General features: G+C 39.7%; 1 protein-coding gene across 1 annotated transcript; it reads right to left on the bottom strand.

The window, feature by feature from the left end:
- Window positions 1-3,819: 3,819 nt before the first annotated feature.
- wu:fb13g09 (multidrug resistance-associated protein 5) lies at window positions 3,820-50,835 on the bottom strand. The gene is made up of 29 exons (XM_041797422.1): window positions 50,571-50,835; window positions 47,229-47,405; window positions 46,585-46,740; window positions 39,920-40,067; window positions 36,923-37,156; window positions 36,461-36,634; window positions 33,824-33,971; window positions 32,591-32,739; window positions 31,234-31,341; window positions 26,109-26,459; window positions 25,954-26,025; window positions 25,675-25,799; window positions 25,490-25,562; window positions 22,977-23,180; window positions 22,635-22,760; window positions 22,231-22,342; window positions 21,935-22,119; window positions 21,411-21,557; window positions 19,359-19,488; window positions 18,858-19,011; window positions 12,380-12,508; window positions 11,997-12,183; window positions 10,390-10,479; window positions 9,860-10,052; window positions 9,546-9,705; window positions 7,859-7,937; window positions 7,642-7,755; window positions 7,119-7,283; window positions 3,820-5,023 (listed from the first exon to the last, which is right to left on the bottom strand). Coding segments are annotated over exons 1-29 (4,185 nt in total). The 5' UTR covers window positions 50,573-50,835; the 3' UTR covers window positions 3,820-4,930.
- Window positions 50,836-53,596: the final 2,761 nt, after the last annotated feature.

Genomic DNA, 53,596 nt, shown 5'->3' with positions numbered 1-53,596 from the left:
TTTTTTCCAAATTCACTATAAAGTTAAAAAAAAAAAAAAAATTAAATGCCACACTGACATTGTATTCAGACTCTTTGCAACAACATTTGAAATTTCTCTGGATCTTTGTTGAGATGTTTCTACGCCTTGTTTGGAGTCCACCTGTGGTAAATTACTTCCCCCTTTGCCTTCATTTGGAGTTTTTTGCAAACTCTAAGCTGGCTTTCCTGTGTATGCACTGAGGAGAGGGTTCCATCTAGCCATTCTGTCTTAAAGACCAGATCAGAGGCTGCAGTGATGTTTGTCCTCAACACAGGATCTCTGAAGCTATGTCAGAGTGGCCAGAGTGGTCCTCTCAACAAGGACTCCCTCCCCTGATTGCTCAGTTTAGCCAGGGGACAAGACAGGAAGCCATGTTTCCATGCTTAACAAGTGGAAGCATGGTTGTGCCGTACTTCCACTTGAGAATTATGACAACCACTGTACTCTTGAGGACCTTCAGTGCAGCAGATATTATTGTAGCCATCTCCAAAACTGTGCCTGTCAACAATCCTGTCTCTGAGCTCTGCAGCCAGTTCCTTTGACCTCATTGCTTGGTTTTTGCTCTGATATTTATTGTCAGCTGCAGGCCTTCTATAGAGAGGTGTGTGCCTTTCCAATTCATGTCCAATCAATGAGCTAAATTTCAAGAGATTTTGCAAAGGGTCTGAGTTCTTAAATCAATTTGATATTTCAGGGTTTTTTAATCTTTAATTAATGTGTAATAAAATCCCTTTTCACTTTGTCATGATGGGGTGTGGAGTGTAGATTAATGAAAATTAATTATCAAGTTTTTTCAGTAGGGAAATAAATGTTTTTTTTTCCTAGGATTTATGGCAGCCAGGTCAAAAGGTAAGTCTTGTTGTTGCAACCCATCTGATCAAAGAGATAAACTCTGTACAGAAAAACACTGGCTTTAACTGCTTACTATCTTTTGTGTTTTCCTAATCAGTAGTGATATGGAGTCCAGTTGTTTGTAGGCACAGAAGTTTATCTCTCACTCACACGTACGAACATGCATACATTCTCACACAAACTGTTGCAAAGGAGATAAAATGTAACATGTGCATGGTTCACTCCCTAAAGTAAACAAATTAAACACAATCCTCTCTAATTATTGTGCTTACCCAAGAATTCCAGCTATTTTCCTACCTTGTTAAGGTATTTGTGCAGCTTGCCAACAGCTGACCAGTTAGCATGGTGTGCACATGACAGGCCGCTCCCAGCTTATTGGCAGCTGCAGAGCAGGTATGATGCAAATTAAGCTTTTTTAGTCAGATAAACCTCCAAACTTCTTGCCTTCACATTTAAATTTAACACAAAAGTAAGAACATTTGTGTGTGGTTGATTATTTCTTTGCTGTAACAATGCTTCTTTGCAATAAATCTTCTACTGTTAAAAGTCTGTGTATTTCCCTTTTAAAGACCTTTTAAATGATGCCACAGTTGTAAGGAACATGCATTTGTGGGATGAGCTGAGAGCTGAGGATGTGGGTTGCACCCATGAGAAATTTGCCAGATCTTGTCTGCAGCTTATTCTGCAATGACTCTTTTTTTGGTGTTTGGTGGATTGGATGATTGAAATCTGATGAAACAAGACATTCTGGTAATTTAACAAACAGGAGCTTCAATATTTTGTGGAAGAATGTGGAATGTCCAGGGAAGTTTAAGTAATTTGCTGAATTTTAGGACAAATTTATGTGAAAATTTCAAGAATTTTCGTGGAACTTTCAGGGAAATTGCTTCGATGTTTTGGGAATGTGCTTGAAAATTTTCAGTGATTATCATGGAGGCTTTGTGGCAATGTTTGGATCCTAGTTTCACCACAAATTTTGGGGGAATTTGCTTTGAAATCTTTGGGCATTTTTACAGGATTTTTAAAAATGTAATATTAATTTTTGGATTTTAGTTTTAGAAGAAATTTGCTTTGAAATGTTACTTTCACAAATAATAGCAAAAATTGCGGCAATGTCTATGGAAATTTGGTAGGATGTTCGGAGGAATTTTGCACCGTTTTCACAGGATTTTCTGTAATTTATTTGAACCTTTTTATGTGAATTTTCTGAGAAAACTTGGGAGGAATTTGCTTTGAAATTTTAGGGCATTTTATGGGAATTTCTGAAAAAAAAAAAAGATTCGGACATTTTAATGAGAACTTTTGAACTATAAATATTTTTAGAGAATGCATTAGGAAAAATATTCATGAAAGTTTTGGAAATTTCAATGGGAATTTGGTAGGATGTTTTGGGGAATTTAGCACCATTTTCATAGAAATTTATGTAATTTATTTTACATTTTTTGTGAATTTTATGACAGAATTAGAAGGTAATTTGCTTTGAAATTTTGGGTTATTCAATCTCAAGTAAATGTTAAAAATATACATGGATTTTTGGGGGGAATTTCTGTAGTTGGGAAATAAATACAATTTCACAGACACATTCAGAAAATAAACATTTTTGGGCCCTTTTTATGGGATATTTTAAGATGTCTTTAAGCATATTCACAGATTTGTAGATAATTTATTTTAAAATTAAGGGAATTAGTGTGAATTTTGGAAAGGAAAATTTCCAAGAAATTCTGAACTTTGACTTTTGCCAAATAAACTAAAAAATGCATTTCAAACGAATCTCGGAAGGATATTTTTTGCCAAGAAGCATTCTAAAAACAAAGAAACAATCTACCAGACACAAATTTTCTCACTTTTTGAGACCAGTTCAGATAAATAGTTAATAGTAGGGCCATCAAATGATCAGATTTTTTAATCTCAATTAATTTCAGAATATCTGTAGTTTATCACAATGAATCCCTCCTTTTTGTCTCACTTTAAAATGTCTTTATTTTGCGTTTAAAACTGTTGTTTTTATTTTTGTACGGTCTTAATCTAATGGGAAATGAGTTCTTGTCTGGATCCTGATCTGGTTTTATTTTGTTTGCAAACAAGGAACTTTGAGTGGATCAAAGATTGATATGAATTAATCCTAATATAAGTAACTTGTTATGGATTAAAAAGGAAGGAATGGGGGAAAAGTGAGGTGTTTGACATAACGTAACTGGCTGTAGAGGCAATAAAGCATGCATGCAATTAATCGTAAATTTAAAAATCAGTGCACTAAGGTCAGGTCAGGTCAGGTCAGGTATGGGAGCATATGCCGGTTTGGCACTTTGCAGCGGCAACTTCTGTCCTGTACTGCTCTGCCTCTTGATGGCCATCTTCCTGGTCTGCACCACGCCCATGCCCCGTCTCTCTTGGTATCCTCCTCCAGGATGCTCGCCGTCGCCCCCTGCGTCTGGACCAGCCCACTGGATCCTGGGCACCAAATACGCAGTGAGCTAGATCAGGCTCGGGAAAGCGCGTCAGGTGAACGCAAGAGTGCAGCTGCCCTTCCCCGAGGACCAGAAGACTGACTTGTGTCCACGTGCTCAGATACTAGGAATGCCACACTGTCAGCCCCAATCCTAATACTACCAAAGTCCTAAAGAGAGATGTGAAAAATCTTTGGAATTCCCTCTTTAATTGTGAAATATATAAAAAGTAGAAAAAACTCAGAGAGCACAGACCTCCACCATTAGCCCTATCTCCCAACAGTACAGAATCCTTTAAAAAAATTCCTGGATCCAGACGGTGATCCGGATCACTCCCAAAATGTAATCAGTTCTTCCTTATGCCATTTCTGACATTTCCTGAAAATTTCATCAAAATCCATCCATAACTTTTTGAGTTATGTTGCTAACAAACAAACCCTGCCGATCACATAACCTCCTTGGTGGAGGTAAATATAAAGAATCAAGCACTGGACATCAGTATATATAAAACATTTTATTGCAAACAAGTGCCTTAATGACAAAATTAAACATTAAAAAACATTACAACATTAAAATCTCAAGTATACAAAGGCAATCTTTAAAAAAATCAATGCAATAAAGAGATATTGCAAGATTCATGATTGTTCAGCACATACTTGATTATAAGGCAGAAGTTTATAATCCCCAGCTTTGTGGACAAAAAACAGTTTGAAGACACATCCTGATGTTTCTCGTTTTTCACTTTGCTGCACATTAAATATTTTGTACCACCATTTACTGCAACTTCACTTTTTATCGCCTCTGGGATTACATTGCAAGTACAAAATACTTCCATCAGTGTAAAATGTGCAGATTTTAAACTCCAGCATTTGGATTAAGAGGAGACATTAGCTCACTCCAGAACACAGTACCAGCATGCAGTCTAAAAAAGCATGCTTACATGGCTAACTCCATTAAATGACCTGAAAGGTTTACAGCTCTAGGCACATATTGCATCTGCAATAATTTCCTGAAATTACTGCATTATAACATTGAACTAGGTGCATAAAACAAAGAAACAGTTAACATTTTAGCACATTTTTAGACAGTACATCCATTGTAGGAATGGTTAAAGGTTGTCGCTTGTACATAAAATTAATGGAAGAATCAGTACTTTTCATTTGTAAGTTGTCACTAAATTCCTGTAACATGAGGTCCTAGTTATGGAAAATATACATGAACTACTCACTGATAAGCTCACCTCCAGAATGAGAGGAAGTCTAACATGTCTTCCATGTGTCCACATGAATAATAAAGTGCTGTCATTAGAGTCATTGCTCCTTTTCACTTGCAGCTAACTGTATTTCCCTCAGGTAATAATTCTTTTACCAAAGAGCAGGAAGCTGTTTCCTTCTGTTTGCATAGTAAGATTTTATGGGTCGTTCAGGAGCGTGGTCCCTTGTTCTTTGGTTTGAAAATAAACAGATATTATTAAACAGAGCAGCCTCTGTATTTCGCAACACTTGCACGTCATGGCAGGATTGATTTTAATGTTTTTTTGTGCAATTCAGGTGTTTCCCTGAATATTCGTTGTGTCAGCGCTCACGTCCAGAGTTCTGCTCCAGTGTGTTTTATCTGCTTTGGTTTTCTGAGGCTTCGATCATGGCTCTGAATCTTGATTTTTCATCTGCCAGCAAGGCAGCGGGGCTGTCAAACTCCAAAATCTATGAGAAGGAAAAGGACAGAGAAGTGATCAGTTAAAGCATCTCATACCAGAACGTGATCGATTCATGACAAAACAAAAACTGTGGTATATTATTTTCTCTTTAAATATTATAACCTCAGATGTTTCCTGCAGGCAGCTTATGAAAAGGATTTTGATGTCTGGAAAATACTTCCCTCAGACTGTCTTGTTACGCTTTGGCGGATGACACAAGTTTCTGTAACCAATGCTAATTGATCCCTAAGGGTGCTTTACACTCAGCTGTTTGTATTCAAATCATGCCGTGCTTCAAATTGTAAGTCTTGTTTTGTAATTTCTGCTTCACTGGATGTCTGACAGAAAAAGTTTGACCTTTTGGGATTTTCTATCCGAGTGTTTTAAGGCTGAAAATTACCATATTTTGATGAGGCGGTGGTTATGTAATGCTTAAGAACACGATGCTTGTTCTTTTATTTTAACCTTATCAGGATTACAATTTAAGAAGTGCAATAAAAAAGCAGCTTTAAGACCTTATCATTATTTGGAGAAAGTTTACTGAGGAACTATTGGAGAAGTTTGGTCTGCTTATTCATAAAGTTCTCGGTTGCTAATGTATGCGCCCCCAACAGAAATTATGCAGGTTCGAGACTCTTAATTGCAGCCAGGGAAACAGTCCTGATGGCCTTTAACAATTGTTCCATTGAACCTGTCATAACATTCATTATAATAGAGCTCAGTGTAGTTTTATTCGCTACACAGTTATTTGTGTTTCTGCTGTTAAAAGTTGAGAGAAGTACTGAAAAAGTTTTCCTTACTGTCATATTTTTTGGCACCTTTTCTCTTGGGTACCAAGCATACCTATCTGATCTTAAAGACCCTGTAAAGTGAAAATAAAAAAAATAGAAAATAAAAAGGCGTATATGTACAAGAAACCAAACTTAACATTTTAAAAAAGTTTGACATCTTGCTCTAACAAAATGTTCAATTTATTTCCAAGTATGTCCTTATTGATCAGTCCCATTAAGAAGTATCATTTGGTTTGGCTGTCAATTGCAGGACTTGTGAATGAAAAACAGCGTCATTTATTCTGATTTTCTTCCACATAATAGCATATTTTTGGTTCACATAAATTTCCAACTCTTAAAGTTTAAAAAAATCTAGTTTTTTCCTGTGTATTTAAAACGTATTCAGCTGGAAAATATTAAGTATTACCTCCAAAATAAACAGATCCTCTTTTTTTTGAGAGTGTCCCTAATATGCCATTGCAGTAATGGATAGCTGACATAGATCTTAAAGCAAGAACAACTGTGTGTAGTCCTACTGTGGAGGAATTTGTCAGTGAAAACAATCAAATTTGATGTTTATATTTTCTAAGAGTGGGTGTAGCTTTTCTTAGACATGAATAGGGGGGCCTAAAGAAAAAGGCTGGGGACCACTGCCCTACATGGCAGAGCTGCCTCCACAATGGCGTCGACATGTGACCAGCCAGTCACTGTGGCATCTATGTATGCATGGAAAATAACACTTCTTTTTTTTTTGGCAGACACTGCAGTCGCCCCCTACTGGACAGAAGTAAGGATACAAGGAGGATATACTTGGCACTTGCTTCATCTTTTGCAGCACAAGGCAGTATCAGTTTTATAATACAGTCTTTTTTATTTTATTTATTCCAAAGCAAGAAGTCGACAGCTTTGGTGGTCTAACTACAGCTGAAAAGATTTTCTATTAGGACTTCCTTTTGGCTTGCAACCAATTGTGGAGGAGGCAGCATGTTTTAGTAACATGAATCTTGTCCATCCAGATGCATCATTAACACTTCATTGTACACCACGCACACTGATGGATCCTGAGACAGAGGGCTAAACTCAGTGTTATTACAGAGATAAAGGGAGACTCTCAAGCTGGAAATCATTTGTGTGTTTCATGTTCACTGCTTTCATCACATGCCAACTTTAACATGAGAGCACTTAAGTCAAACGTGCACTGCCGTAACCAATCCATCACCTCAAAGGGACCGATCCACATGGCAAATCAAGGTGTTTCAACTTGAGAATGAGGCCCAACTGTCTGTATAAATTGTGCAATCACAAAGTTGGTCGTGCTGCTTTTATACACACCTGGCCGTTGTCTAGCACCATGACCCTGTCGCAGCTCATCACTGTGTTGAGACGATGGGCGATGATGAGGGTGGTGCAGCGGCCGAAGGCAGAGCGAATGGTCTCCTGAATGAGACGGTCTGTCTCTGTGTCGATGGCTGCCGTTGCTTCATCTAATATAAGAATCTAAAAAAACAAATGAAGAGGAATCAAAAAAGGAACCAGGATTATATTATCTACACAAAGAAAGTGTACTGGTGTATGTTCTTGAAGATTAAGAAGAAAATTAAACAATATTACTTCCACATATTAAAAGAAACACAACACTTGTTTTATTATCTTTGAGATGCCATTAATGTGTACTCCACTAGAGGGCAGTGTTACCCCATACAGAGGCACATACACTCTGACAATACTATGATACAGAAAAGTATTTTTTTCCCCTTTAGTAAAACTGAGGAGAATTTCTCGAGTTTCTGTCATCACCCATGTCCCACTATTCTCCACATATAAATGTGAACTAAAGGTATTACACATTCAGCACCTTGCTGTTTCGCAGCAGGGCTCGGGCCACACAGAGAAGCTGCCGTTCTCCCACTGAGAAGTTCTCCCCGTTCTCAGTCACCTCTGATTGGAGTGAATGAGGCAGCTGGCCCACCTGATGGAGGAGTGAGAGCACATATTAGCAGATTTATCCTTTTCTATTCTTGTACAGTCTTCTTTGAGATAATGAGACTGTGTTTAACAATCGTGTCACTCACCATCTCCTTAATATGCGTCTCCTCAAGTGCTTCCCATATCTGAGAGTCTGTGTATTGATCCCAGGGGTCTAGATTGCTCCTGTAGAAAGAGGACAGGTTGTTTACATCCACTAATGTTATGACTGTATTATATTAACACAACAGGCTCAGCAGTTTGCCGATACTGCTCTGCTATATCTGCTGATGAAGGACAATCCTTGCCTGAAGCTATCAGCATCTGTAAAATAACTGACTGCAAGTTTTTGTGAAAGCAGTGCTGATGTTTGACTTTTGAATGAATGTTGCCTGTCAAATGTTATGCATCTGTTCTTTTATTTCCAATGCTTTATTGCTTTACATTCACATAAATGCTGGGCTCGCACACAGTAAATCAGTAGGGGACTGTTAGAGCCCTCCAGGCTCTCTGAGAGGGTATATGCATTTTTTAAAATATTTGAAATGACATTAGTTCAGTTTTTATTTCAGAATTTTATTTCATCTCTTTATGTGTTGGCATTTTAAGTGTTCAGTGACAAAGAACAGTGATCCATCCTATCAGGGTTCTCTGTCTCTGCTGTTGCTAGGCGGAATAATGCTTCACGTCCAGCTCTGTGATTGGTAAGTCCTCTACAAAACTTTATTACATGTACATACAAAGACTGAAACAGTCTATCTAGTGTGTCAGGTTAAATCTATGGGGCTGCTGTGCAAAAGTACTTCATCGTTATGCCATCGCTGTTCTTGAAAAAGGTTTATTTCAGTAAAAAGTCTTCATTTCATGCTCCTGCTCAGTTAGTTATATTACTAAGTTAGTGATGGTATATGCTTTGTTTTTGCATGATGGCTGATAAATATCAACACTTTTTTAAATAACTGTCTCTGCTGTGCCAATCTAAATGTATTACATATAGGTTATATTGCTGGTTTGTGGTGGTGGATTTTATAAACTCATGGTAACTGTTCACTGTTTTGTGTTGAAGCTTGTGTCGCCTTCCTTGCTCTGTGTGCATCATGATGTGCTGCTTTGCATGTTGTTGTTCTTGTGTGGTAGGGAAGTGTTGGGAGCTGTCATTTGCTTGCGTCTCAGGATGTTTTTAGTATGCTCTGATGAAAAGTGCAATGATGTGACTGTGTGAAAAGCAGATTTACATTACTTATGACATCCGCTGTTTCTTGTTTATCTTTATACAGTTTTTATCTTTGCATTAAGTCTGGACTTATGAGAGCAGCAATGTATTCAGAGCTAGAATTGTTGTGCACTTTTGCAGTATTATTAGAGAGCACAGTGCCTTGGACTGCTTTTAGTGGGGGGTAGGGCCTGTGTGTAAGAGCTGCTGCTGCAGCAAATGTTTCAAGCACAGCTCAAAAATTTCTTTTTAGTATCAAAAACTCAAATGCACAACATTTTGTGCTCCATTCTCACGCAAATCAGACACTGTCGCTTTAAACAGGCAAGCTGATTGCAAGCACATGACTGTCTGCAGCAGAAAGCAGCCCGCTATATAGGAAGGAAGTGCAGAAATGTAAAGCTTGTGACAGATGCCACATCGTTGCAGAATTACACACTCAGGGATTTTCCAATAAAGCAGCTGTTTAAGGGCAGTTCAGTAGCTGAGGGGCACTGATTCACATTCATTACCTCTGCCCTGTTTTTTTTATAAGTGCAAATCCACAAAAATGCATGAGTTACAAGGCAGTGTCATATTACCTGACTGTCCCAATGAAGAGCACTGGCTCCTGAGGAATGATGGCTAGCTTGCTCCGCAGGTCATCCAGACCAATCTGTGCAATATCGATTCCGTCAATGACAATAGAGCCTTTGGCCAGCTCTACCAGTCTGAACAGAGCTACACCCAGAGATGACTTTCCTGCAAACAGAGAGGATAATGCATGAGGGATTATGTGTAAAGCACGTGCGGATGCATGCTTAACTAGCAACAAGTCGATATGCATTAATGGTTCAGTTGCAAAGACTTCAGGAAGCTGAATAAACTTGATCAAAAATGATATGTAATTATAAACCTGATCCTGTGCGTCCCACAATGCCGATGGTCTCTTCAGGCAGGACAGTAAAGGACAGGTTCTTTAGCACAAGCGGCAGATCGTGGCGATAACACATGTCCACATCCTTGAAGGTGATCTTTCCTCGCTGAGGCCAGGAGGGTGCGGGAGCATCTTCCTCAGAACTAAGTCGGGGTGCTTCTTTCTCCAGAGTCTGAGATAAGAAAAAAGGTGATGGTATCAGGTATTAATCTCTTAATCTTTGTCGAGGTGAAAGCCCTTGAACTGATTGAAGTGATTTTCTCTCCATGAGTTTTTCTTTGCACTTGAGACGAAATAGAAGTCTATATTCCCATCTATGGAGTTTGATGGCTGTTGTGTGTAACAAGCACTGTCATGCATCCTCTCACTGGGTTTCTATCTGCTCTCTGCTGTCTCTATAAAACGTAAACAATCACATGCAATTTTACCACTCCCCATCCCTGATCATGAACAATACCTCTGCAGGGCACATAATTCACAATCCCCACTGTGCCAATCGATAAGCTTACCTTTATATAATGATTGATCCTCTCCACTGATGTAAACCTAGCTTCAGTCTCTGTGAGGAGCCGCACCGTGAACTGAAACAAGCCGGTCAGCTGGAGGTGAAAGAAAAGCAGAGGGAGTTGAAGGGTCTGTTGTTTATAGATGCACTATGATCATTATGAATCAACTGGTATTTAAATAAGCAGCTCTTTCAATAAATGAGCAGTAAAAGAGAAAGGAAAAGATTAGCTGATATATCTCTTGTATCTGACGGCATTCAGCAGCTAAAAAGTTGAGCTATTAAAGGGGACATATTTTACCCTTTAAGACATGTTTATATTTGTCTCAGAGGTCCCCCGAAACATGCCTGTGAAGTTTGTTGCTGAAAAAACACTCCAGTATTGGATTTTTGCATGTCTAAAAACCCTTCTGTTTCAGCCCTGCTCAGAACGAGCTGTTTATTTGTCTGAGGGGATGGCCAAGCAAATCTGGGGGCAGGGCTAACTCCCCACTTGACATGATGAGGGGAAAATCTGATAACGGCTTGAAAAAGTAAAATGTAGCCTGAAAAAGGGATTTTTGCATAATATGTCCCCTTTAAAACAGTAATTTCCATTTACAGATTCTGCATAAAAAGTCTGCAGGTGCAGGACCAGGTGGAACCCTTTCAAAGTTATCTGGTGATGATTCAGCTCTGAATAATGTCAAAAAATAAGGACATACAGTAAGTAAGCCAAAAGTCTGCTTGTTGGCTCTAAGTCCTTCATTGCTAACCACTGGTTACTGAACACTGGAAGCTCTTTGCTATCACGTCCAATGGCGTAAACATTGTCTGATGATAGCAGGGCTTAAAATAGTTGTAAGAGTTGTAAGATGCTGCATCATCTTCCTATAATCTTCATATAAGCTGTTTTTATTTATGGAACATTTGAAAAAATCCAGACCCTTGTGCCTGAAATATACAGCCACCCGACTGACTTGTGGTAACAAAAGAAGCATTACATTAAGTTAGAGCAACAGTTTTTAAAGTAAACCTCAACCACTTAGAAATCTGGATGAAAAAAGTCAAAAACGCCTAACAAGGCACACCCAAAATAAACTGAACACTGTGTTTGAACCATTTAGAGTACAATCCCATGCAAGGTGTTTTTAGAAAGGCAACACTCTGTAGTTTCTTCACATACCGTCAGACTAACTGTTAGGACAATTGGTATTGAAAAATATAACAAAAAAAACAAATATTTATTTTCCCATCTGAATGTTTATAGTGAAACAAAGGCATGGATTTTCATGTGCAGAGGAGCTTCTAATGGAGAGTTGTTTATAGTCTGACAAATGCATTAATTTTGGCTGGTTTTATCTTGGAATAGCTAACATGGTTAGAATCCTGAGAATTAGAGCTCTCTGCTGGTGTATTGCATGCGGTATTTTTATTTACAGCCATTTTGTAAATAATGGAATAATTTTAATACAAATCTTGTGGACCCACTGGCAGATTTAAACACTAAGGGGAAACTTTTCTAGTAGCTGTTAGTATCCTGTCTGGAGCTTCTAAAGATTGTTATTTTTAAAGCTTTCACAGCTGTCGGCATCTACATTTTCTGTGTAACAGCATGCATAATTTACCAACCTGCACTGCATACGATATGGCCAGGCCTGCGTACGCTGGAGGTATTTGATTGTGCATGAAGACAATAAGAAGTGCTACAGCAGTGATAAGCGAGATGCTGATGAGGTCCAGGCGGACGGCCATCCATCGCATGGCGCAGCTGAAGAGGTAGTTGGAGGCCTGGTTTGTGTCCAGTAATTCCTGATATCTGAAAGCAGCAAGAGAGAGAGAGATGAACCATTTTCAGCTGGAGCAGAAATAAGAAGACCTCCGGAGATAATTTTCTGGTACGAGGCCCAGTTTGTTTACCAACCTCGAAATAAACCGGAAAAACTACAGCATGAGATTGGATGGAATTAAACTTTTATCATCTCCATCCCCCTCGCAGGCACCTCTATGCTCACCTTTGGAGGAAGTCTTGCCCTCTTCCGTAGGCATGGATTGTGGAGAGTCCCTGCAGGCTGCTGGTGATGTGAGAGGTGAATGGTGATTGGCTGATGTTCTCCAAGCGTTTCAGCTCACGTATCAGAACCCTGGATAGAGAGAGATGATGTTTTACATTTAAAGCCCATGTGAGGAGTTTTTCACTGGTTATGAAACAGACCGAACTTAATATTGATGTGTCTATATGGCCTAGGAAAAAAACAAGAATATCAGAGACAATGCAGATTATTTCTAGATTTTTAGTTTTAATGCACCCCGGCTGAATGTTAGACAACATCATCAAAGATACTGTTAACAATCATCTGTTTTCACAAAAGAGAGTCAAAATGAGTGGTCCATATGAATTCTAATAAAACAAGGATGAAGCACTGTGCAGGGAAGACTCTACAAGTAGATAGGATGTGCTTTGTCCACAGGGGGCGCCAAAAGCAACACAAACGGAAAGTTTTTCAATGCTGCTTTAACTTCCTTCTGCATTAGAGTTATATCAATGGTTAGTTTTATGTAGGGATAGAAGCTATTTGTAGTATATTGTTATCATTTGTGAAAAAGGCAGTGTGATGACCCCCATTAATAGGCTAACTAATTTTACACATACAGTGCTTAACAAATTTATTAGACCACCTGTCATATTTTTCTCAATAACCATCCAGCATCATGAAGTGCTTGAATACGGACTCTTTCATTTTCAGTGAGCTCTCCACGTTTTACCATTTTGAACAGGAATGAGGGATTTCAAACTGAATTCACCCAAATTGGAGCTGGCTAACTGGGCTTCTCTGAGAAGTCAGAAATTAATCAAGCATAACATTCAACCACTAAAACTCATTTTTTTTGTTCAGGAATGCGAGTAAATAACTATAATTTGACATATTAATCAAGATATAAAAATATTAATGTGCTTTACTATTGTTCAGTTTTTTTGTAAATCAGTAAATCTGAAAATCCGTGGATAACAATAATAATTCTATTTTAGCATTAAAAATATCATTTGGGTTAAAGAGCTTCTACATATTGGTGTATTAACCATTGCAGAAACATAAAAAAGGATTTTGGTAATTACCAATGCTGTTAATTTAGGGCAGCTGTGACATAAACCTTACTTTGGTTAGGGTTAGGGTGGTCTAATAAATTTGTTAAGCACTGTATATACATACAAAATTGGTAAAATATACAATTTGAAATAATTTTAAAATATTCTTTGCTTTTTTTGAAGGCATCTGGTGGCCCCCTCTCAGTGTCCCCCTAGGGGGGTCCCAACCCCCACTTAGAGAACCATGGACTTAATGTAACATAAACAAAACGTAGCATAGCATAATTAAACAATGAAAACATAACGAAACAACACAATGAAACATAATGTAACAAAACATAACAAAATGTAGCATAGTGTAATTAAAGGTAATGTATTGTAAAAAAAATGTAATACAACAAAACAAAACTTAATGAAATGTAATGTAACGCAAGGAAACACAACGACTCATTTCAAAGGTGAAGTCAGGTAATGAAAAATAACAAAACGGTACAAAATGCGCCGAAACGTGCCGTAAAGTTAATGAAACCTAATGCAACACAACATAACGAAACTGTACAACATGTAACAAATATGATGTAAGGTATCTAAACATAACTAAATGCAGCCTAACGAAACATAACAAAACATAACAAACTGAAACGTGACACTATGCAACAACGAAATGTAGCATAGTGTAACTAAAACGTAATGTCTGTAATGGTACAAAATGTAGCATAGCGTAACGTAGCATAGCGTAATGTAGCATAGCGTAACATAGTACAGTATAGTAATGTATTATATTGCATTGTGATGTACTGTAAAGATCTGCTTTTATTTGGAAAGAAAATAAGGAACCTCAGGTGACATGAACATGGAGGAGGAACTTGTTATGGATTGAAAAGGAAATAAGTGAATAGTAACACTTGTGTTTGATAACAAGCTTCAGATGTCTTTTGCCTGGTGCTCATGGCTGTCTGTAATTGTATTTAAAGTGAAATGAGACATTCAGGAGCAGTGGTGGAGTTATTTTACATCACTGTGGTTGCAGGGAGACTCTGTAGTTGCTTAGCTATCATGAGGGCTGAGGGTGACAATACAGCATGCAATAAGTCACAATTGAAAATACTAATGCTCTTATCACCGCCCTTAATGAACTGCAACTAATGCATTCATGCTGACTATCAGTGAGGCACAAATGAATAGTTGCATATTTGAAATAAACACATACCTACATTAATGAGAGAATTATGCCCCTTAGCTCTAGCAATAAGTTACATTCATAGCTAACCACATGGTCTTAAGTTGCCACAGCAACTCGGCTTTTAACAGACCAAGGCTCTGCACATGCAAGCACCAGGTAATGACAATGCTCAAACTATCTGGCCCTAAAAACAAACAGCTATTCCTGGTGTTGGCATTACACATGATAAATGTCTGCCAAGAGAAAACAGAAAGAGATGTCAGGAAATGTATGCAAACATACTCCAGGGTATGAGAGCTAAACTTCCAAATAAACTGCATTAAACTGGAAACATAAAGACAGTTTTATCCTACAATAAGCCAATTTAAGTACAAAGTTGAGGCTTTAATTTAAAGAGCTCAAGTTTGAATTTAGCATACCAAAATGAGGTAAAAAAGACAAAATCGTTCCCCGACGGAGCATTAGTCCTATCTCTGATTCATGTTGTGTAAAATTATGAGCGTCCAGACGTATGAAACACCGCAGAACTAGCAGCCAGATAGAAACCACACTGGCAATCATGTGGCAGTGCGAGTCAGAAAAGTTTACTGACAAAAGCTGGACTATCTTTCTGCTTTTAGACACTTCCTTGGAATGGATGATGCCTGTGAATTACAAACTTCCCATGAATCACTGCATTTCTCATAATAAAAAAAAACAAAACAGAAGAGTGAGGGATGGAGAGAACATGACACTTTCTCGCTGCAGGGCTGGGATCCAGACAAACATGTTTATGCCCTCGGCATTTCATTTCAGGCTTTAATAAAAGCGGCTAGTGGGTAATTTCAACGGGAGATCCAGTTTAATGAAACATACATATTCTGAGACTTTGAAAGACACAGCTTTTTAATGGTGATCACTACAGATGAGGGCCATCTCTTCTCTTTGGTTTTTCAAAGCTTCATCCTTCAACATCAATTCCCCTTGAACTGCCTGCAAATCAAGAGCCTCTTAAAAGATAAATAAAGATATTTTCTAAGTAAATTGATCCCTCTAGAGACAAACTGGCATCAGTTCTGATTAAAGGCATAAAAAATTGAAGTTAATGTAGGAACAGTAATGAAGTGATTCAGGGAGGAGCGACAGTGAGTGATGTGAGCCGAGAGACTGCTCAGCTGTGAACCCCAATCATTCCTTTATTACCCCCTGAAACCCCAGCTCTGCCAGACAGATATGATGTTAAATCTCAATCTCCATGCATGTCGTATTTTAGATCTGACTCTGATGGAAAGCTTCAAATCTCGTGTTCTGTTTATATGTCTGTGCACTTTGTGCTTTCTTATCAACACTAGTGGAAAAAATAACTCAGAGATCACGCTTGTCTTTCTTGCTCAGATAGAGGAAATAACAAGGCAGCACGCTTATTTCCCACGACACCAGCAAGCTGTTGTTTCCCTCAGCGGATTCCCATTTATTGCACAATTGCTGCAAAACCGTAAATAATGACTAAAGCAGCGTTATCAGATCATGCAGGAAGATGATAAAAAACTGATAAATCTCCTTAGAGATAAAGAAAACGCTGAGCTTTACTGCAGTTATTTACCTGCACTATTCTCCTGTTACATTTCAAATCACAGCCTGAGAAAAGTTTATATTAGAATAAGTTTGTTTCTACTGATTCAACATGATTAAAAGTTGTTTTTCTACCTGTGTAAAAATCTGTTCTTCTAAGTGTAATAAAGTCCATATCTGCTCTCTTAAACAAAGACAATAAAAGTGAAGTCATAAGTAGAGAATTATCTTTATAGCTACTTTAAAGCGACTTCTTTCTTGTCGTTGTTTACTCAGAGTTTCTATATATGCAATCAAAGTAAATCCATTACAACTTATCAAATGCTGGTGTGCATTTGCTGCAAAAAAAACAAAAAAACAAGATTGATTTAAAGAGTTTTTAATATTTTTGCTTTAGCATCTCTGTATGAGCTACGGTCACCTTGTATTCAGTGTTAATTTTAGCAGCTATTTTGAATTTAGTCCTTTAATAAAATATCTCTAAGTTTTGTCACATTTAAGTCATTTTCACTCAAGGTCTTTTTAAGATACATTGTTTGGGCTTTTATGTCCTTTATTCACAGAGGAGTACAGTGGAGAGAGTTGGAAACAGGAATGAGAGAGTGAGGGAGAAACATGCAGGAAAGGAGCCACAGGATGGACTTGAACCCGGGCCTCCTGCATGCATGGGGCGCGCCTTAAACCTCTAGGCCAGGGATGGGCGGCATTAATTTTGTCAGTGCCAAAGGGGCAAAATGTTACAAATTGTTAACCTGACATGCTAGATGGATTTGTTTCTCACATCTATCTGGGAAAGCTTCAATAGGAGATGTTTGGGAAAAGGCAGAGGCTTTGAAAAAACTCTGAGTGTGATTGGATGAACGTTCTGTCTGTCACATCTCTACATAAATAAAAATAAAAATAAAATCAAGTTAAATAAAATTAGAATAGCAGATAAGGTAGTAGCATATAAAAATTAGGAATGAATGCTTTTCAAATATTTTAATGAAACAAAAAAACAAAACAAAAATAAAACAAATTGGGAATTTAATGAATAAACGTCTAATTTTAATGAAATAAAAATGTAAAAAATAAATAATACAGAAAAAATAATTTAAAAAAATAAAATGAATAAAAAAATTGAAAATGAAATAAAAAACAAATAAATGAAATTCAGAAGTTGATAAATAAATTTCAACTGTTTAATGAAATAAAACATAAAATAAAGTTTATTCAAAACAAAGTTTAAAAAAGGAATTCAAAAGTAAAAGAGTATACACAAATATTAGAAAGAATAGAATAAACATATACCTTCGAAAATCAAAAGAAATTGAAAAAAAGTTTCAATTTGTTTTAATCAATTCAAAAATCTCATAATATCAAAGCATATACCAGCTACAAAAGATTAAATTTGTTTTCATGCTTTCATAGCAGATTTTGACTCTTTTCCGAAGGTTTATGATTTAGCGGTATTTGAAATTGAATTCAGGGCCGCATTTAAGAAGGTGGAGGGCTGCATGTGACCCCCGGGCTGCCCGTTGCCCAAACCTGCACCTAGGCCATCTGCACCCCTACTATCATAAGTTTTAGTCCACCTTTAGTCAATAAAATGTCCTTACATTTTAATCTTTACTTTTAGCGACTACATTTATTATTGTCCGAGCACCGACCTCAGAGCAAGGACCATTCTGAAACTTTTATTATTCTTCTGCCAGGTGAATCGCTAATTCAGGGGCCTTAAAATGCTTAAAACTCACCAAAACTGTCCCCCCTGTGGAAATTTTAGTATTTTTGGGGAACTGTACAAGTTCACCTCACAGGGGCCCCACAATGGCCCCAAACGTGAGATAGGTGACTGGGTAAGCGCTACGGGCATGAAAATTGGTACACTTATGTATAATGACAAGACAAAAAATGACTCCCCCTTTGAAAAAGCCTCTTGGACCCATGCCCAAATCCCAACAGGAAGTCCTCCAGCTTCAACTCAATTTCAAAATAAGGCTTTTTCAGTTGATGTTGAATGACTTTAACCTGTCGTAACTTTTCTATACACTGTCCTGGGTTTCTCAAATAATTTTTGCCAACACAACTGTATCACACTTCACATGCAAACATCTCATCAGAGCGCCCCCTACTGGCAACAAGAAGAGACACAACTGGAACAGCCTTTATTGTTGTATAAATCATATCATGGTTGATATATAGCCTTGTTAATATTTGGCTGCATGTAAATGCCAGTCCTTTTTAGACAAAAATCGATCTACTCTGTAGTTATGAGGTTTGTTCTGTTTCAATTAGTGTACAAAAAACAAAGTAATTCAACCTTGAATCTGTTTTGTGTATTGTTTCGTGCTTTGAGTGTTTCCAGGAACGTTCCCACAACGAGACAGATTTTTCTGAGAAAGTTTACAGAAGCGAGCAGAATGTTTACTTGGCTGTTTTCAGATGTCAGGATTCAAGCAACTCCAAATGAATGCAAACATTGCTTCACGTCTGCAGGCAAACAATTTGTAAGTGACAAGCCAGTGTGTAACCATCCGTTTATTTGGATGTTTTTGTATAGCCTCAAAACTTAACAAATGCAGCTATAAGCTCCCGGCTTCCTAAAGTCAGTCGGGCGCTTGTTTTTTTAATTTGTGTAGAGGGAACTTGGAGAATGATTTTGAATCCGTAGGCGTAGAGAAACACTGACCTTGAGACACGGTTGACGACGCAGAGGAAGGCTCCCAGTGGAAATATGGAAAGAAGGAACCAAGGGAAGACGATGCCCACCATCCCCAAGCAAAACAGCACCAGGGTCAGGTTCTGCAGTAGCATTTCAGCTTGCATGGTGAGACGAACGTCAACTTTAGAGAGGAAACATTACATATCAGACACACTGTTGGGTACGTGTGAAGAAAACTTTTTGTTTGTGCCCCTTAAGTGTTGTTTTGCTCCCCCAGAAGAGAAAAAAGTAGTACAAAAATAGTATTCCAAGAAACAAAAAGCAACCATCCAAAGAAAAATAAACAGAAACCCACAAATCAACTTGTCAAGCAACGACACCAGAGAAGTGTATAACACAAAGCCAGTCCCTCAGGCTAAAAAAACTCCATGTGAAAACACTTTTTCGTGACACTACACCTTGTCAAACGCTGTAACTTCACTGAATGAGAGGGGGAAAGATTCCCAGTCAGCACAAATCAAGCCTCACCCTCATCCATGTCTCTGGAGAAGCGGGTCAGGATGCGGCCCAGAGGTGTTGTATCAAAGAAGTGCATGGGGCTGAGCAGGAGCCGGCGGAACAGTTTGTCGTGGAGCACGGAGGCAGCCTTCACCGTGCACTGTCAACACAAACAAAGTCTGTGTTTCAACATGAGACCTGACACATGTAAACAAACAATTTGGAGAGACATACGGAAAAAGTCAAGGCTTATATAAACACTCAGCTGGGAGGAAATTGTCTGTGGTGTGTGCACAGCAGAAAACACACACTGCATAGAAACAGTGATACTGAATTGTTGCCTGCAGAGCTACAAATGCTGCACCCCCATATGCTGAGCATGTGCACACACAGTCGTGGGAAGTTGTTTTTTCACTCATAGAAAGCAAGCTGTCAAAACTTAATCCCATAATGAGTTTCTGGAAGGCTGACATAAAGGTTATGACCTAATGAGCAAGCGTCATTTCTGCAATTGGATGGAAATTACATGTGGCAGCAGAGGACAAATTAATTCTATTAATGGAATATTCAACACTCCCAGAGATCTCCTCACAGCCAGGGGTGAAAAAAAGATTAGCCATCTTTGAAAAATTAGCAATTTCAAGTGGCACACATTAACGTGGGGACCTGACCCCTGCTATACAGTGTCAAGACAGGTTAGCTTTAAAAGGAAGGGCCAAAGGGGCAACCATACGCACTCATCCCATCTTTATGCCATGTCTCTCAGCTTCTTTTGTATTCACATACACACACAGAGGTTGTAAAGCTGTGAGACATGGCCGGGGACAGATAAATGGATTGGGCCCATGGGCATTTTCAATTATAGCACAGGAAGCATGAGAGCATGAAAAATGACAATAAAGACATTTATGCAGGACAATAAAAACATTTATGCAGGGTCACCGCTCAACACTGGCAATGAAACATTTTTTCATACTCCTTTTCCATACCAATATTTCTGTTATGTTATTTTGTGCTATTCTATGTAAAGTTATGTTATGCTTTGCTATTCAGTGCAATGCTGTTATGTTATGCTATGCTATGCTATGTTATGCTATGCTATGCCATGCTTTGCAATGTTATGTTATGTTATGTTATGTTATGTTATGTTATTTATTTTGGGAGGTCAAAAATCTGACATTTTTAATTGCGAACACTACCAAATTTCTGTTCTGAATCCTGATTAATCTCTCATTTTGTTTGCTATTTTGTATTTGAAACGGCTTTTGTTTTGTTTTGGATTAGCATTAACCTAAACTGGGGATAATTCACTTCCTGTTTGGAGATGGACCTGCTTTAATTTCAAATAAAAGCAAGGAACTTATGATAGAAGATTATGACGTTATATTTTGGGGAGAAATTAAGTTCTGTGTATGTATTCGACACAGCGCACAGGCAAGCCAACATATTTTCTTGGCCCATTTTTTTTGTAAAACTCGTTAATTTACGCAGACAAAACGTTCCCATCTACAGCCGATATGCACCAGCTCTCTCCAAGCTCGTAATAACAACAGGATCAAATTACACGGAAATCACTGGAGGCTAATGCTACTACTATAGCCAAGCACCTCATACGACCCAACTTCAAAAATCCTGAAATATTCCTTTAAGGTGGCTCATTTACTGGCTTTTGCAGACAGCTGTATGACGACACTCAAGTTTTTTTTCTCTGTTGCACTGACCTCATTTTTAATACCTGAGTTGCTACTTGGGTTTCAGTCAGGTCTTTTTCTGAGGAGATGTTGTGATACACAGTCACAGATCTCCTGATATGGTCAGAAGTGTCAGATGCTGAACAAGGACACACCTATGTGTCTAACCAGTCAGAGGAAAGCAGGCCGATATAAAAGGGGGCTTTAGAATTGCCTGTCAGACAAGGGCTGAGTTAGGGTCTTCACCAACAGCACGATGAGAGGACTCAGGTTTCTCGTTTTTGATCTACTCCTGGAGCTTCACAAAGAAGAAATAATAAACAGCTGCTTTAAAGTTCATCAGTGATTAAGAGGACAGGGTTATCTTGGGTTAGCAGTAATGAAGGCTTACCTTCACAAACACGAGACCTCTCATTGTCTTCAGCAGTAAAGCCGCTCCCATGGACGAAACATAAACAGCAGAATAATACTGAATGTGTGGGTTGAGTCTCATACTGTTGCCTGAGGTCGTCTCGTTCACCGAGATGAAGGATGTGTTCTGAGGGCAGATGGAGCAAACAAATCACAAAAACTGAAAGGAAAAAATAAATGTTTACTCTGATGCAGAGAAATTGTTGGAAACTGAGGCATTATTGGCATACAAAGAGCACATGAAAACCAGTCTGCTCCATGGTGTTTACTATTCAGAGCACATTTTTCAGCAGCTACCAGCTCCTGCTTTGCTGCACATCTGCTTCTTCACTGCTTGTGCTTGTTTTTAATTAACTTTACCAGGGTGCCGTTACTTTTTTAATCATGCACATTCAAATTAATGCTCATCCGGCTCCAAAAGCTCACTGGAGAATAGCAGATCGACTGAAACATAAACTAAAAAGAGCTGTTTATTAAAGCTAAAGGGATCGTCTTCTAACTCACCCCACTGCCCTGTTTGATCCAGTGGCTCAGCCACCAGTTGCTGAAGGCTATGCTGCCTGTGGTGGACAGGAAGAGGAAGATGTTGATGAGGAAGATGACTGGACCGCCTGCAGCCTTGATGTAGGCAGCATACACGGACCAGGCGACTGCACCAGAGCCCTTCTCTTCAGCTCTCATCAGTTGTTCTGAATAAAAGATGCAAGGAAGAATGCAGAGAATTGTGAAATGCTTGCATGGAAATAAAGTGTTTAGCATTTATTCTGCACAAAAAGTGAAAAGTCAAGAGAGGCCCTCACTTCCTTTGCTGCTTTCCACCTTTGGTCCGACTTTAGCTACATTAACGGTGCTGTCAGCCTTTTCTGCGACCCCGCTGTTCTGTTTGTTTTTTAAATTCTCTTTAACCAGATTCTTAGAGACGAAAAGATGGAGAAAGAAAGAGTTTTAGTGCACAGCCTCTGCAGCAACAACACCCTGCAAGGCAAAGAAACAGCAGTATCTTTGACAGGGTCTTTAGCAGCCCACCAGTAAATCAATGCACGAATAAATAATGAAAGGCCATGTGTGAATTAACATTTCCTGGCTACTGGGCCCTCCTATCTGGGCTTATGAATTATTCAGCTTGTAAAGCTCACTGTTATTGTGTAGAGGGGCAAAGATGCCTCCGTCAAAAGAGCTGGCCTGGCGCCTGGTGCGGGCTTACCTCCTGTTGCATGCTGTTGAACAGTGTGGCATAGTCACGCTCTTTGGCCATTAGCTGAGCATGGGTGCCGCACTCGGATATCTGCCCATCCTTCATTAGGATTACATTGTCACACTCAGACAGATACTAAAAAGACAAATAACAGAGAAGAAGTGCAGGGCTTAGTGTTGCAGATGCTCTCCTTATATAGAAATTCAATCATGTTGCTTTTAGAGCTTCTCGCTTTTGGTTATTAAAGGCACAAAAACATCAAAAGGCTGGGAGTTTTTCCACAACTTGACCTCTTTAGGAAAAGATATTCTAAAGGAAAATGTATGATTATTAGATTTTAAAGACCCTTACCTGCAGCTGGTGGGTTACAAAGAGTACCGTCTTGCCTTTGGCGAAACCCCTGATAGCTTTATGGAAGACATGGTAGCCCACGCATGCATCGACAGCACTGAGAGGGTCATCGAGGAGAAGAATGGGCCGCTCACTATAGAGAGCCCGAGCCAGGCTCACTCTCTGACGCTGCCCTCCACTCAGGTTGGCACCCCTCTCTCCAATCTAGAAAGAGGAAGTCCAGTGTAGTTGCAATGAAATGCCAGTAATCAATGGAGCCAAAATGCTTGATATATTTGTTAGATTTTTTTCAACCTGAAACCTTTAAAAACATTTTTAAAACCTCCTTGAAAGAATTGATCTTATTCCTGAAAGTCTTATTTGCTCAAGCAGGTCATAAGGGTGTCAGGGTGAATTTTAGTCTATAGATTCGCTGAGATCTTCTGTATGACCTTATAAAATTTCACAAATTCAGACCATCATCTTCTTTCCCCTCTCTGAATGCACCACACTCATTTACTCTATTAAGAAAAACTCATTTAAAAAAAATCAACTGACTTCAAAATTATGCCGGCTCTATCAGAGCAATGGCATGAAGAACACACAATGACTCCAAACAGCACTGATTAAAGTGTCTGTGCTTCCATCTAGTCCAAGATTCAGACTCTTGGCAGAAAAAAAATGATCTGTGTAACAAAAGTTTATTCCCAGCTTCTTTTTTGGCATCGCTCAGCAAGAGCAATAAGGAATAACAGGTATGTCTTTATGGATAGATGCATCTAATATCTTTAATTTAGTGAGGTTGAGGTAAATACTTAGTTTATCTACCTCAATATTTATGAATGACCCTGTTGAGGGGGGCAATCATGTTTTAAAAAAAAGCAGTGAAAGTGCCTACTTGGATGTAAAAAAAAAAAAAAAAAAAAACCACTGGGCCTTCTCAGGTACCCCCCAACTGGGTAAAATTTGACTCTTTGGTGCTTTCTAAGAGGGTAAGATTTTAAAAAGTGCTCACCAAGGTGCTCTTTAAGAGGGCAAATTTGACAAGTGCCATCTTTGGTTCCCTCCAGGTTGGTCAAATTTGACAAAGTGCCTTTTATGGTGCCCTGCAAGTCCACAGAATTCAACAAGATGACCTCTTTGGTGCTCTGTAATCAGCCAAACTTTTATAGATGTCATCTTTGGTGCTCTCTAAGTGGACAGAATTGAACAATTACCCTCTAGGGTGCTCTTTAAGTAGGGAAATTTGGCAAGTACCATCTTTTGTGCACTCTTTATGGGAAAAAATAATGAAGTCCCCTCTTTGCTCAGTTTTAAAAGGACAATATTTGAGAAAGTACCCTCTGCAGTGCCTTCCAAGGGAGCAAGGTTTGGAAAAGTTCTTCCTTTGGCCCCTCTATGTGGACAAACAGTGACTATGTGCCTACTAGGGTGCTCTGTAAGTGTGCAAATTTGACAAAAGACATCTTAAGTGTGCCCTCTGAATTGGAAAAAAATGATCAAAATGCCCCCTTTAGTCCCCTTAGAGTGCCTCCTTGGATCCACTCAAAGTGGGCAAAACCTGACAAAATGCCCTCTAGGCTGCCCTCTAAGTGGACAAATCTGACAAGTGCCATCTCTTGTGACCTCCAGGTCAGTCAGATTTGACAAAGTGCCTTTTATGGGGCCCTGCAAGTGGACAGGATTTGCCAATATGCTGTCTTTGGCGCTCTCTTAGTGGACAAAATTGGACCTTTACCCTCTGGGATGTTCTATTAGTAGGGACATATGACAAGTGCCATCTTTAATGCCCGCTTAATGGAAAAAAATAAGGAAGTGCCATCTTTGCCCCCTTTAAAAGGACAATACTTGATAAAGTGCCCTCTGTGGTGCCTACTTAGTGGACAAGATTCAGCAAAGTGCCTGCTAGGGTGCTCTTTAAGTGGGCAATTTTGACACGTGCCATCTTTATTGCCCTCCAAATTGGAAAAAAAAATTCAAAGCACCCCCTTTGCCCCCTTTAAGAGGACACAATTTGACAAAGTGCCCACGAGGGTGCCCTCTAGGCTACCCTTCAAAGCTTGGAAAACATTCCTCTGGGGTCCCGTCTTAGTAAAAAGAACCCTCTTTGGTGCCCACTTAGGGGGCAAAATTTGACTTGGCAGCCTCTAGGATCCCCGCTAGGTGGAAAAAATGTCAAAGTTCCCTTTATGGTGTAAAACCTGATAGTGTACTGTAGCGAGCACATGTCCAATAGTGAAGAAAAAGAAATTAAGTGCCATGAAGTTCACTTGTCCCTGATATCCTCAGTAGTGTGTCATTGTGAGATAAACAGTCAATGATTCCTCATCAGTTATATTACAGAGCAGTAGTACATATAATAAATAATGTCAAATTTTAACCATGATGTACTTTTCTAAATATAAGCCAACATTTTATGAGCTGGTGCCCTACAACATGCAGCAGGAACTATTTTAATTATTTCACCCCTGCTTCTCAAACATCCTGAGTCCACTGGAATAAAGCAGCATCAATGAGGTTATTTGTACCCGTACCTCTGTCATGTCTCCATATGGGAGCTCTGCGAGATCAGGGAGAAGACAGCAGGCCTCAAGCACAGTGTTATATCTGGTAAAAAAATAATGAGGGAAATGGTGAATTGGGAATAAATCAAACCTTACGCAATCATGCGTTACTGCTTGTGTTCTTCGTGAAATCATTATGCAGATGCTGATCTTACTTGTTTTGGTCGTACTCGTTTCCAAAAAGGATGTTTTCCTTTAGTGAGTGATTAAGGATCCAGGCTTGTTGTGACACATAAGCGAAGCCGCCACTGGCTGCTACGTTTCCTTCTAATAAGGTCATCTGCAGCATCAAAACAGAAAAATGAAAGCACTTGGAACACTCCTCTTTAAATCACAGGTTGCTGCTTATCTTTGTGAATAGATAAGAGCTTTAGAGAGGTTGAAGTTATCTTTACTGCTCTTATTCACGTCTGTGCAGCATTGTTCAATCTCACCTGTCCCAGTAGGGCAGACAACAGAGAGCTTTTTCCACTTCCAACACCTCCACAGATTCCCACCAGTGAACCCTAGCGAGGAAGAAGTGGCGTTGAGGGAATTGCATAAAGCACCTTATATGAAAATCTCTTTAATGCGTGTGTTTTTGTTGTACCGTCTTAATTCGTAGGTCAATGCGGTGCAGGGTCTTATGCAGTGGAGGTCGTATGCTCTGAGTAGAGGAGATGGTGCTTTGCGGACTCTCCTGCTCCATGTTTGTGAGGAGGCTTTGCGCCGTGGGACTTTCCTTGCTTCCTTTGCTGTCGTCCGTGGAGATGTAAAGGGTGAGCTTCTCCCGTCGCAGCACACGCCGCATGCCTCGCCCCTTCTTGGGAGGGTGGTTGGGCTTTGCGGCCGGAGGACGAGCTTTTTCCCAAGCCAGAGTGGCATCCTGAAATTCCACTGCATTGCTGGGGTCGTCCATTTTGACGAGAATGACCTCTCTGTCGTCCATCATGAAGAGCCTCTGCAGAGACATGCACAACAGGACACTTTATGCAACATTTACATTTCACCATGTGCATTTGTACTATCATCTTTTACCACTATTTTAATCAGGTCAAGAAACAACATTTTTATCCTCTGTATGCCCTGCACTCATGGCAGAATTGACATTAAAATCCCTGATCTTACACCTATTGCTCATCAACAACATTTGCACAACACCAGCACAGCTCTTCTTTTTTGCATGACTACAGGAAGTTTTTCGATACAAGCTCAAAGTTTCAGACTTCTGCACTCTTGAATTCTGCTGTTATGAAACATATGGGACATCCTGTGGTTAAGCTGCACGTCAGACTCATCATTTTATCACGGACGACATAAGCGTAGGGAACACCAAGTACTTCAGGCTTTTTGGTACAGCCTTGCCAGGAGTGATTGCTTACTTAACCCTCACTTGCTCTGTGAAACCATCTCTCACTAGCATGTGACTTTTACCATGTTTGTGAAATACAGTATGTCTCTAATGTCAGTATGTGGTTCAGGCAGGTCTGTTTTTAGTAACAACGGGGGGCACAGTTTGTTTGCCTGTGAGCCCGGTAAAACCTGCTGGACCACCAGTTTAGTGTACTTACAATGTCTAAGTCCACTTTAGTCTGTTGACCTTCATAACGTACATGCCATTGTTGACAAAGCGGATAAACACTGATACACAAACACAGGGACTAATGTATACACTCTTAGACTAACAGTAGGTAGGATATTTAAGGCCTTAATAAGGCTGCAATTAGCCTGATCCAGTTCACAACATACTGGATGCCCAGGACCCTGTGGGTCAGTTACTGTAATGCCTTTTAAGAGGTTATTTTAGGTGGACATGGATTTGGTGTGCCATAAGAATTTGGCTTGATCTTGGATGTGCCTTGGGCAAAACTGGTTGAAAACTAGTGGTCTGTATCATTGGTTCCCAACCTTTTTCCTTAGGGCCCCCCCACTAGTATCTAAGGCAGTAATACTCAACGTGTGGCTCTTGAGCCACATGTGGCTCTTTTATGTCTTAATTAGAAATATTATTCCCCCAGAAAACCCTAAATAAAAGGAAACTTTGACCTCAAAAATTATCCAGTGCAAGTCACACTAATCAGTTTGTTTCCCACGCTTATACAGCTGGGTTTGTCAACTTTTATTATTTGTCTGTATATTTCCATTGCCCTTATTTGCAATTTTTGTCACTTCTCTCTGCCACTTTTTGCCCAGTTTTTGACTCTTTTGTCCTGCTTTTTAGTATTTGCCATTTTCCCCATTTTTGCCACTTTTCACCCATTAAAGCTGCCTTTTGCCATTAAATGCCAGTTTTTTAACAAATGCTTCCACTCTTTGCTGCGTTTTTGCCCATTCTCCCACCTTTGTCTGCCTTTTGCCCATTTTAGTCACTTTCCACTCATCTTTTGTCATGTTTTTACCATTTTTTGACCATTTTTGCCACCTGTAACACATTTTTTGTCACTTCTCACCCAAATTTTGCCACTTACTACCCTTTTTTGCTACTTTTTCTCCCCCATTGCAGTCACTTTTCACCCAGTATTTGGCGCTATATGCTGATTTTGCCCCTTTTCACCCTTTTTTGCTGCTTTTTGACCCTTTTGCCCCCTTAAACTTATTTTTCTTGTCACTTTAACCCTTTTTGCCACTTTTCACCACTTAGATTGTGGCTCTTGCAATGGTATTTTTCAATATGGCTCTTTGGTTGAGCAGGGTTGAGTAGGGTTGAGTAACGCTGATCTAAGGCCTTGTCCACACGGAGAAGAACAATAAATTTCTGTTTCGTTTTGAAAAAGTTTTCCGTAAACACAGGTTCGTTTCAGAAAATGCTTGCGTAAGCACGGAACCACTGAAAGTGACTGAGAATGCTGTAGTATATACGCCAAGCCTGTACGTGGCGCTGTAACACTGCCACAGAAATTCACCAAAAGAGAGAAGAAGATCACAGAGAGCTGCCACAAACTTTCTTCTGGTTGTTCTCCATAGTGGATTTAAGAACTTCTGGTATCTACTGTTCTCGGTGATGGTAAAGGAGCATCAGATTTAGCTGGAAAAGCCTTAATAAGCTCAGTACTTTCAACCTACTCTGTACTTAGCTCACACCAGTCTGGTTTCAGAACAAATCATAGCACAATTTCAGCCATTACATTAGTCACAAATCACATCATATCAGCACTGGACAAGAAGCAACACTGTGCAGCAGTTTTTGTAGATCTGTCCAAAGCCTTCGATACAGTTGATCATGACATACTGTTAAGTAAACTGTTCAACATAGGACTGGTTGAAAGTGCATGTGCCTGGTTTCATGACTATTTGTCTGAGAGGCGTCAGTGTATTAAATCAGGTGACACCAAATCAGACTTCTTGTTTATCAATAGGGGTGTGCCACAAGGTTCCATTTTGGGCCCTGTACTCTTTTCTATTTATATTAATGATATTGTGTCCTCTTTAAGTGGTTGCCATGTCCATTTGTACGCAGATGACACCATTGTTTATTGTATTGCAGACTCGGTACAGCTTGCTATCAACAATTTGCAACTTGCTTTTAATGAGCTTCAAGAATCTCTTTTAAATCATAAACTCCTTTTAAACGTAATTAAAAACAAAGTGCATGCTGTTCTCCAGAGCCAGAAACATTGACCATGAAACTTTGAATTTGTTTACTATAGAAGGCTCTAGAATTGAAAGAGTCACTGAATATAAATATCTTGGCGTATGGATTGACGAGGATTTAACGTTCAAACACCACGTAAACAACCTTGTTACTAAAATGCAACAAAAGATTGTTTTTTTGTACAGAAACAAATCCAGCTTTCCTTTATTCTGTAGAAAAAGAGTTGTTGAAGCTGTGTTGTTATCTGTCATTGATTATGGTGATGTGATTTACAGACATGCTGCAGCTTCAGTTCTAAAGCCTTTCGACAGTGTATATCACTCTGCTCTTCGATTTATTACTGGTGATGGGTACAGAACTCATCATTGTGTTCTGTATGAGAAGGTTGGTAGGCCTTCTCTGGAAGAGAGGCGCAACAAACATTGGTTTTTGTATATCTTTAAGGCCCTCATTGGAAAATTACCACCTTATATCTCAACCTTGTTAGAGTGGAATGCTGGTAACTATACAGCTCACTCTACTGATCTGTTACTTCTTAAAGTTCCTCGAGCATGTACTGAACTTGGTAAAACAGCTTTTTCCTTTGATGCTCCAAGCTCATGGAACATCCTCCAACACTCTCTAAAAATTGATGTTCGTCCCTCTCTTTCAGAGTTCAGGACTTTGATTTCTAGCCATTGTGTTTCTTGCTGCAACTGTGTTACCTGATTTCATTTTATCTGCCTTGTCACTGATGAGATTGTTGTTCACAGTGATTGTTCTATATACTGTACTTGTTTTATTGTGCTGTGGTTTTAATGTGTCTGTAATCTCGACGGCATTGGAAATGAGGGAAACCTCAATGTCCTTTCGAGAATAAATAAAGGTTTGAAATGAAAAAATGAAATGAAAATACTTTCTGCAGCACGAACACAACCCTGTATTCCGCCTTTGTTGTTTTGGTTTGACATGTGCATGCGGTATAATTGAGCTATGCAATGTATAAAGTATTCGGTTCAAGACAGATGCGGCTGGCTGTCCACACGGAGACAAAACGGTAAGCGTTTACAGATTTGTTCTCTCTGGGACCGTTTATGGCCTCCCAAAACACCATTTCCGTGTGGATGAAACACCAATACAACAAAAAAAATTTGTGTATACTCCTGAATTAATCTCTGTGTGAACGGGCCTAAGAAAAGCTAAGCCCCCCGACCCACTTGGAAAAAGTAAACATCAATCTTAATTGTTTTCATTGACAAAATCTCGACACAATAGGCCTTCAGACACTGTTCTTGAAAAAAATCTACTTCCTACAGCATATTCTGACCACTCTAAAAAATACTACTACTGAAGAGGAAAAGAGAAAAAACTGGAATTTTTTAAAACTTAAATAGTATTAAATTAGTGTGAACCAAAACTGTGTATTTATAAGATTATAAAGACAAAAAGTTGAAAATTCAGTCTTTTTTTGTTTGTTTGTTTTTTTGTGAATTTTTCTTTTACATCGTTAAATTTTGGATTTTAAAAATTTTACATTTTTGAGTTTGTAGTGGCAAAGTTTATGACAATAAACTTGGAAATTTGTTTTTTTTTCTTGTAAATTTTAAACTTTTTAAACTCAGATATTCTGAGTTTGTTTTCTTGTAAATATCTGACTGTATAATCTAAAAAAAAAAGAAAAATTCCCCCAAAACCTTCCCTTTTCACAGATCCTCCTGATTTTTTTTAATCTTTAAGGGCAGCCCTAGTATGCATTCTTACATTATGTTTCTAATCATGATTTTCTTTTTTCATAAAATATATATATATATATATATGTTCATCTAATTTTGACAAGGGCAGACAGACTCTGTAATCTTTGGCGCCCCTCCTAAGGGTACCCGGACCCCAGGTTGGGAACCACTGGTCTATATTATACTACTATGAATTATAAACACAGATATTCATCTCAACGAACATTTTAAACAATGAGGGCATGTTAGATGGCTGTTCCTGACCAAACAGACTCAGTTAGCTACAAAGTGAGTTACGTTACTTCCATGCTGTCTTTGTATTTCTGCATAGCTCTGAAAATGAGTTGGGAACCACTGCTTTAAAGCAAAGCCTGAGTCACATTAATTGAGTTATAACAGGGGATGTTAAGAGTTTTGACCACATGTCTTACCTGAAATCTTTTGACTGCAACAGCTCCCTCCGACAGCGATCTCACAGCCAAGGGTGTGACTTTCAAAGCAAATGTCATGGAGTTGAAAACTGCAACCACGGTGAAAGCCTGAGGTAAGATGTGTAGAGATGGGGGCGGTTATGTAAATTTTCTTTTACCTGAGGCTACAACTGACATTAATCAAGTGCAGCAGGAAGCTCACGACATCAACTTCAACTGTGGACATAAGAAATTGTCTATGAACATACTGCCTGATGTCAGTGCTGTAGAGTCTGCGGTAACAAGTAAATGGTGAATGAATTTGAGTTTGTATAGCATTTTAGTTGATTTCAGTAGTAGACTATTCAAAATGCTTTAACGCCGTAGGTCACACCTACCTATTTATACCCTTTCACTAACCTTGCAGAGCAAATGGATTTGCCAGTCTGTTCAGGCAAACCCATCTTGAAATGCTCCACACCACACCATTTGTGCAACACTGAACTCTGCTCGGACCGATTAGCATCATTTGAGGGGGACAAGGCGGTAGCTGTGGGCGGGGTTTAGCTGGACTCAAGGTTGACAGCAATGGCTGCCACCAGCGTGTAGAAATTAGCTTGGATGTAGCAGCAGTTTCATCAGAATAGCACCACATTTATTCATGCATAAGAGAGCAAAAACACTTCACTCCTCTGCCAACCTGCAGATGGAGCAGTTAGCTTGAATTTGAGGAAAGTGGGATTCATTTTTTGTAATATAGGAACAGTAAGTGCTGGTGTAAAGTGTTTAGAAAAAGGAGGTTATCAGGGCTGCCAGCGCTAAAAAAGCCAGGTGTTGACACAGGCCATTAAAGCCTCTTTAGAGCAGTGGTTCTCAACTGGTTTAGCTTCAGGACCAACCAGTGTTTCTATGTTTATATTGTTGTTCTGAGCATTATTGGACAAAAACACATGATATGAAAAATATCAGGGACAAAAACTGACAAGTTTTATATCCTCTTTTCCCATCATGTGTAAATTTTTGCCAATTTTGCAGAGATCTTGAGAAATTACTTGATTATCATGAGAAAAGTAGTGTTATTTATTGAAAAAAAGGAGATAAATTAGTTAAGTATTGACCAAACATTTAAATTTACCAAATTTCCCAGTAAAACAGGGTAAAATAAAAGGGATCAATGCAGGACTTTTTGCCACCACTTCTTTTACAGACCCACTAAAAACTGCTCCGCGACCCACTTTTGGGTCCCGACCCACCAGTTGAGAACCACTGCTTTAGAGGACAATGATTAAACAATAAAAATAGAACTTGACAGCAAAAAAAAAGTTTTGAATCTGCCCTTCTAATCATGCAGATGGTTCATACAGGTTCACATATTTACCTCAGCTGCAGTGAGGTCATAGCCCAAAGCCATGTGCAGGGTGAAAGTGCAGGCGCTTGCTATCACCACGACAATGGGAGCCACGCCCACTGTGAGGCTCTGGACGACACCGGCTTTCTCCAATATCCCCCTCTCTTCTGATCGCACCTCTGTGGAGGAGATAAGAGAAGGGCAGGGATGAAAACAGGGCAAGACGTGCAGAGAGAGTGAAAATAAACTGTGATTCCCAAAGGGTCCGACAGTGAACATCCAATCAACAACGACAAAAGAGTCAGTAACCTAAACACAGATAGCAGACGGAAATAGATACCAGCACAAGCACAAGAGGCCCCACATCCATACATGGTAGAAAAGAGGCTTCAAAACCTGCTGAACCTTGATAACTGTCCAAGTGTAATGCCCAAATCCTCCCCCCTGCTTTCTGTACATTTGTATCTCCTGGATGCACACGCTAGCTTGCTTTGTTCGCCCAGTTCATTGGGTGCAAACACTGGAACAAAAAAGACTTGTACATCTTTAATTCAGCCCCGGCAGCACTGTGTGCGACATAAAAGGACTCCTTCCTCCTTGTACATGTTATTCTCTACGGGACGCTGCTCTGGATGCTCCGTGTGCTTCTGCCTGGATTACAAAGCTAAAGTTGCACGCTCTGGGGCAAAAAAATTGTGTGATCATCAATTAAACAGCAATGGTAATTGAAGGGAATGACACTGTAGCTTGCTGAACTCACTGGCCATCTAGCTGAATGCCAATTTATTATCATTATAATGGGCAATCAAAGGGCGGCAGTGAGAACGAGCCCCGCCTGGCTAATTTGAAGCATGATTAAGAAGGGAAAATGATCCTTAACCACAACCTACATATAGGCCCTCATGAGAGAAAAGCCATCACTAATTCATGGATAAGTAGAGCAGCGTTGACAAGCATTGAAGGGTCTAAACACCTGGCAAATTAACCTTGGAGCCAAAGGGATTCAAACTGGACTTGATTATAGAGGTGGCACTGGGAAATACAGAAGAGCTAATGAAAATGGATAAGAGGTCATGGTTATCTCACTATTTCAAAAGAAGGATAGGTCTAATTTCCAGTGATAAACTGACCAATTAGGTGCTCATTTGCTCAAATGACGTTATTCTAATTGAGCTGGGAATAAAAAGCTTAATAAAAGCATTTAACTGCAAGAAGTTAGCATCTTAAACCAGGCGGCCTTGAGCACGAACATGAGCCACTCACTGTGAATATTCTGTGCAAAGGCATCTTCCCAACAGTACATCTTGATGAACTTTATGCAGCCCAAGATCTCGTTCATCAGCCTCACGCGCCGGTCAGTCACCACCACGCACTTCCTGCGGAAATATGCCGTCAGTCTCGACGCGAGCATCTGTCCAGACAGGAAGACAGAGAGAAAATGATGACAGGAGAAATAAGTGGCAGGGGAGGAAATGAAAGCAGACACAATCACATTAGCTGTGCAGCAGAGCTGTCCGGGGGAGCAGAGTGATAAATGCCTCTCCCATCAACAGCAGGGTCTCCGGCTGTCAGACTCCAACTTGGACTGAGTGTAATTTGAAAATAACAGCTTCAAAGTTGACAGGAGATTGATAGACGAAGAGTTGCGATGCTTTTAAAAAGTGCTGGATGTGTTCTTTGAAGTTTCTAAAGTGATGTGTTCTCACGTCTCAGACAAACTAAATTTAAAGTCTTACTTTAGAAAACAATGACTCAACAACAAAGTGGTTTCTCCAATCAAAAACTTCAGATAAACATTTCAGATTTAAGCTGCAAGATCATATATTCACCCTAACTATATTATATTCTTGCAACCTATTATTACTTGGTTCACGCACAAAACTTCTAATTATGCAGCGCAGCTGGATTGTCAAGATTCCATGTCTGTCATCAGGCAGATAATATTGCAAAGCACCAATCTGTGCCAGGTGAGAGAAGCTGGACCAATCAGCTTTCTTTGAGGGGAACAAGGCAGTAGCTAAAGGCAGGGCTAACTTGTACTAACAGCCTGCAGCATGCTGCTGCCAGTGTGCCTTGGCATGTGTCTTCTACAAATTTTCAGGAATGTATGGGAGAAAACTTGTGTGTGATTTTGCTCGATTCCTATCAGTCTTCCTGTGATGAATGCAACTCAACCCAGACACCCGTCCAGAGCTCTGGGTCTCCCATCCTTCCAGCTGGGCATGCCCAGAAGACCAGGAAGCATCCTATCCATATACTCAAATACTATTACTGTATATACACTCCTGATCAAAATCTTAAGACCAGTTGAAAAATTGCAAGAATTTGCATTTTGCACTGTTGGATCTTAAGAAGGTTCTAAGTAGAGCTTCAAAATGCAAAAGAAGAAATGGGAGTGAGACAGAAAATTTTGAGTAAGCAATTTATTGAAAACAACAATTAAACTGAAATTGGCTGTTCATCAGCTGATCAAAATTTTAAGACCACAGCCTTTAAAAGTCAAAATCTGCACAAAAATGTGGATTCAATGTCATTTTGTGTCAGGTATTCACACTGTCATGACCTCCTGATGGCACTGGCAAAAAAGCTTTCTGTCTTTGAATGTGGTTGGATTGTTGAGCTGCATATGCAAGGCCTCTTTCAACTCGCCATTGCTGCTGAGGGTGGACACAGTAACACAGCCATTTTGAATTTCTTTAAAGACACTGAGAATTGTGAAACAAAAAAGTCAAGTGGTAGACCCACAATAATTTCACCACCCCTGAGTTTGAGGATCTGATTGGCTGTCTGTCAAGATATGGGACGATCCTCAACCCTTGGCCGTTACCAGTGCCGACTGCAGCCCAATAACCATCAGATGGCATCAGAGAAGGACTGGAAAAACAAAAAATGACTTCAAAGGCCTTGTCTCTTTCAATGCCACAAAACTGCCCGTTTGGACTTTGCAAGGAAGCACCAAACATGGGACACTGAAAGGTGGAAGAAAGTTTTATTCTCTGATGAGGAAAAAATTTAACCTTGACGGTCCTGATTGCTTCCAAAATTACTGGCATGACAAGGAGATCCCACTTGAGATGTTTTTTATGCGGCACAGTGGAGGGGGTGCCATCATGATCTGGGGTGCTTTTTCCTTCAGTGGAACAACGGAGCTTCAGGTTGTGTAGGGGCGTCAAACGGCAGATGGCTATGTGGAGATGTTGCAGCAGGCATCCCTCATGACTGAGGGCCCTCGTCTGTGTGGTAATGACTGGGTTTTTCAACAGGACAACGCTGCAGTTCACAATGCCTGCCTGACAAAGGACTTCTTCTAGGAGAATAACGTCATTCTTTCGGACCATCCTGCATGTTCCCCTGAGCTAAATCCCATTGGGGATGGATGGCAAGGGAAGATTACAAACATGGACATCAGTTCCAGAAAGTGGATGCCCTTCGTAAAGCCATCTTCACCACTTGGAGCAATGTTCCCACTAGCCTCCTGGGAAAAACTGGCATCAAGCATGCCCAAGCGAATTTTTGAAGTGATCAACAAGAACAGTGGCGCTACTCATTACTGAGTCCTTTTCTGAAACTTTTATTTCTGTTTTGAGGGGGTTTTGTTTTTTTTTTAGCTATGTTATTAAACTTTTGATCAGCTGATGAACAGCCGATTTCAGTTTAATTGTTGTTTTCAGTAAATTGCTTACTCAAATTTTTTTTTGGGTCTCACTCCCATTTCTTCTTTTTGCATTTTGAAGCTCTACTTAGAACCTTCTTAAGATCCAACAGTGCAAAATGCAAATTCCTGCAATTTTTTCAACTGGTCTTAAAATATTGATCAGGAGTGTATATGCCATATATAGCCACAAAATCCTGAAAACTTGAATTTGTTCTACTGTTACTAATGTTTTCTTGCAGACTTACCATGACAGGGTAGAAGAGGATGAAGATAGCCGACCCCACCAGAGCAGTGGGGCCCAAGAAGTATGCTGTGTAAGACAGACCCAGTATTCCCACCAGGGGCCCCCCAGCCAGCAGGCAGCCCACAGATACGGCTTCATACAGCCGCTGACCATCACTGGAGCAGATGTTGATCAGCTGAGAAGAGAAGAGTGATTCATGTTAAAAACTAAGATAAATTTTCTGAACCCAAATCTCTACAGTCGTGCTTATTCTCATGTAACTTGTTGGAAAATGATTCCTCTCAATCTGTGTAATTTCACACAGCCCTCCCTCTTTTGGGTTATGGGATTTGTCAAGATCTTAGCAGGAATGGTGTAACAGCAGAGATTAAATCCATCTCACTCATCTTCCTGCGGTTCCCTGCAGTGAGGGCTGATTTAGTTAATTTAGGGCTGAGTCCCTGCAGAGGTTTACATCACTTACCTCTCCTGGACTGATGTCTTTAGTGCTGCGAAGGCGAAGAATCTTGTTAAAGGCAAAAGTGAGAGCCGCCCCTCGGAGGCGCGCTGCAGTGCGGTAGTTGACAGCCCACATGAGCGCCAGAGACCAGGAGCGCGTCAGCTCCATGAGGAAGATCCCGGCTACCAGAGACAGGCCGTACAGCACACGGCTCTGCGGGCTCTGGGAATACTCGAGCAGAGCTCGCACCAGGAGAGCCTGGGGATGAACGGGGAGAGAGGAAGACAGTTAATGAAACAGTGGAGGAAGGGAAGCAGAAGAGGTAAACAAGCCGGAGCATGGAAAAATAAAATGGTTCAGGTAAAAAGAGAAGAAGATGAAAGGGATAAAGAATGAGTCAGGAAAGACTATTTAAAATACAGGATAAAAAAATGACTTCACCAATCATTCTTACAAAGATAGATGTTCTTAAAACTCTCTTACACAGATTCTGACATTCAGAGTTTTCTTCTCTGTGGTTTCCTTTTAGCTGAGATCAAAATCTAAGAACACTCTAGAGTGCTGATATGACAGAATAAAATGTTTAATTTAGCACTCATCAGCACTCAAATGGGCTAGATTAAGAATGACAGAATAAAATATCATTTTAATGAAATCTGACATTTTTTGATCAACTAAACACTTTATACGATTAAATAAAATGCAAAAATGAGTGACTTGAATATGATCAAGTATCATTGTAAATATGCAGGGTTTGATCTTAGCTGCAAAATATTAAATTGTGAATATAAATTAAGCACATGTGTAGGACATATTGTTAGAGACTGAGTTAAAGCATCACAATTTAATCATCTCAGAAACTCATCTGGAATGCATGATTTCACCAATTTATTGTGTTTGGGGCTTATAATAATAATAATAACAATAAAAATAATAACAATAATATCTACTTCTGGTGCTGAAAGTATACATTTCCTCTTCTTTTGTTGTCATTCAGAGCAGCACTATATCCACTTTAGAACTATCAAAATATTTCACAGTATTTTGATTGTTTTTATAGTTTATTTGTATTTGAACATTGCCCTGCTGTTTCTTCTCTCATTCCTGTTCTGTACTTGCACACTGCCCTGCAGTCTCATGCCCTTATATGGGCATAAACTGGGCATTTCTCTGTGCTAATTAAGAGAAATGTGCATGTATTTCCAGCCAGAGATGGGGACTCAAGTCAGACCCATCAATGACTTGAGACTCAACTTGGACTTGTGATTTTTTTCAATCATCTCCTGTCCCCCTGTCACTCTTTCCCCTATTGTCATATGTAAGTGTGTGCATGTGCCAACAGTGGCTACCCCACCAGTGTTAATTTTGGCAGCAATTTTTAATTTAAGTCTTAGATTAAGTCTTTAAATTAATTTGAATGAGTTTTAGTCAAATTTTAGTCATTTCTACCCTTTTTAGTTTTAAAATTTTAGTCTTGTTTCAGTCCATAAAAAGTTTTTGGATTTCAGTCTTTAGACCAAGCATTTATTTTCTTGCCTGGTACCAAATTATGTTAGTGTGTTCTCTGCAATCTGCCAAACCTGGGGTCCCTGCTTTCTACAGCTGAGAGGCAGAAGAGCTACAAATTATTGTTTTTTGACGGATTGATCCACATTGGAGAGATAGCACGGATTTTTAATGTCCGATGAAAACTACATTACATTTTAGTCTAGTTTTAGTCATCTTGACAAAAAACTAAACTTACTTTTTGTCAGTTTTAGTCATCACAGATCTACTTTTGTTAGTCTTAGTCTAGTTTTTGTCATGGCAAAAAGGCTGTTGACGAACGTTTTTAGTCTTAGTTTTAGTCGACGAAATTAACACTGTACCCCTCCTGCTGATGACGATAACACAGCTCATGCTTTGAATTCCTTTAAGTATAATGACGCGGTGGTCAAAGCAGACTGGATGTCGGAAACATATCATAAAATGCTCATTACAACCGCAGGAGACTTGCGACTTGACTTGGACTTGTATAAAAATCTCATGAGCATCTCTTTTCTTTCCTGCTTATGAGCGCCACCTTAAGAACACAGGACAGGGCAATGCAGCAGTTTAAGAACATGTTATGAATCATGCTGGTTCCTATTAGAAACTTTCTTGGGAACAAATTTCAGACAAAAAAAACATAGGAAGATATTGTTGAGTTAGGCTCCATAATATTAATAATAATAATAATAATAATAATGAGGAAAAAGCAGATAGTTTCAACACTATGCTATGAATCAAATATTTCAAACAAGATCAGTTGTTCAGCCCAGCTTTCACAGTGAAAGTACTGGAGGATCAGTAGGAAATGTGAGACACATGCAACCTTGTGTAAGGTCTAAATCCACTTAATGCTATTAGCAGCAAGCACATAGTCAACACATGACATCACATGAAAACAAACAGCTCCAGGAAAAAAGGGGGAACTACGAAGTATAAAGTTAGCTCAAAAAGTAAGGAAATACGTGTTTGTTAGGTTATTTCTTTGTTGTAACAATAGTAGCTCTGCTGCTCATCCCACAAATGCATGTTCCTTACAGATGTGGCACCATTTAAAGGGTGAAGTAAACAGGCTTTCCAACGGTATAAGATTTATTGCCATCAAGCATTGTTACAACTAAGAAATAATATACCAAACACTAATTTCCTTACATTATGAGTTAGGTTTATGAAATGTAAAAATTCCAAACTTGACTATTTTTTGGTTTCAGGGAACAATTATAATAGGTTTATAAAAACAGCAGGTTGAAAGCCGTTTCTGGCTGCTTAAATCAAAATGGAAAATCGTGACTTGGTACGAACCAAATAATCTGCTGTATTAATTTGGGTTTAATGATCTAAAGCCTTGTAATCTTCCAGTATGGATTTATTTTGGTTTCCAGATCAGCATGAAACTGGACAAAGAGTTTTTCAGAGAACACAAGCAGACTTTGGACTCATCAGCCAAATCAACAGAATTAGGAAAAGGAAGAGGAGGATTTGGACGGTACTCACGGGTCCAACAAACCCTGCCACCATTGTTATAAGGAGGGAAAAGATGGCCACCAGCATGCGGGTTTGGCAGAACCTCCAGAAGACTCTCGTCAGGGACGCCCCCTCTCGTCCTCGTCTTTTCAGCTCATCGTGCCACAAAGTTTCGAGCCTGGTGGCAGAAACCCAGAGTACGAAATGAGGAAACTTAATCAAACAGCATGACATTTTTATTAGAAAAAACATGACTGAATGCAGTGAGCTCCAAAACTCACAATGCTTTTGTCCAGCTTGAACTACACACCTAGAATGCTATGCAAAGTATAGCTATTTCCTAATTAGGGTTATGTTAAAGTTGGCATTTTAGAAGGGCAAAATTATCATAAAGAAAAAGAAACTTCTATTATTATTCTTAAAACTCAAAAGCTGCTCTTCAATTTAATAAGACTGTCAAACGGCTCAATGGGGGATACAGTATATGCACAGTTCGGCAGCTGAACACCACAAGAGAAAAATGAAGCCGTTTGCCCAATTGTATTGTAAAGGTGACCTACAATATACATCATAAATGATGAATTACACAATTAGGACCCTAAAAGGTAGTAGCACACGTGTATAAACGATGTTCTAATGTCTTCTATTGCTTTATAATGCCCATGAAAGGGTGTGAAGTATCATGTTGGCAAAATGCATCAATGCTAATGACTCTATAATGTCGAAACAGAGCAGCTGCAGAAAGTAATTTACGCCCTAATGGCTTTATTAAAATCGTATCAGAGAGGACAGACTGAACATTAAACCAACCAGACTCTCACACTGACTGATAATTACTTCTGGAAGTCCAATGTTTTGAATAGTAGAGAGGAAATTATGATTTGCAACTCAAAAACAGGACTGAACACAGCTTGAGTTACTTGAAATGTACTCAATGCAAGTATTAAATGTTGTTTTGTTAAATTGCATCAAATAAAAAAAAACTGAACATGGTGCAGATAAAGCAAAAATGGGCTTTCTGCCATTGCAACAGTTCCATGAAAAAGTATTTGCCCCCTCTCTGATTCCTGATATTTTTGCATATTTATTACACTTAAATGTTTCGGATCATCAAACCAATTTTTATATCACACAAAGACTACCAAAGTAAATAGAAAATACAGTTTCTAAATGACGATTTTATTTATTAAGGCTACAACGAAACCTATCTGGCCCTATGTGAAAAGTAATGCCCCCCCCTTGTTAAATCATGAGTTAACTGTGATTAACCACAGTTCTTGGAAAGCTGAGTTCAATTTCAATAGCCAAACCCAGGCCTGATTACCGCCAGATTTGTTGAATCAAGAAATCTCTTAAATAGAAGCTGTCAGACAAAGTGAAGTAGGCTACAAGATCTCAAAAAGATGCCACGATCCAAAGAAATTCAAGAACAAATGAGAAACAAAGTGATTGAAATCTATTAGTCTGGAGAAGATTATGAAGCCATTTCCAAGGCTTTGGGACTCCAACGAAACACGGTCAGAGCCATTGTCCACAAATGTAGAAAACTGGGAACAGTGGTGAACCTTCCAAAGAGTGGTCCCCAACCAAAATGACTCCAAGAGTGCAACGACGACTCATCCAGGAGGTCCCAAAATAATCCAGAACCACATCCAAAGACCTGCAGGCCTCACTGGCCTCAGTTAAGGTTAGAGTTCATGACTCAACCATAAGAAAGACACTGGGCAAAAATGGCATGATGGGAGAGTTCCAAGGCCAAAACCACTGCTGACAAAATAACACAGCATATAATAAAAGATTATCATACCAACAGTCAAACATGGTGGTGGCAGTGTGATGGTCTGGGGCTGCTTTGCTGCTTCAGGACCTGGATCACTTGCTGTGATTGATGGAACCATGAATCCTGCTGTCTACCAGAAAATCTTGAAGGCCAACATCCAGCCACCAGTTCATGCCCTCAAGCTCAAGCGCTCTTGGGCTATGCAGCAGGACAATGACCTGAAACATACCAGCAAGTCCACCTCTGAATGGCTCAAAAAAAAACAAAATTAAGGTTTTGGAGAGGCCAAGTCAAAGTTTGGACTTAAATCTGATTCTGATTCTTAAATCTTAAACAGGCTGGAAAACCCTCCAATATGGCTGAGTTAAAACAATTTTGTGAAGAAGAGTGGGTCAAAAATCCTCCACTGTGATGTGAAAGACCAGTTATCACCACTTATCACAAACCCTTGATTTCAGTTATTGCTGCCAAGGATGGAACAAGCAGTTATTAGGTTCAGGAGGCAACAACTTTTTCACACAGAGCCAGATATGTTTGGATTTCTTTTGTCTTTTAATGAGTAAAATCATCATTTAGAAACTGCATTTTTTTACGTGGGTTGTCATTGTGAGTATTAAAATTGGTTTGATGAGCCAAAACATTTAAGTGTGATAAATATGCAAAAATATCAGGAATCAGAAAGAGGGCAAATACTTTTTCCCAGCAATGTATGCCTTTATATGTTAAACATTAGCACAATCTGCATCAAACTGCTCTGTATTTACAGCGTTTTCACATTTTAGACCCCTTCCAAGACTCTGAGAATCCATGATTCTAGCACTTCTCTAAATGTGTGCACACATTTATGAAATCAAAGCACCCAGACGCCAGTGTGGCATCGAAGAAGAAGTAATTGGCTTTTCAATACGGCTCAAATGTTCCTACCAACCATCATTGCAGTTTGCCAAATGGCAAAGCAAAGCTGAGGTCTTTGTCGAGTGTGTTGGCCTGGGCTTCGTATTCAAGGTTCGCACCTCACTGAGCACCAACAAGTGTCAACTCTCCCATGGTGCTTTTCCCATTCTCCCCCTCTCACCGTCATCTCTGCTCTGCTTTGGATGCCGGTTGCATAACTGTTCTTGCTATGTAAACACAAAATAAAGACCTCCCATCTCCGGAGACTGTGCAGCTCTCATGCACACCATCGCCCACCCGTGCCAACGTGATAGCTTTGTGCCTCTGTGCTGCAGAAGCACTAAACCTCCAGGCCCTGAGCCAGAGCCATTAAAAAGAACAGGCCATTTACAACCCGCACGGTTGTCATGAGACAATGGTGACCTTCCTCAAACAGTGACCCTCTTTTTTATTGCCGAGTCATGGCGTCATGACTTGACAGCACATGAGTAATGGGAAAAGCATTGGTTTCCTGTGCACATGGTAGAAGATAAATACTCTCTAATATCCTTATTGTAAGTCTATTGTTCATTCACAGCCTTAGAGCATTACTACAGGGTATTTCTCAGGCAGGACGCAATGACATTTATCTCACGGTCAGTCAGCCTGCTCCAGTCAATGACAGCCAGCTAATGAGTGTGACAGGAGACAGAGTGTATCCCAGGTAGGGGAGTTAATGACATAACCATCCAAGTCAGGCACTAACTCTCACTGTAATCTCTAATCCCTGCTATTCTTAGCAGCCTCCCATCCAGGCACAGTGTCCCTGTGGCGGTGAAAAGGGAATGGATGTTCATCAATGAAGTCCAAACATGGATGGTAAAATCCCAAAGGTTGTTTACATGCCAGGCAGGGAACTGTAGATTCCTACCATTGACTTCCACTTTGCTTCCTGCAGTATGCTTGATTATCTAAATCATTGTGTATACTGCAGGGAAGACAAAGGTTTCTGAGTTCAAAAAAATCCCAGAGTCCCTATAGTGTGAGATTGATGCACTGGGTCCAGATCAGTTCATCTGAACACATCCTAAAACAACAAGCTCCACTGGAGGCCTGAAACAAAGTAATATGAATTTTCACCTGCATGGATGAGTCTTTGTTTTGTGTGATCTGTTCACATGGCAGAACAAGAGTATTCAATTTACAGGACCACAGTCTCTGTTTGTCTTAGATCAAGTGGAATATTACCGAGCATGCAAAAATCTCGTCCTGCAAGGAGTAGAACAGTGTTTTCAGATTTATACAATTTATTCCACTGGGCAAAAATCTTTCACAAACTGAACATATGTTTAGGCAGAGATAAATAAAACAGCCTTCTGTCACAAAACAGCCAGGGGAATTTGCTCAAATTTTCTTATATTTGAGCAAATAGTTTTGCATCTGGTCAAAGCTGGTTGCCATGTTGGTGTGCCAGCAAGTTTCTTAAATAGCAGCGGGTACTTCTTCTTCTACTTTTAGTTCCTGTACTACAAATACCATGTTGGATTTTTTTTCTTTGACATTAAGGGGATCATTTGGAGGAGTGGGTTCCAGAAGGGTGAATCGACACTTATTGCAAACAGAATCTAGAAAAACTGAGAGGAAAAGTCAGAAGAAAAAGACTGGTTTCATTCTTCATCAAGACAACGCTCTAGCTCACACTGAGCTCTCAGTAAAGCAATTTCTTGACCAAAAAACAAACCACAGTGATGATCACCATCCCTGGTCCCCTGATCTGTGGGACTGCACTGTGGGATTTATTCCTTTTTTTCTCAGATCAAATCTGAGCTCAAGGGAACACATTTAGAGTCTGTGCCAGAAGTTAAGAACCACAGAGGTTCTGAGACTGAAGAGGAGCTACTGCACTGATCTGATCAGTGAAGACCTGAATGCAGCGGCATGTTGATGCAGAAGAGTAGGTGGCACTGAAATAGCCATACTGTGTAGACCTGATTGTATACCCCTCTCCTTGGACAGCAAAGACAATAACAAAGTAATGAAAGTATGTGGTGCTTTGCTGTGTAAGCCTAAACTGCAGAGGAATATGGAATAGTTCACTCAAAATGCATAATCATGTAGTCTGCAGCCTATATTCTTTGGGTCAGTGGTGACTTTAAGATCTGCTCTTCTTTGGCTGTTAATTTGATAATGATCTTTACTCCTGAAGCAGCAGAAAAAAGAGACAATGTACAAACACTAAAGGCCCATTTTAGGTGAAACAGGTATGCAAGATGTTCTTAAATGTCTTTGTTAATAATACGGTTTGTTTTTCCTTTACTGTATGGACCACTTAAGAAATATGAAGGTTAAATTAAGAGTATACCTGCTTCTGCAGGCACCACCACACCACTGAGTATCTGAGTATAAGTACGTAGATATGAAAATTTCTCCTTTTATTCGCAGTCAATCTATAAGCCATGCATATAGGCAAAATGTGCAACTATACAATCAGCACCAGCAAGAGATGTAGGCAGTGGCCCAGGATGCCACATGCTCAAAGAGGCCAACCATGGACCCTGAACATTCTGAATGAGGCCTCAAACATAAAACAACTACCAGACCGTCTACTCCCCCACTCCTCCTCGCCGCTTGACTCATCCTCTCTTTGTCTCTTTTTTCTGAGGCATGGCAAGTCTAGCACAGGAGACATTTGTTTGGTTTTTTTAAAGGTCACATATTATGAAAGTAAACTTTTCCAGGCTTTTTTAGTGACAATATGTGCCCCTGGCCTGTCCACAATCCCCCCCAAGAATCAGAAAAATTAATTACAGGGGTTTTCAGATATACAAAAATATAATACTGGAGTATTATTTTAAGCAGCAGACTTCACAGACATGTTTTCAGCACCTCTGAGACCAATCTAAACTTGTCGTAAAGGGGTAAAGTATGTGCCCTTTAAGATGGGTATATATCTAGCTAGAATGAGTTTGGAAATATTATCATATTGGTTCTCGGCAAAAATCCAATATCATGCATGCCTAAATAAAACCTTATCTGAAGAGCTCATGGGATCATGAACATGTGCTATCTTGCAGTAAACTAAACCACACCCTGAGCTTGCAGCTCTTCTCCTCAAATGAAGCTGATCAACCTGTTGACAGAAATAGAATCTTGATTTTCAAGGCTGTTTTTTTCTCTTTAGTGAAGCTTAATAATGCCAGTAAACATTTTCTAACTCATTCTATTCCAACTTTATGAAGAAACGGTTGTCTGATGTCAAAAACTTGGTAGCAGTAGTCTACATTAAATACAGTACTCAATAATGCATACTAGAATGCTGTCAGTAATATTCCTACCAAAAATGTTTTTCATAAAAAACCCGAATTGCCAACAAACACACTGCTAATAAAACGGCCATGTTTTTGTTTACACTGAGCCTTCTGCACTTGGAACACTGACCTGGAGGTCAGAAGTTGCTAAGTTCATCTTTGTAAACTACCCCCTCCTCTAATTTTAGCTTGAACCCATCATCAGAACAACTAGGGTTAGGGTAACAACACGGCTCCAGCTTTACACTGAAACTCAGCCACAGTTATCTGCCTTCCAACAGAGCCTTGAGCTCAGCAGCTACACCAAAAGCGCCGACACAGTGAATCTTTCAAAGGCCCATGAGCTCTGCCAGAATGTCTGATATGTGACAGGGCAGGTTTGGGTCAGTGGGAGCAGATTCTTGCCCATTTGACCCAAAAATCAACAGTTGATCTTCGCACAGTTGCCTTAAAGTCTGAGTAGACCCTCTGATGTTAAACCAGGTGGGAGCTCAACAAAACCTAGTAAACAACTCTAAGACATTTCGTACTGCTGGCTTCCCATCCAGAGCATGCCCTTAAAGGAAATGTGCAAATATAGTATAAATGTGTAAAACCTTGTCTTATGAAGAACCGTTCTCATGTCATGTCTCACACGTACAACAGTTTTCTGGTAATGCTCTGTCATTGCCTCAAATTGAGTTTTCCATCACCACAAACCGTCTTCATCAGTGAAACCTCAGCAGTTACCTCACCTTTGGCAGTTGATTTCAGACGCTTCATGGCAAGACAGTCCCCACACATCATCTATAGACAAGCTGGACGCCTTGTAGGCCTTCACTGCCAGCGGGGAGAGCCAGTGCAGGGTCATAAATGAGAAGAGGCCGGCGTTATCAACTGGGTGCTGGTGCCTGGAATAGAGAATAAGATGTGAAAATGGGCAAGATGTACGAAAGCACAGGCGTACACTGAGGTGCTATGTTGGCCGAGAGGACCTCACAAAGGCGGCGAAAAGATGACAAGCCGCCTGAGCTTGCCAGAGTCGATGAAAGGTGAATCATGCCTGCAGTGTTTGAACAGTAATTTGCACGCTCTTAACAGAAATCTGAGAGAGCAGCGAAGTGAAAAAAAAAAAAAAAAGTTCAGGGGCAGTTTATCAGTCAGCTTATGTTCAAACACGGCGCTGTCTGTCGCTGAGGGATAAGTTCCCACCCTTATCATAGCCTCCCCGCTGGTCTCTCACCCTCTGTACACAGCAAACACAACAAATGTGAACTTCTGTAGAGCTAAAATTAATATCTGCCTGTCAAAATGCCAGCCTAGAACTGTCTGTATGCCTCCGCCTATATCTGGTTCACAGTAACAGGCCCCACTTGAAACGAAATGCAGCTTTGTTTACTTGTGAGTTATCCTGAAGGGCTTAAGAAGCTGCAGGCTTTGCCGGTAGCGACCTCTTCTCTTTGGCCCTCTATCTGCTGAATCCTCCTCCTCGAGCTCTGGAAGAGGTTGTGGGGAGGACAGAGGCAGGCCCTCCACTCGCCCTGCTGCTTCCAGGGCATCGGGAAACATGGCAGACCTTAAAGGGGGAAACACAGAAATGACTGATTAATCACACATGTATCTACAATGTGAATATACTTCTATACAGAAATTAGGGATGCACATTGATATTATTGTAATGATATACATATCTAGTATCAGATATTACAGCAGATCTGATAATATTTACACTGATGTATAAGCTATGACTATGGGCCTATATCAGCTGAAAATAGCAGAATATGTGAGTCAGTTTGTGGATATTTGGACAGGACCAAAAGGCCTACGTCAGCTGAAGTCTTTCTCTCATTCATAAAACTCTAAAGAATGCTTCAGGGCCTGAATTTTCTGAGTTTTTCCCCATCCTTAAGCTTTTTCATGCAAGTTTCAGGTCTGCAATACAAATTTAAATATCATGCAAATCATTATCAGCTAGAAAGAATCTGCAAGCATATCACAGTGCTGCACCATGGTGATAATGTGCAATTGCAAACTACCAAACAATATTGCAAATGCAATTATAATATAATCCATGAATGGTATCGTCAGTCTGCTTGCTTGGTCATCAGGGCAAATAAAAGCATTTCTAGAAAAGTGCAAAAGTAGAACTAGTGAACTTACAGGCCTTTCTGCAGGCACTTTTATACACCCTGCAAGTATAACTGAACACAAAAATTAGACATGCATGATTTTATCAGTCTGATATTAGCTTAAAAAGGCAAATTCCATCATTTGCAGATATCAAAATTTCTGCAGATATTTAAATTTGCTATTTTGCATGTGTATTTCAGCATATACTGACTGTATGACTGTATTTTTTCCATATATCAGTGTAAATTTTGTAGACTAAAACTATGACTAAACCCATTTGTCGACAGCCTTTTTTTCCATGACAAAAACTAGACTAAGACTAACAAAAATAGATCTGGGATGACTAAAACTGACAAAAACTATGTTCAGTTGACATCAAGATGACTACAACTAGACTAAAATGTAACTTAGTTTTTGTTGGACATTTAAAATCTGTGATATTTCCCCACTGCAGGTAAATCTGTCAGATAACAATGCATCTGTAGCTATTCTGCCTCTCAACTGTAGCAAGCAGGGACCCCAGGTTTGGCAGAGTGCATAGAACAAAGTACCATGATTTGGTACCAGATTTAGGCGTGACAATAAATGCTTGGACTAAAAGTAAACACTAAAATGTAAGGACTTTTTATGGACGAAAACTAGAATAAAATGTCTTGAGTTCTCGTCGACTAAAACAAGACTAAAACTAAAAAGGGTAGAAATGACTAAAATGGAACAAAAACAAAAAACATTTTGTCTGAAGACTAAAACTAAGACAAAAATTAAGATTAATCACTGATATATACTAATAAATTAGTTAAGTTTTAGGCTGAACCAACAGTCCCATGTCAGTTGGGGTATTTTCTTTATTTATCCTCACTCTTTAAACTTTAAAGTGTTTTAAGGAGACCAGTTTGTTTCTGTGGTCACCCTAAAACCTTAAAGTGTGTGCACAAGGACCGAAATTTCTTGTCCAAAAGCATATTTAAATAATAGTATCCATATCAACATTGGCTAAAATTCATCTGTAATTATCTGCAAAAATCAGATATTGTGCATCCCTAAAAATACAATTGCAGCCGTTTGTGTGATTATGTAATTGCACAGCCCGACATTACACTTGCAATGGATTGATTGTGCAGCACTAACATATCCAATATTGGCAAAAATCCAACATCATGCATCCTTAACAGAAATGTAGACCCTTTAAGAGAGTGCAAATATCTTAATTTGCTGCAAGATAGGGAATACTACTTTGATTTCTGATTTAATATTCAATAAAGTTTTATTGATTACCCAGGTATGAATAAGGCTTGTAAAGCACTAGAAAACAGAAATGTTCATAAATGATTCAGGGGTTGAAGATGGACTTCTTTTCTCCAGAGAAATCCAGCTCAATAAGAGCATGTACTCCAGTACATGCCAAACTAATCACTCATATATGAGAAGCCAGAGCTGGTGAACACTTTTAGACTAACTTCTCAGCAGGAAAACAGGAAGATGATAACTCCTGACCTGTCTGTTTTTATCTTCCTTTCACACAGAACTATCAGAGAAGAGCCGTGTTTTGCTGAATCACCCTCTGAGACGCAGATAGACTTGAGAAATCACCTTGCTCAGAGGTCGAGGCCCCTTCACTGGCGCACAACTAAAGTGCTTATCTATTTAAAGACGACCTGCCAGGGCCCCAGAGGAGCTCGGCAGCAGACATCTGAGCTGCCCGTGTGTCTCCACACTGTCACTGATCCCTGTTATACGCCAACACTCCGCAAGGTCGACCAGGACTCTGCACGGGGTGCAGATTGACTGTCCAGAGAGAGCGTGGTCAATAATGAGATTCAATACAGGCAATGCAGCCACACAGCAGTGGGGTAAACAGAGTCACACAACAGAAAGTTCAGCAAAGACACAAACAGTTAATGTACAGTGGGATAAGAGCGAAACATGGGGTTTAAAAAAAAGCATGAAAAGAGGTTTTGTGCTCCCTCTGCAGCCCTCAATGCCTATATCATGTGAAGTTTGTCATATGGCTGTGAACTTTACAAACTGTGGAGAATGTATAGGCATGCACTGCAAAAGCAGCCTGGATTATAGACATTTCAGTTTACAACTGATGCAGAGGGTTGATATTTAACATGCTAGGCATGTTAAGGCTTGTTAAACAAAGTTAGTAGCCTACAGCTGGAAATTGTTTACAACTTTTGTAGGCTCATAGTGAAAGACACAAAAAAGTGATGAGAATTACAGCAGGAAAATTTGGAATTTTAAATGAAAATTGGAGTTGCTTTAAATTTAAAGTTGACAGTGCAGCTGTAGATAGGCTTTTCTTTAAGTCTCATATAGTTTTAACAAAAGAAAAAGCATTATCTAAAATACAATAGATATTTCTCTATCACTTCTACATAAATTGGGTTAAAAAAGTAATTTACAAAGAAAAAACACCATTTTCAGCCTCATTTTCCATGTTAGTTAACTTCCTATCTGTTGTTATAATCATCACAGATTCAGCATCATCATGGCATTATGTTTCACCCCTTTTACTACTAATATTAGACGTTAAAATGATACCAACTTAAACATGACTACTGTCTCTACGTTGAGTAAGTGTGCCTTCCATTCACAGTACACTTACATTGAGTCGGCCTCAGTAGCGTACAGCTCTCAGATGTTGTGTTTAAGAGCAGGAAATGCTGATGAAGATGCAGTTGACCATGTTGTCTCTTGTCTAAGTTTTGTCATGAAAAACACTCTGTCTTCCCACAACCACGCGGACACATCTCCTCGCGCCGCGGACCGGGGCTCAGATGAAAACATGGGCAGCAGGAAGCAGCGGTGAAACTGACGGCTCACGTGTACGCTGTACGTGATGCTTCTTCCCGGCAGTGTCTGAGAGGCTCCGGTTCGCCGTCACACCACAGAGACCCTACAGGGAGAGGAATTCCCGATATCACGCTGACGTCATGGAGGCTCGGCCAACAGGAGACGGAGCTTAGTGGTCACCGTAGTAACGGGGACAAAAACGAGGAAGTACACGTTCCAGAATGGGGCGTGTCCTTAGTGGTGACCATGGAGAAGGAAAAAAAAACACTCATCAGAGGAAAAATGCGATGGATAAAAAAGGAGCATCTTTGAAGAATGACAAGCAAAATTAAAAAAAAAAAAATCAAACATCAGTAAAGTAAATATAAGATAATATGATAAATTATTACAAGAAGTCAATACTAATATGATTTTAATATTTCACCGTCAAACTAATAGGGTGAATTCAGCTAGTTTACATTAAACTACTTTGAATTCTTCAGGGGAGGAAAATGAGGTTTGACAGTTTTGTTTTGATTGTTCTCTTAGCCTTAGAGTCTAGGAATGGATTGAATTTATTGTGTTGCACAATTAAGGACATTACATAATCTGAGGATATTTCCTGTCTCACTCGTAAAAGTTTTTATAATGCCAGAAATCACATGCAGATGTGCAAATTTCCTGTGTTCTGAGTCAACACAGGCCAGGATAACTGTGGTGAAAGAGGCTCTAAAATATTTTTTAGATACTGAATGGCTCCCAAACCTCCCTGAAAAAGGACTTTTTCCCTCGTCCATCCCTCCATTAACCTGACACGCCACATCCATCTGGGCAAGCTTCAATAGGAAACGTTTGAGAAAAGGCAGAGGATTTGAAAAAAACTCAGATTATGATTGGGTAAAAGTTCTGTCTGACACATCTCTACAGCCAATCAGATCCACAAAACACGTGACGTAGCCGCTATTGAGCTTCGCGTGCGCAGCTACTGAGAAATAACGTGAAACATGGCGACTACAGATGTGTAAGTACTCGACTTTTGTTGTTTTGAGAAGAAAACAACTCACTGCTGTTCTTTGTTCTGCTTTTAACAAAGAAATGTCGTCAAGATTTGATAAAACTGGCGCTTTAGCAGCGTCCACGCTAACGTCTTCCTCCATAACTGCACCAGCTCTTGCTGCTGCTTGTTTATGTCTTGACTCTGTTGCGCCTGAAAGTACTGCCCCTCGTCGCTGATTGGTCCTGTCATTTTCTAACCAGGCCCAAACTGTTCAGATGGGAGCTTTGCAAGATGGATTCACCAGTGAAAAACAAGGAAACGGGCGTATCCATCTGCTTTGCAAGATTATCCCTTTATATGACCAACCTTCATATCAAATAGTTGAAATTAGTTTTAAAATCCGCTTTATTGGGGGAAGAATCTGTTGATATATGTTTCTTGTGGTTGCTACAATAGCTTTTAAACCCACAACCATTTTTTTAAATAAAAGTTATTATGCTTCAAAGTTGTGTCCCACAAGATGCATGCATTTTTGACCCTGCTTTGGCAGTAACAAATCAGTTCATGCCAATAAAGCTAATCTGAAATTAAAAATTAGAAGAAAAGTAAAATAAGGAACCAGCATGACTCAGCAGAATTTATATCATTAAGCACGATGGTAACAGTAGAGTTTAGGGTGACTTTTCTTCTATTATACAGAAATTTCAAAATGATCAGTCTAACTTGATTACCAACTCAACCCTGTAACTCTTTTTCTCACTCACTTTTCTGAATCATTTCATCTCTTCATCATTAAAAAAGTCGGACACAGTCCTTAAACACACAAAATATTTTAGGTTATTTTTAAGAAGCATGGTTAGATATCTGTTATAATGCATGTGATTCTAATTTGTGCTGGTTTCTCTGTAAAACACAAAAAAATACAGATTTTTAGTGACTTTTCCAAGTGTCACACTGTATGATAGTGTGTTATGAAAAAAAACAAAACACATCTTTTCAGCAAACAGAAACCTTAGCAATTAAACATTTATCATTCAGAAAGTCAGTTTCATGAATGGATGGATGGATGGGTGGATGGGTGGATGGATGGATGGATGGATGGATGGATGAATGGATGGATGGATGGGTGGATGGATGGATGGATGGGTGGATGGTTGGATGGATGGATGGATGGATGGGTGGATGGATGGTTGGATGGATGGATGGATGGATGGATGGGTGGATGGATGGTTGGATGGATGGATGGATGGATGGATGGGTGGATGGATGGTTGGATGGATGGATGGATGGGTGGATGGATGGTTGGATGGATGGATGGATGGATGAATGGATGGATGGATGGATGGATGGGTGGATGGATGGTTGGATGGATGGATGGATGGATGGATGGATGGTTGATGGATGGATGGATGAATGGATGGATGGTTGGATGGATGGATGGATGGATGGATGGATGGATAAATTGAAGGTTGGATGGATGAATGAATGAATGGATGAATGGACAGATGGATGGATGGATAATGGAAGGAAAAAGGGATGGAAGGATGGATCTATGGACAGGCAGATGGACGGATGGATGGATTAATGGATGGATAGATGATGGATGGATGAATGAATATTAAAATGTAAAAAGAATAATATTTTAATTTTAATTAAATTTTTTCCACATATAACCACCACGTAAGCACATAAAAAGTTTTATTTCTGTTTGACTGACTAATCAATCATGTATCGTTGCAGCTTTTTATGATGGCCTCTCCTTATAGAGGTGTGCAGGCTTCCAACATTAAAGCCAGGCTGTGTTACTGTGCAGCACAGAGGAAGTTAGACTGAAGAAGTATCTGCCCAACAAATAAACAGAA

The sequence above is a fragment of the Cheilinus undulatus genome, linkage group 10, assembly GCF_018320785.1.
Source record: "Cheilinus undulatus linkage group 10, ASM1832078v1, whole genome shotgun sequence".
Taxonomy (NCBI): Eukaryota; Metazoa; Chordata; class Actinopteri; order Labriformes; family Labridae; genus Cheilinus; species Cheilinus undulatus.
The sequence above is the reverse complement of the archived record's forward strand: the minus strand, read 5'-3'. Positions and strand labels throughout refer to the sequence as shown.

Bases quoted from the DNA above. Each gene is read 5' to 3' on its own strand.
- wu:fb13g09 (XM_041797422.1), bottom strand. The intron at 22,120-22,230 runs GTGAGGGCCTCT...TCTTTTATTCAG, and splicing joins GGTGGAAAGCAGCAAAGGAA to AACAACTGATGAGAGCTGAA. The intron at 10,480-11,996 runs GTTGGTAAATTA...TTTCACCTCCAG, and splicing joins CCATATCGTATGCAGTGCAG to CTGACCGGCTTGTTTCAGTT.